Source organism: Centroberyx affinis, unplaced genomic scaffold, assembly GCF_046629955.1.
Source record: "Centroberyx affinis isolate AG114_WGS23_722 - 3 ecotype Tasmania unplaced genomic scaffold, CSIRO-AGI_Caff_v1 ptg006300l_1, whole genome shotgun sequence".
Lineage (NCBI taxonomy): Eukaryota > Metazoa > Chordata > Actinopteri > Beryciformes > Berycidae > Centroberyx > Centroberyx affinis.
Genome location: NW_027283203.1, coordinates 185 through 72,273, shown reverse-complemented (window position 1 = coordinate 72,273; position 72,089 = coordinate 185). Strand labels below are relative to the sequence as shown.

Genomic DNA, 72,089 nt, shown 5'->3' with positions numbered 1-72,089 from the left:
GTGTCAAATCTCCATCTGAAAAGTAACTAAAGCTGTCAAATAAATGTAGTGGAGTAGAAAGTACAATATTTCCCTCTGAAATGTAGTGGAGTGGAAGTATAAAGTAGCATCAAATGTAGTTTCTCAAAATTGTACTTAAGTACAGTACTTGAGTATATGTACTTAGTTACTTTCCACCACTGCCAATTAGTTCACAGTAATTACACTAATGCCTAAAAATGAATGTGGTGATGATTTATTGATGTTTAAAATAAGCATCATTTAAGCAGTGTGATGGGTCTCCTCCTCTCCACCAGGCTTCAGCCTCTCCAGTGACGGCAGCTCCATCCAGGCTGCCTCCGACTCTGAGCAGCCCAGTGAGGGTCTCATCTACCGGCCGGTCCTGCAGCCCACTGAGGCCGTCCCTGTCATCGGTACACACACACACACACACACACACCCAACACACACTTTTTACAACAGCGACTTTACATTTCATCAAACGCACCGGCTGTTGATTTGCAACTGTGCCCCCTCTGACGCAGAAAGAAGCACAACCATCGCAATTTCAGCTGTGACCGTTGAGAAAAGGCAAAAGTGGAAATGCAAGATAGAGATGGTGTTAAACCGTGTGTGTGTGTGTGTGTGTGTGTGTGTGTGTGTACAGGGACCTACACCATGAAAACCCCTGCTGGGAAACCCTGCCTCAAAGCCACCATGGGAGTAGAATACATTGTCATCGAAAAGAAGGTTAGAGGCTGTCTCTGACTCAGCACTGTGTGTGTGTGTGTGTGTGTGTGTGTGTGTGTGTGTGTGTGTGGGTGTGTGTGGGTGTGTGTGTGTGTTTTGGGGGTGTTAGTGCATTTCAGCACTTTTTGCGGCTGGTGTGTGTTTGTCTCAGCAGCTCTCTGGAGGGTGTTAAGAGGTGGTTTTACCGGCCAAACTGTTGGTAAAAACAAACAGGCAGCCATCAGTTCTCATTTGTTGTATAAGTCAGTGGTTCTCAACGTGGGGTCCGGGGACCATCAGGGGTCCTTGAGGGGGTTCCAGGGGGTCCCAGGCAAATTGATGAATCGTTAAACTTCAGCATTATTTCATTTACAAGGAGTTAACACAAGTAGAGAATGTAGAAGAATGACTGTTTTGATCATAGTTTCTCTGTTATCTCTCTACCTACAATACAGATAGTCATGGAATTCTGGACAAAATCATATCTGACAATAAAAATATTCTCAGATTTGGGTCCGAGAGAAAATAGCCAAATGTGGCCCAAATGCGGACTAAATTAGGGGTCCTTGATATGAAAAAGGTTGAGAATCACTGGTATAAGTCAGTGGTTCTCAACGTGGGGTCCGGGGACCACCAGGGGTCCTTGAGGGCATCCCAGGGGGTCCCCAGCAAATTGATGAATTGTCGAAACTTCATTATTTCATTTACAAGAACAATTATAGAATGTGAAGAATGGCTATTTGTTTTATCATAATTTCTCTGTTATCTCTCTACCTACAATACAGATAGTCATGGAATTCTGGACAAAATCATATCTGACAATGAAAATATTCTCAGATTTGGGTCCGAGAGACAAAATCTCATCAAATGGGGGTCTGTGGCTCTAATATGGACTAAATTAGGAGTCCTTGATATGAAAAAGGTTGAGAATCACTGGTATAATAATTTTATTCATATATGGAATAAAATGATCTCATGCAAAATGTATTATCTGGAAATTCAGTTGATATTTTTGTACATTTCGATTCATAATATCGTGTGTCATCAGTGATGACTATATATAGTCTCTGCTTTTGTCATGGGAACAGAAATCAGAACGACCCATTTTTTTTTTACATAGATGAAGAAACCGAGATAAACAGGAAAAACTCTAATATATAAAGTAATATCTGTGTCCTGTGTGTGTTCAGAAGCCCTGGTATTTCGAGCTGGACCCCACCAGGGTGGCAACCAGCGGCTACTGTGGCAAGGAGGCCGCTGTCCTCTCTCTCACCCTGCCAGACAACGCCGCCAGCCTGCAGCTCACCTTCAGAAAGGTACAAACCATCTCTTTTTTTCAAACTGTTTTTTTTTTTTTTATTCAACACACACGATACAGAGAACATACAACTTGGAGGAGACGCATATACAGTTCCACTTGTTTTAACGTATATTCCTTTCATGTCTGTTCTGAACATTGTTGATTGGTACACGTGTACAATTTGATACCCTGAACATTTTCAGAATTGCAGTGATGACAGAAATAGTGCTGATTTTTCTTTCTGCAGAAAATGGGTTGTTCTCCATATCTGCTCAACTGACCATAATAGAATTGAAAAAAAATGTGCCTGCATGTGTCTGAACAATAGGAATTAGTCAGTGGTGGAAAGTAACTAAGTACATTTACTCAAGTACTTTACTTAAGTACAATTTAGAGGTACTTGTACTTTACTTGAGTATTTCCATTTGATGCTACTTTATACTTCCACTCCACTACATTTCAGAGGGAAATATTGTACTTTTTACTCCACTACATTTATTTGACAGCTTTAGTTACTAGTTACTTTGCAGATTTAGATTATTACAGATTACAAATCAACTAATACATTATGATATATTTTTATAGGTTAAGCTACCCAGCAGTATATAAAGTAATTAAAATTAGCTCCACCTTTACCAGCTGCAACATTAAAGTGATGAACACATTAATGCATCAATAATTATAGTCCAATAACATGATATATATGATTCTGAAATGGGCCATTCTGCATAATGATTAGTTTTACTTTTGCTACTTTAAGTACATTTTGATGCTAATACTTTTGTACTTTGACTTAAGTAAGATTTTGAATGCAGGACTTTTGTAACAGAGTATTTTTATACTGTGGTATTTCTACTTTTACTTAAGTAAAAGATCTGAATACTTCTTCCACTACTGGAATTAGTGCTGAGGAAAACATCATAAACTGTTCAGATCGTCATGTAAGGGTGAAGTCAACGATATTCTGTAAAGAAAAACAACGAAACGGCAGTTTTAAGAGAACCGAGAACATTGCCCTTTTTACTATTTATGACAAACACAGAAATCTGGATTTCTGAATCGTTTCACTGTGTCCTGTTGCTTTATCCGCTCTGTTTCTATCCTCAGGAGGGGAATGTTTCCTTCGTTACCGGGCTGACCGCTCACATCACTCCTCTGCCCGTCTGCAAAGGATGTGCCAGTAAGACCAGAAAGAGAGAGAGAGGGGGGAGTGTGTGTTATATGGTTATATGATACTATACTGAGCTCAGAATGTCACCTTGCCTCCCAGGTAAGATTTACCCGGGCGTGGTGGCCAACACGAAGCTGTTCAAGGCCAATTGTGGGCGGAGCTTCAAGTGCAAGTCCCAGAATGAGTTTGTGATGGCGGCGGAGCTGAAGATCAAGCTGGTTCCTCTGCAGATCCAGGCCTTCACCCTGCCCAAGGGAGAGTATGGACAAGGTGGGTCACTATTGCACTGAAGGTGGGTAAACTCTATTCCACTAATAAAACTAAACTAAACTAAGGTAAAGTGAGTCCAGGTTGGTTTACCCTCCACTACTTTGCAGATAGATCTACAACTCTGTCTGTTCTTAGAAACTGAGGAAACTCCTTAATCAGTATTTTTTGCATTGGAAAGATAGGTACCCAGTGCATTTTTCTGTTTGGTTCATGTAGGTTCACCAGTGGTGGAAGAAGTACTCAGATCTTTTACTTAAGTAAAAGTAGAAATACCACAGTATAAAAATACTCTGTTACTTAAGTAAAAGTACAAAAGCATCAGAATGTACTTAAAGCAACAAAAGTAAAAGTACTCATTATGCAGAATGGCCCATTTCAGAATAATACAGTATATATTATATTATTGAATTATAATTATTGATGCATTAATGTGTAAGCATCACTTTAATGTTGCAGCTGGAAAAGGTGGGGCTGATTTCCACTACTTTATATACTGCTGGGTAGCTTGCAGTAATCTATAATAATACATCACAATTTATTAGTTGATTATATTTTGTATTAATAATCTGAACCTAATATTTTAGATATAATATCTAATATTTCTCTCTGAAATGTAGTGGAGTAGAAGTATAAAGTAGCATAAAATGGTAATACTCAAGTAAAGTACAAGTACCTCAAAATTATACTTAAGTACAGTACTTGAGTAAATGTACTTAGTAACTTTCCACCTCTGAGGGTCACACTGCTCAAGTGAACCAGGGCCTGTAAATAAAAGTCACATGACTCCCAAGTAGCTTGTTTATTGGACAGCTTTGGTGACCTGTCATCCTGCCAGGTTAGAGGTTTTGGTGGCCAGGGAGAGTCAAAACAAATCTAATGATGGACTTGTCTGTGCTCTTCTTCTCTGGTTTTCATACAACTTAAGAACACTTGAAGAAATAGCTATATATGAGCATCAGTCCAGACTTCATTTTCAACTATCTGACGTCAACAGCTGTCTCCTTCTACCCATAATCCCTAGCGTTTTGGGGGTCATTTCAACCACATGCTTCCCCTCAACCCTCCGACCCTCTTTTACTCTCTCCTCCTCTTCCTCCTCCTCCTCCTCCTCCTCTTGTCTTCCAGAGGTGGAGTGCTGGGCCGACTTTAACAAGCGAGTCATCCCCATCATCGTCGGAGCCGTGGTGGTCTGCATCGTCCTGATCGCTGTGCTGACCTTCCTCGTCATCAAAGACCGGCGCGGACAAGGCTACGAGAGATGTGACCTCCTGAGACTGGGACCAGACCGGGGAGAGACACGGCATGGAAATGGACTGATGCTCAAAGAAAAGTGTCATATTCATATACAAAAAATTCTCAGCGTCCACCCTCAGTTTATATTCTTATCTTGTTGAATTGAACTTTTTACTTAAATCCATGAATGCTTATAATAATAATAAATGTAAATTATTAGCCTAACTGGTAACACTTTACAATAAGGGTCACTAAGTTAAGTTAACCCTTAATTAACAGTTAACTAATGTGTCTGGTAATCATTTACTAATGGTGTTCATGTTAACTAAGGTATTAATTTATACATTATTTAATAGTCATATTTATAAACTATTAAATTATGTATAAATTAATACCTTAGTTAACATGAACACCATTAGTAAATTACACATTAGTTAACTGTTAATTAAGGGTTAGTTAATGCTTATTAAGCATTAACTAACCCTTAACTTAGTGACCCTTATTGTAAAGTGTTACCATATCACTCATTTATTTGGTTATACTTTTTTATATGGTATCTCTTTCACTTATTTATTTTTTGTACCTGCATTTCATTGTTTTTTTCTTTTCCTGTTGTCAGTGTTACATTCAGTGCTGTTTGTACTGATATCCTGCTTGTTGCATTTTGAATTCATGTTTAATAAAAAAAAAAAAAGGATATGAAATAGGATATGAATCTATAAATGAAAAAGAATGTAATATTATGTAATGTGATTTATAATATAAAGATGATATGATCATTAACTCTGGATTTGATATGACAGGACTGCTACAGAATATGACTAATAATAGCATATAACTGTGTTTTGTTTTGTATTTTCAACTTTTTTTTGTTTTGTATTTTCAACTTTTTCAATTTTCAACTTACATATTAGCCTTATTAGCCTTTATTTCTCAGGTTTGGGACATGCAGGATGTTGGACTATATGGCACACTTAATGTTTTCCCTCCACACTTCTAAAATACTTTTCTGATAAAACTGATTTTCTAGACTATAGTTTCAGTTTATGTTATGAAATCAAATTTGGCAACAAGACATAACCAATAACTTTTGATGAGTTTCTCCAGCATTATAAGCATGTGGTTTGAAAGAGAAGTTTCTATTTTCGGACGGGTGTTGTTGACTGAAGCTGGGGGTTTGTCGTTTATTTATCCTTCTCTTTCTTTATGTTCGTGAATCCATTTGTAAAGAGAGAAACAATTTCATTGCTAGTTTTATTTGGAAGAACAAACATCATACATTTTATCAGCAGGCGCTAATGGCATGGAAATATTTGGTACATGATTTCCCACCCCACAAAGCCATGTTGTGTAATAACTGCAATATCGTTATTAAAAGCAAAAGTGTTGGAAAGAGAGGAATATTATTTTGTCGTTGTCATTTATTTCAGGCTTTCAGGGTATGAAAATATCTTTGTTTCTTACTGTGGGCTACATGTAAGTAAGTGATCAATATACAGTATGTAAAAAAAATTCTGTCCATTATCTTAGCTTTTTTATACAATTTTTACACAATTGTTTTTGAAAAATAACTTCTATGTAAAACAAAAGTAAAGATATGTAATATATTATTTTTGAGGCTTTCCCTATTATGCATGACAAATAAATTGGTAATGGAATAAAAGTAATGGTTTCTCCCAGTTATTTCAGCAGCATACACCTTGGAGTTATTCACAAATACAGGAAAACATTTTAGAGTTTCATTCCAAAACCAGATATCCTCCATTTTGAAACTAAGACACCAACTAAAAATGATTTGCTATCATAAAAGTAAAAGTCAGGGTTGAATAGTATTACTGACCAGTAAAACAGGTCAGTTCTGTCTATTTTGGACTGAAGCCCTTGATGTACTATATTGTTGTAAAAATAAGAGATATTAAACCAACATTTTTCCACCAGAATAGATATACAGTTATCCCTTATAAAACAATAAGCTTGGAATGAAAAAGTGACAGTTTGATGAATGAAAAGCATGGGCAGGAATATGTGTCACTAGAAACTGAAATTGAATTATTTATATTTCAATTTGAATTGCTCAGCTTGAATAATTGCATTAAAAAACTGAATTTGAATCACATAATGTGAATTTGTATTGTTTAACTTGAATAATTGCATTGAAAAACTGAATCTGAATAGCATAATTTGAAATTGAATTCATTAGTTTGAAGCTGAATTCCAATAAACTTGAAACTGAACGTAATATTATGAAATTGAATTCATTTGCTCTGAAACTGTATTCGGTTCTCACAATTCAAATTCGGTTCTCGTAATTCAAATTCAGTTCTTGCAATTCAATTTCAGTTTACTGAGACACACATCCTGGTCGCTGAGGAAGAGCAATCGAGTGCTTCCTCATCGCAGGATCCAGATGACCTCATCTTCTTCACTGAGTTCAATGATGTAGGAGTGATGTGGTTGAGTGCATCGACCTGAGGAAAGATGCTTAACTAACACCCGGGATACAGTGCAGCTATCTTTTGTGCTCTCCCATCACACATGTTCCTTTGAATTAGGTCCATGGCACCTCCAGAAGCACACACACACACACACACACACACACACACACTGCTTTCAACACAACACTGAATAGACCTGTATTCACCTACACCAGATGTTCTCAACCTTTTTCATATCAAGGACCCTAGTTTAGTTCACATTAGAGCCACAGACCCCCATTTGATGAGATTTTGTCTCTCGGACCCAAATTTGAGAATATTTTTTTTGTTAGATATGATTTTATCCAGAATTCCATGACTGTCTGTATTGTAGGTAGAGAGATAACAGAGAAACTATGATCAAAACAGTCATTTTTCTACATTCTCTAATTGTGTTAACTTCTTGTAAATGAAATAATGCTGAAGTTTAACAATTCATCAATTTGCTGGAGACCCCCTGGAATTCCCTCAAGGACCCCTGGTGGTCGCCGGACCCCACGTTGAAAACCACTGACCTACAGCTACACTGTGCTGACATTGCTGACGTCTTACATTTGTACACAGTCAAGAGCTGTCACACGTTTAGGACCTCAAGCTTCAAATACTCAAATACAGAGTTGATGCTGAAGCGTCATTTTTCCATCTGAAAGCTAAAGAAGTTCACTCAGCTCACCTGTCCTCGGAGTTCTGTTCGATGGAAACGTTTCACCAGTAAAAGTAGCACAACAGTGACAAACAATCAGAAGCGAGTGTGTTTTCTGCAGTTGTTGTTGGTGAAAATACCAGTTCCACATAAATCAAAGAATACATACTTTCTTACCTGAATCTCAAAGACAATTTCCCTGTTTGTTTCTCCAGCACAATTCTTCCCTCTTTTACGGGTTTTTGGTATTCATGACACAAGTTCTGACAAACTACAACACAGGTTAACCCAGTTTTATCACGTATATACACTGACCAGCCACTTTATTAGGTACACCTATCTAGTAGCGGCTGGTCATCTGTTGCTGTAGCCTATTTACCATAAGGGCCAACAACTCGTGTTGTGAGATGCTCTTCTGCACACCACTGTTGTAAAGACTGTTACTGGAGCCAGTCAGTTCAGTCTTGAAGCAGTCCGCCCATTCTCTCTCATTAACAAGGTGTTTTCGGACGCAGAACTGCTGCTCACTGGATGCTTTTTGTTCATCGCACCATTCTCTGGTACTCTAGAGCAGTGGTTCTCAACATTTTTCATATCAAGGACCCCTAATCTAGTCCACATTAGGGCCCCAGACCCCCATTTGACGAGGTTTGATGTATGATGTAGGTATGATTTTGTCCAGAATTCCATGACTATCTGTATTGTAGGTAGAGAGATAACAGAGAAACTGTGATCAAACTAGTCATTCTTCTACATTTTCTAATTGTGTTCACTTCTTGTAAATGAAATAATGCTGAAGTTTAACAATGCATCAATTTGCTGGGGACCCCCTGGAACCCCCTCAAGGACCCCTGGTGGTTCTCGGACCCCACGTTGAGAACCACTGCTCTAGAGACTGTAGTGCGTGAAAATCCCAGGAGGGCAGCTTCTGAGATGCTGGAACCAGCACATCTGGCACCAACAACCAGACCACGGTCAAAGACGCTTACATCACTCATCTTGTCCATTCTAATCTTTGGTCGAACAAAAAAATAAAGCACTTCACCATGTTTGCATGCTTTATATATTGAGTTGAGCAGCCACATTCATTCACTGTATGGAGGAGCAGGCTATTTGCATTAACGAGCAGTGTACCTAATAAAGTGGCCGGTGTGTGTAGATCATAGCAGTCCCCACTGACATCCTGGACAGCAAATACCCAACTCCTTCCATCAGATAGACAACACCTGGGTTATACCAATGTATTGGTTTGCAAATATATCAGGCCGATATTGGCCTTTTATTAAATATCAAATATCGGCCAGTCGGTGTCGTCCAGCTCTAATATGATGGAGGTTCCTCCCTGACCACAGCTACAGAAAACACTGTGGAATCAATGGTGTATGTATAGAGAAAACAGCTGTCTAAGTTGATGAGGCAGTTGTGGGATGAGAGGTTCATGCTTCATGGTACGGTACATAACCAGCCATTTCCATCCCATAGTTTCACCTGACCTCTTTATCTTTTTTATTATATCCCCGAAATGATATAGGATATGTGCTTCTGTATGGGAAACACTGCATCTCTTAGCCACAGAAGCCTATAAAACTAGATAGACTGGCTGAAAGCCTGCTGTAACACGTCACGTCGGCTCTGTCACTTGTTTAGCACCTGAGTCATTCTTTCTTTATTTTCAGATAGAACTAGAACTAGAACCCCCCCCCCCCATGGCCAACTGCTTCCTACACCAATGTTAAATACATGACATCACACAAACTTTTTTTTTAATGGACCTCAAAACATGCAATAAAACACTGGGAAGTGTAAAATATGGGACCTTTAAGGAGTTTGATGTTTTGAAGAACATCCATCATCCCATCCATCAAGTATAATGGCAAGAAAAAGTCTTCACACCCTGCCCCACCCCACCCACTTTCTGCATTTTTTCTCAATTCTATTAGAATAAAAAGTTATTTCTGCTCAATTTATCTGACAGTACATGATTTACTACATTATTATTGGTCTAAATGTGATTTTAGTGTAAAGATACTGTCTTAGCCTGCTGGTTGGAACCAATTGTCATTGCCCAGTCAAAAAAGAATTTGTAGATTATTGCATCATAAAGCTGTTGTGGAACTAATGCAGATATATATGTCCAAGATGTGTATTTTCCTCAGTTTACTGTTGCAACTGATTAAGGTAAGTCAGTGGTTTTCTTCTTTAATGTAGCAAAGTATCTAAGGTCCAGTGATGCTGTAACTCAGAACCAGAGGTGGAAAGAGGGGTGAAATATACAATGTTCACATTTTCAGTCAGGTACCATTTTAATTGACTAGTGACAAGTATATTTTAAATCCAACCTACAACTTGAAGAAAGGACAAATTATTGACTCAGTAGCTGCCTGTTGTTATTTTTTCTAAACTTTCCTCAAGTCGGAGGTCAGAGAGAGAATATACTGTAGCTACTTGTCTAGAAATGTTTTCAAGTTAAGCTAAAACCGTACCGACCTGAACTTGGTAGGTAGGTAGACAGGTGAGCAGATAGATAGATAGCGAGAGAGAGAGAGAGAGAGAGAGAGAGAGAGAGAGAGAGAGAGAGAGAGAGAGAGAGAGAGGGAGTGACCTAAGTCAATTTGGAGTCTAACTGCAGAAAATACAGATAGCATTTAGTGGTGTAGTCTTCAGTACTAAATAATGAAAATGTAGCCAATAATCCACTAATAAATAATAAAAATGTAATGTAGTATGTTAACATTAATACAACCTTGATTTAAAGTGTTCCATAGTCTAGTGACACCAGTGTTTCATTAGTTTCATTTAGTTAAATTCTTACAATAGGGTGGGATTTACAGTCAACGCCTACAATCATATTAAATGACGGTTTTAGGGCAGTGACAGGCAAATACAATATGTAATCTGAATGTGAAATGACATGATAAATGGATGATAGTCTAATTAAAGGGATTGGAAGTAGTAGAGATTGAAAATAGCAACTTGTTTTCTCTCTTTTCTCCCCATTTTCCTCAGTTTCCGTGATAGAAATACTATGGAAGACGACAAGAACACTTTACCTCCCTCCATGAACTATATGGTACTGGACCATCTGGGAGAGGGGGTCTTTGGAAGAGTGGACCTATGTATTAAATTGGACACCGCAGAGCCTGTGGCTGTAAAGACCATCAAAAGCAGCCAGGAACACATCATCGCCAGAGAGGTGGGCTACTTTATTGATTTTGATCTTTACACTTGCAAAAGATTGTATCACATTTGATTAGTTGGTCCAAATTCGCCATAGCTATTTAAAAGGTTTGCTATGTAACACATGAACTATCTTTTGATAACATATTGTAAGCATGTCAAACGTGTCATGTGTTCCCAGCTGGCCATTCTACAAAGGCTCAGAGCTTTGGACCCAGAAAAGAGCAACATCGTGAAGTTTCATGACTCCTTCCAGTCGAGCAGTGGAACTAGTCTGGTGTTCGAGGTCTTGGACATCAGCCTGCTGGACTACTTGAGGCTCAGAAGATGTCGCCCTCTGCCTTTAAAACACATAAGACCCATCATCCAACAGGTACAGATACTATCAGATAGAAAGCCAAATTCAAATTTTCAGCTGTGGCACATGCTCTATATTTTATGAGCGACTTTGTACTTGCAGATGGCCACAGCACTCGAAGCCTTGAAGAGCATCGGAGTGATCCACGGAGATCTGAAACTGGACAACATTATGCTGGTGGATCAACTGACAAAGCCCTTCAAGTTGAAGGTGATCGACTTCGGCTTGGCCATTCGGACACGTGAAGCCAAGAGTCTCCGAGGCACTCAGCTTCAGGCCCGTTGCTGGAGGTGAGGTCTATAGAAACATGGATCTCTACTGGAGGGTGCTTGCAGTTTCTCAGTTGTACTGTAAATAAATAGCAGTGTGTGTGTTCCCTCTCCACACTTGTTAGGACAAATGATGAATTCACGGCTCCATAATTCTCAGCTGCTGTGACAACCGTGTACTGATGCTGTGCATTCTTGTTTGTGAGGGATTTCTGCCATGTCCCATGTTGTATTCTTTTTCCTCAGAACATGACAATGTTTCTCATTTTGTGTGTTGCTGTTCTTCCACACTCAGGTCTCCAGAAATCCTTTTGGGTCTGCCATTTTGTGAGGCCATCGACATGTGGTCAGTGGGCTGTGTGATGTTCATGTTGTATCTTGCCATTGGAGCCTTCCCTGGGCAGTGTGAATATGATGTGGTCAGTACCTTACTACAGCTGGACACTATTCCTAATACATCTAGTACTGCAGCATCCACATAATTATACTCTTCCTGAAAGGCCAGGCTCAGTTCTCTGTGTAAAGAATGACAGGGTCTAGATGTTCATTATTGATTACAGTAGCTATTATAAGAGCAGCAGATAATGTTCACAGCAGACAAATCACCAACAGCGTATGGAGTCTTGATAGTCTAGAAAGATGATGCTATGTTTTGTTTCCAGATGCGATTCATGGTCGACATGCTGGGTCAGCCTGCGGACCGTCTTCTGAACGCCGGGCTAAAATCGAAGATGTTTTTCAAAAAAGCTCCCTTCTACGTTCGGGGCCCACGCTGGAGGCTCCTGGTACCACAACACCCCTTCTTTGGCTTTCATTTTCTCTTGAACATTTTCTTCTCTGTTTGTTGGGAAGAGGTATCTCAAATAGACTTTATGTTCTTTTAGACTCCACAGGAGTTCACCAAAAGAACAGGCACACAGTCCAGAGATGACAGGCACTATACCTTCCGCTCTCTGGATGAACTGAAGGAGGTAGGTGGTCAAGTAGGTGGAAGCTGCTGAAGATGTAGCATTGGCTGAATTCAGGACTTTCACTGACGAGATGATTTGTCTGATTTTCGGTTGGAATTTGCTTATTGTTTCCAAAAATAGGAGAGCCTGGGTGAAGAGAACAGGACTAAGGCTGATGATAGCAGAGAGTTTGTGGATTTAATGAAGGCAATGCTTCAACTGGATGCCAGGAAGAGGATTACCCCCAGCGAAGTCCTCGCCCATCCATTTATTACGATGAGCCACCTCAACGGCTCCCGCCACAGCTCTCAGTAAGTGTGTGTGTGTTTCTGTGTGTGTGGCGTACGTGATGATTGATCAGCTGGTTCATTGATTGACATACTTTGTTCTGTGGTAAGCCCTGTTTCCTGAGTATAACGGTGTGAGTTTGTTGTTTGGTAGCAGTGAAGCTCTGCCTCCTGCCACCACCATGCAGAGAGATGGTGAGAATGTGGATGAAAAGCAGTCTCAGCCTGCAGCACTGCAACCCCGCAGCAGCCAGGCCCAGACCAGATCCCAAGAAACCGGGAAGAAGACCAAGGCTGATGATTGGTAGGTGTTGGTCCATCTTTCCATTGGCCTGCTGGTGCTAGAGGATTGTGTGGTAGAGGCCACAGCTGCTTTATTTTCAGATTCAAACCTTTTGATGTTGCTGAATCAAATGCTGAATTGCTGAATATACCTGAACAACAAATTTGAGGGAGCAGTATATGTTAACTGTGTCTTCATTCATCAGCACTAGGGCAACTTCCACAACACCACAGCCAGGTGTCATGTTGGTTCGCCCTATGTCCTCCGTGAACAGCATGCAGGAGGATGGGGCTACGGAACACCAAATAAGGTAAGATTATTTCCTCTGGTCACTCCACTTCTGGTATAGTGCTGCTCTTTAAAACTTCCAACAGTGACTCTGTGTGTGTGTGTGTGTGTGTGTTTAGCTCCCAGGCAGTTCTGAAGAAGACCTCCAGCTGTCCGGAGATTGTGGATCATAGCGGTCTCATGTTGAAGTCTATCAGTGAAACTTCTGCTATAACTGAGGCCAGTCCCTCACTGAACGCCACACAGGTAGTTGTGGATGATAGCGGTCTCATGTTGGAGTCTATCGGTGAAACTGCCATGGCTTCTGCCATAACTGAGGCCAGTCCCTCACTCAACGCCACAGAGGTAGGAATCACCGCTTGCTGAGCATGATTTATATATTAGCAATATTGTACAGTAGAAAAATGGATTCAACCAGTAATGAATGTGATTATTGTTAATAATAACAACTTCCTCTCAGGTCGGAGCTGCAGCTATTCCAGCTGTGGACTCTGCTGCTGTGGACACCTCATCGGTTTCCCTGAGCAGCCACCTGGTCAGCACAGAGTCCTCTCACACCACATCTGGTAGGAGATCTCCACCTCAACTTGTGTCTGATTTGTCCAGTCCTTCCACACTCAAGTTAACTCATGAAGGTAGGCTGAGGCATTGACTGTGCTCTTTTGATTTTCAGAGGTCAGCGAGCCCAAGGAGGAGAAGAAGAAGAAGAAGAAGAAGGGAATCCGACGCTTCTTCTCCGGGATGATGAAGGCACTTCGCCGCTGCTTTGCGCCCAAGAACCAACATGCGAAGTGAAGTTTTCTGTGAAGGTTTTTTAACTACACACCTGAGAACTTGCATGACAGATTTTACACTTAGAAAATATTCACACAGGGCGTCTCTCTTCACTATAGACTATCGAATGAAGGCAAAAATGCCCCCCCCCCCCAAAAAATGGCACAATGATACTTAAACCATTTACATCAACTGGACTTACCACTCAAGTGAACTTACCACTGGTGTCGCACAGACAGGAGAAAAAAACAAGCCTAACTTGCATGTTAAGCACAAATAAATAAAATAAATGGCAGTGAGCTAACACTACCATAAAATGCAACATGTCTTGTAGCTTAGTCAAGCTCAGCAAGTCTCAAATCAGCAAGCATAGTTTGACATTTGCAAAACTAAACATGTAGCTCTATTTTTGTAAGGACCTAAGCAAAATTATAGTTAGACGACACAGTCACAGCCAAAAACGTAATAAAAGACATTGCTACATTACCGGGGCTGGAACTGTTTTTTTTTAACTGAAATTTTGCTTGGGTCCTTACAAAGCTAACGTTAGAGCCACTGATGTTTAGTTTTGCAGCTGTGAAGCTACTAAGCCTTTCTATTTGACACTTGCTGAGCTTTGCTGCACTACAAGACATGTTGCATTTTATGGTAATGTTAGCTAACTGCCATGGGCCACAGTCTTAATTAGAAATGTGGAATGTGCTTAATACGCATGTTAGGCTTGTTCATTTCTCTCCATTCTGTCACCAGTGGTAAGTTCCCTTATTAGACTTTAGCTCACTTGATGTAAAAAGCTCGATAGCGATACTTGTGAGGCCGCCATATTTTGTCCCGATTCAAAACTGGACAAAAAATTCAATCTTTTCTGTGACATCAGACTAAGAACACAGGTGAGTGAATATTTTCTGAGTGTAAAATCCATCATGCAAGTTCTCAGGAGAAGAAAAACCTTCATAGATCTCTGGGCAGCATGGAGGCTCAGTGGTTAGCACTGTCGCCACACAGCAAGGACACGAGTTCCATTCCCATACCCGGTCCTTTCTGTGTGGAGTTTGCATGTTCTCCCCATGTTTGCGTGGGTTTCCTCCGGGTTCTCCGGTTTCCTCCCACAGTCCAAAGACATGCAGCTCAGGTGGATTGGAGACTCTAAATTGCCCGTACATCTAAATGCTGGGATAGGCCTAGCGGAGACACAGAGATGATTTTACAGCCAATCCTCTGGTCACATATTGGGTAAGGTGACCAATGGACCAAACTCCTAAAAAGTCAGTGTTCACAGTATTCTGTTACATCACCGCACGACCATCTTGGTAGGAAAATAACAGGTGATTGTAATAAATTTACAGGTCATTACAACCAAATGACAGCCACAGCCAATGAGCTGTGTGTATTGTAAAGCGCCATATTGATAGGAAATGCATGTGGCATCATGGGAAATAGCCCTAGCCTGATATTCTGACTTCACCAAGAATGTCGGCCGCTTTTGACAAAAATATCGTCTTTGCAAAGACAATATGGTTAAGGGGGTGATTTCAACAAATATTATTCTGCTGAAACGCTGATGAAAAACTTTAGTCCCGCCCACAAAGGTGCTGATTGGCTCAATCGTTTCTCTGAAAATCACCGTTGCCTAGAGCAACACCAGACTCTCTGAATCACTCGTCAAAATCTGGAGTCTGGAACCAGGCTACTCCTTGCTAGTCCTTTAACCCTGAAAAGGAATAAATGTCAAAGAAAATGAATGAATGAATGAGTTCTCCCCTCAAAAATAAACCAATTCACTTAAAAAACAAATTCAGAGTTGTACTGTTGTCAGTATTATATGTTTTCACAGGAATATATTCACTTCTACACTGCTAGTTTTACTTCTAGAGGTGTGATGTTTCATTCAAACAGCACACAGAGATACAGACTTTATCTCTCTCAAACACATGCACATGCAACACACAAACACACGTACGCACACGCACACACACACACACACACTGGGGCAGGTACAATGTTCATAGGTGGAATTAAGGTGGAATAGGTACCAGGTGTCACAGCGTTTTAGGTGGAGCCATCAGTGGAAGTCCTTCATCCGTACTGTGTAGGATCAACCCACACACATAACAGTTTGTAGAATTTGGGCTATTACCCGCCACCATTTTCGGTTGAGGATAAACCTCCTTAAACACAGTGACCCAGCTTTTATCCAGTGCCAGATCTGAAGTTTGGTCATCATTAGTGAAAGTGGGCGTGGCCTATGACTTTTTGGCTTATAACTCAAACAGAATTTCACACAATCGCTATGAAACTTGGTAATCATGTTCCAACCTTTATGTGGAACATGCACACCAATTTCCATACAGATCAACAGCAGCATTTTGAGTGTACAGCTAGACACAGTAAAGCCAATATGAAGTTGGATATTGACACCTTTTAACTTGCTATTACATTGTTCAGTATCAGAACTTGATAGCTTGGGGCCTGATGGCTCAACAGCCTAATATGACAAAACTGACAGTAATCTTAATGCAAACTTCCATGTTTCAGCTCTGGCTGCTATGGTGGCATGAACCCAGCCATCGCAGCTAGCGGCTATATTTAATTACTTAAATGTATTATTGAGTTTTAAAAAAAATAGTTAAGGTACTGTTGAGGAAAGAGTTCTTGAGTCAGAGGTTCATCTAATTTGAATATATATTTATTAATAGGAGTCTCATGAGAGGAAGAGATGCACACAGCTCAGAGGCTACATACACTTCTTCCAAGAGGAATAGAAAGACCAGTCCTTTATGTACCGTATCTTCCAAGGATGTACAGGGTGGGCTGACATTAGAACAGATAGGTTAGGGCTTCCACAGCCACTCTGATAACAATACCTCGGGCACAGTAAGTTATGGCACAAGGGTTACAGTGAGGTGGTCATTCATCATGAAACAGTGCATTCCCAGAGGGGGACCCCAGTTCAGCTGTTCATACATATATGTTAAATTTTTCTTCCACAGGTACATACCCTTTATTATTGGGGAGACAATCCCTAGAGGATTATATCCACTCATCTTGGACTGTTTAGGAGTAATAATATAATTAACTTTAGATTAGCCCAAGAAGTAAAAATTGTATTATTTGGTGAAATAAAAACAGTTGGGACCTACAACCAATATAATTGGGAAGATTAACCCTGGAGTCTCATTGTGTGATTATTGAATGGCTTTTTATTACATTTGACCTAATGGGGCCTCGAGGATTGGGGAATTTCGGGGATATACCCTTGCTGTCGGACCCAGACAGCATCCTAGTTCTGTCTTAAAGCTGCTTTTATGTTAGTGCTACACACTCAGCATTAACTGCCCACAGCAACGAAGCCACTTCACCACTGGTCTTGGTCTCGGATGACAGCCTAGGTGCTTTCAATCTGTCACCAGCCTCAGTATGAACACTGCTGTTGTCAGGATCTTCAGTCCGTCAACAGCAAGGTCATGCTCATCCTCAACACAAGGTCATTTCCAGAACCGCTCTGCAGAGCAGAACACAGGAAGCTGCTGCTCACATCAACAAGCTCAGTAGAGAAGTTCCACTGAGTCACATCCCACTGGATAGATGAAGAAACCATGGAGAGAAGATCTGCTGCACTTGCTTGATAGAAGTGGAGAAGTCAATTCTAAGACCAGATTCCTCAGAGTTTGAGTCAAGACCAGGTTCAAAGGGGGTCAAGACTAAGTCAAGGCCAGCAACAGAGCAAATTGAGTTCTATTCAAGACCAAGAAGCAATAAACTGTGTGCATGTCTTTCCAAATGAGTAAGTAATGATTATGTTTCCTAATGAACAGAGATGTAGATCTATCTCTGTACTAAACGTACCTAAGATTAGCGGCTGCAAACACCTGTACAACTGTTCAACAAGTCTGAGAAATGCACCAACAAATCATTTATAATACATGAATAAAGCATGAGTAAAAGTGCAGTGCAACATTTTAATATTTGTAAGGAATGCATGTAGCAGTAAAGCATTGTGATCAAGATACAAATTAATGTGTCATCACTAAAAACAGTGGTACCTTTATTGACTCCTCTGTAGGTCTAACTATACATTTTTGTTATCACATTTATGCTTTATTGGACAGCATGTTTGAGAGAGAAACAGGGAACAGGGATGACATGACAAATGAATCAGACATAAAACTTTAACTAATGTCTTTACTAATGATGTACTACTCTATTTATAACATAACTAACCTATTATTGTTATTTAATTCATCATTAAATCATAGTTTAAAGTTTATATATGTTCATAATTCTAAAGTCCAAATATTATTTAATTTACAGTAGTTTGAAGTTTAGTATATGTATAGATGTATGTGTAGTTACAGACTCCATTTTTTCCAATTTTTCCAATTACCTTGTTTACAATTTGTGTCTTCTTGTTGCATTACAACAGCAGAGAGAGAGAGAGTGAGAGAGAGAGAGAGAGAGAGAGAGAGAGAGAGACAGAGAGAGAGAGAGAGAGAGAGAGAGAGAGAGAGAGAGAGAGAGAGAGAGAGCGAGCGAGAGAGAGACTGCCCTCTTCTGGCAGTTCTTCCTAACTGCAGGCTGTTCCTCCCCACCTCCATATCCACCTTTCCCATTGGCCAACGACACTACGAGTCCTTGGAAAGGTCACAATTGTTGATACACAGCTCTAACCTGTAGACAGTAGTAAAAGGAGTTACTGTTATTGTTTTCCCCTTTTACGGTACATCTATTAAAATAGATACTAGTAAAAGTAGTCAGTCATTTGTAATATTTGACGTTGTGTCGTCCATGAACACTCCTGGAAGCTGTCTAGTTCATTACCGCTTCGCTCTTTTCTCTCAGCTGCTCAGTCAGTCAGCAGCTAGCTAGCAGCAGCTGATAGCTATGGCTGCTGTTATTCTGAAATTTCCAACCTTGCAGGGTCTGAGGATATTTACACAGTAAGTAGGACAGCGTGTCATATCTGCTGTGTTTTCGTGTGAAACAGGTGGCCTCCTCCTATCTTCGCCACTCAGCTAGCTGTACTTGCTTCTAGCTTGACAGCTATGAAGTTTACAAGCTGGCTAGCTAAGTTAGCTTAACGTTAGCTTACGAGGGAGCTAACCCACCAGAGACAGATGCACTTGTACAAGGTTTCCACATGCATCCCACTGTAAATCAGTTTCTGGAGCACATGATTGCTGACCTGTAACGTCACTACCTTACGTTGTTTTTCTACTTGATGTCAACATGTTTATAATATTTCTCCAAGCTGCGAGCCGCTGGATCAGATAAGAGCTGTGCAAGGTTAAAGGTAGCAATGAGCCAGCTAGCATGGCTAATGCTGGTGGTTCAACTTTGTTTTAGAAACCTGGGTGGCTAGCATTCACTAACTCAGTTCAGTGAATTCAGCTCAGTTCTCTACTGATGTTAGGTGTTACTTGAGAGTTACTGTAACCGGCTGCTCGGCCCAGCTATCTCTGAAGTTAGCCTGCCTGTCACAGTTCATTCATTTAGCTTCTGCTCTGCCCTTCACACCCATATAGGGATGTGAATGGTACTTGTGTTGCTGCTGTGATCCAGCTGACCCACTGTTCCTCTCCTCTTCTCTCCCTCTCCCTCTCCCTCTCCTCTCAGGAAAGTGTCATGGACCAAAGGGCGTGTGAGGTTTGTTTCAGGAGGTGGGTGAAGAAAACACTTCTCAGTTACTGTCAACACCTGAACCATGCTATCTATATGTCGCTGTCATACATGTAAAATATGGGCAATCATAACCACAATTTGCTACACTTTGTGTAAAATGAATGTCAAATGAAACGATGCAAGGGATGTTTTTCTCTCTGGGACTCAAACTTTTTCTTGATTGCACTTTACAAGAATACAAATTAAGTGATGCAGCTGTTATTTTGGAATATAGCACCTGTTGTAGGGCTGGGCGATAATTCAATATTATCGTTTATCGTCTTTCAGTGGAATCATATCGTGATGATATGAAGATATTTTAATATTGTGAGACACATTTCTGCTGTCTGAATTGATGATGACAAGCAAATTTTACTTAAAAACTCTCATAAAATGAGGTATGGTAGGAATATTATTTGAATATTTCAGTTTTGTGTGACATCACACCTAACATCACCATCCGGTTCAATGAGATGAACATTCATTTGATTATTTAACGTGATTTTGCATACGTGAACCATATCCTGATATATACTGATATCGAGAAAAATCCTTATGATTATCATGATATTGATTCCAACCATATCGCCCAGCCCTACCCTGTTGTCTTTCAATGCTTTCGGTTCAAGGACGCTTTGTATTGTGATTTAGTTAAGTGTCTTCCAAAATATAATCACTCAACGTTTGTGCCGGTGACATTGACAAAACAACAAAAACCCATTACATAATCTAATAATCTAATATCCCCCCCCCCCTGTGTCCCGTCCAGGAGGGGGGAGGATAGAGAAGGTGCTGATAGCCAATCGGGGGGAGATCGCGTGCCGCGTGATGAGGACGGCCAAGAAGATGGGCGTCCGCTCTGTGGCCGTGTACAGCGATGCGGACAGACACTCCATGCACGTGGCCATGGTGAGGCGCTAGATACCTCCCAGACAAAGGATCCTGCTGTGCTTTTTCCTATACTGTCCACTGATGGTTCCTTGTGTGTGTGTGTGTGTGTGTGTGTGTGTGTTTGTTCTGTAGGCGGACGAGGCCTACCACATCGGCCCCGCAGCCTCCCAGCAGAGCTACCTGTCTATGGAGAAAGTTCTGGAAGTGGCCAAGAGGTCTGGGTCACATGTGAGTCACCCTTGTGTTTGTTGTGGCCCCTAAAAGTTCTAGCTATCAGAGGGAAAGCAGTTGGTCATTTGTGATATTAAGAAGTTTTGATGTGCAGACATATTTTATTTAAATGGTTCAAACATAGGCTACTGTTATGTTTAAAGGCATACTCCACCCAAAACATGATTCTACCGCATTTTCACTCTCTCACTCTCTCACTTTTGGACCCAATAAACTCATCCAGACAGATTTTAGAATTCTTTCTAAAGATTGAAGATGAAAGATTCTATTCATATGCAAAAAGTTAGCATGTAGAAGTTAAACATATCTTTATAAAGCAAAAACGATTCTAAAAAAAATGAGATTACTGGCTCCAAACAGGAATGAAAATGAGGTAGAATCATGTTCTGGGTGGAGTATCCCTTTAATGAGGATAAATAATATCCAGCTGTTACTGACAATCAGTACTTTACATTCTTTACTTGTGCATAGTTTAATTGTATAGCAGGTGAGTTTGTACTGAAACTTTTGTATAGGGTTAAGTACTATATGATTGGTTGTAAATCTTTCACTGCTAGAGTGACATGATACTTTTTTTTTGCCTCTCCTGAGATTTTTTTACACTTGGCTTTGTAATAAAACCTGGAATAAATCTGGAATATTTGAATATGATGGGGTTTAATTGCGACAACACTTGATCAGTCTAAACAGGCAAGAACCTAAAGGACAAGAATATGTGGGAAGAAAATATCACTGGCTGTTGAAGACATTTAGAGTTAGCAACTTGTATAAGCTGCAGATTTTGATTATATTAGTGATTTATTACATTTGTGGGAAGTTATTACAATTTTGAAACCTGAAGACGCAAATGTAACAAATCCCTGCAAACGTAATAGATATTGCATTTGCAGGAAATTACGTATTATGTTTGTGGGAAACTTATTACGTTAGTGGGATTCTTACATTAAAAGCTGCAGATTTGTATTATGTTTGTGGTTTATTACGTTTGTGGGATGTTGTTACGTTTGCGGGTCTAACACTACCCTATTATGCTTCACTCCCCCCTTCAACTTGTCCCACCCTGAGCTTTCTGAATTTCTGAAACATAACAAATGTACACAAACCTCATAATACATGTAGTCCTAGGTTTTTTAGCTGTCTCATACAGTCAGTTATTCTATCTAAAGTTCAGAAAATGAGTTTCCAAGTTGGGGGGAAAAAAAGTCTTCAGTCCAGTAAATCACCATGTAAACAAAGCCACTAGTGGGGCGATAGTGTTTCAACAGGGGATGTAACATTGTGTGTGTGTGTGTGTGTGTGTGTGTGTGTGTGCAGGCGGTCCACCCTGGCTACGGCTTCCTCTCAGAGAACACAGAGTTTGCGGAGGCCTGTAAACAGGAAGGCATCATCTTCATCGGCCCGCCTTCCTCTGCCATCCGAGACATGGGCATTAAGAGGTGACACACACACACACACACACACATTGTTTTGGTGATTTGGTGGTATTAAGTGGATTCTCATACCACACTCTGTGCCGAAACATACTTGGCAATTTTTTTTTTTATGATTTAAAGTTTATTGCCATTTTTCAATTTTTAACACACAAAACACTCAGCACTGAACAGTTCTGAAAAACAATAACTAATATAAAAGAAATAAATAATGATAATAATAATGATCATAATAATAGATATGATAAGAGGAAAAATAGAAAAAATAAAATACAATGAAATAAAAAAAAATAGACAAATAAATAATGAAACAAACATTATATATTAAAATCCACACCAAGGGCACTTAGGATAGCATAAGATATTGAAGATAAACATACAGATATGGAATACAACATTATTTATCCTTAGAGATATAGCTCTTCTATTTTCCCCATTTTAAAATATAATCTTCCCATCTGTCAGTCTTTCTATAGAAAAGACATACTTGCAAATTTAAATGCTTGTATCAGAAAGGAAGGAATGTAAAGGGAAAGAGTTAGTTTTCAGTAATGAGAATGATTGAGTAGGGAGGATGTTAAAAAGCAAAAAAAAAACATAAGTTGAAACTTATGGAGAAATCGGGTTGTTGCAGCAGCAAAAATAATAAGATGTAAATACAATATAAACTTAAAAATAGAATAAATGCAATTGTGGGGCTACATAAAAAAAACATAAACTCTGATGCTTTTCCTCCAGTATAAATAAGCATCTTTTACCGCTGTTTGATTTGATTTCCCCCGTCTCTCTCCCCAGCACATCCAAACACATCATGTCGGCCGCCGGGGTGCCGATCATCGGCGGTTACCACGGCGACGACCAATCGAACGAGAGGCTCCAAGCGGAGGCCGCCCGGATCGGCTACCCCGTGATGATCAAGGCGGTCCGCGGAGGAGGGGGGAAGGTGAGAGAAGAAATAAGTTGAACAAAGTCACTTAAACAAAGCGTATTCTTTCTGTGTCTGTATGAATATGTGACCTGTGTGTGTGTGTGTGTGTGTGTGTGTGTGTGTGTGTGTGTGTGTGTGTGTGTGTGTGTGTGTGTGTGTGTTCAGGGTATGCGTATCGCCCGGTCAGACTCGGACTTCTTGGAGCAGCTGGAGTCGGCCAGACGAGAGGCCAGGAAGTCCTTCAACGATGATGTCATGCTGGTGGAGAAATTTGTGGAGGATCCCAGGTAACACACACACACACACACACACACACACACACACACACACACACACACACACACACCTATACTTTTTTTATTTCTTATTGTGAGCTAAAAAGCCTAATCTCTCTCTCTCGTCTCCTGCAGACACGTGGAGGTCCAGGTGTTTGGAGACCAGCACGGTAACGCGGTCTATCTGTTTGAGAGAGACTGCAGCGTCCAGAGGAGACACCAGAAGATCATCGAGGAGGCACCGGGGGTGAGACGCGCAAGTCTGACTGTGTGTGTGTGTGAGATAGAAGTAAGAATGCAGGAGTGTGAATGCTGCATAAGAAAGACAGATGTGTGTGTGTGTGTGTGTGTGTGGATGTATACTGTGAAACTGGATGTAAGGGCTAATGGGTACTTGCATATGTTCCTGCCAGATTTCACTGTGTTTCTAAATGTGTGTGTGTGTGTGTGTGTGTGTGTGTTCTCAGCCCGACATTAGCCCCAGAGGTGCGGAGGAAACTCGGAGAGGCGGCAGTCAAAGCAGCCAAGGCCGTCAACTATGTAGGGGCAGGTGAGGCACACACACACACACACACACACACACACACACACACACACACACACACACACACACACACACACACACACACACACACACACCCTTGGACCCACAGTTACAGAATTAGATAGCATTTAGGGTGTTCCTTTTATCTCTCTCTTGTGGATTCATCCCCCTTTTTCCTCACCATGAATACAACTTGAAGGTTTTTTATTCTCTCCTTTTTTTTTTTTTTATTGTCAACTGTTTTTATTGGTGAAAGCGAGGCAAGTACAACACAGTCAATGGTCAATTACATATCACCATATTTTACTTTTACTGTAACTATAACCTCACAACTCAAGAAGTTGTAAAAGAAAAAAACAAATAAACAAACCAAAACCAACATGAGTGAGAAGGAAAAAAAAAAGAAGAGAGGGTAGAGTTGGGCGATAATTCAATATTATCGTTTATCGTCTTTCAGTGGAATCATATCGTGATGATATGAAGATATTTTGATATCGTGACACACATTTCTGCTGTCTGAATTGATGATGACAAGCAAATTTTACTTAAAAACTCTCATAAAATGAGGTATGGTAGGAATATTATTTGAATATTTCTGTTTTGTTTGACATCATACCTAACATTACCATTCAGTTCAATGAGATGAACATTAATTTGATTATTTAACGTGATTTTGCATACATGAACCATATCGTGATATATAGTGATATCGAGAAAAATCCTTATGATTATCATGATATTGATTTCAACCATATCGCCCAGCCCTAAGAGAGGGTAGGGAGACTCATCAGGGAGTTAAACATTGTTATTTAGTGGAGGAAATGGAATAGACTGACAGGTTATAAAGGTACCAGGTTTTTTTCTTCTCACGCTAACATCATATCGTCCGCCTGCCTGTGTAGGTACGGTGGAGTTCATCATGGACGCCCAGCACAACTTCTACTTCATGGAGATGAACACCCGGCTGCAGGTGGAGCACCCCGTCTCCGAGATGATCACCGGGACCGACCTGGTGGAGTGGCAGCTCCGGGTGAGAGGGGGAGGGGGGGGGGCGGAGGGCGGAGTTTCCCCATCCCGTCCTCTTGAGAGAAGAAGGAGGGATGTAAAGGGAACGAGAATTAGGGTTGCAAAATTCCGGGAATTTTCAAAGTTGGAAACTTTCCATGGGAATTAACGGGAATTTATGGGAATAAACGGGAATAAACCAGGAATTTACTAAATTGAAGGTATGCTCTTAATAGGGAACTTAAATATAGTTGGGGAAAATATATTTTAGCATAATCCTGACTAAAACAACCAGATATCATGCAAGTACAGTTGAATATCTATGCTATTCCTCAATCACATGCACACATAGCACACTGCTTACTGCAGGGCTGTTGAGACCACGCCCCCTACATGCACTGTGCATTCCTGTGCATTTTTGTTAATTTTTGAATGGGTTGGGTCGGGGGGATGAGTAATATTTAACTCAACATTCATGTTTTTGTTCTTCAATGAAAGAATTGATTGTTCAATAAAATATTTAACACTTGATAAAGTTCTACTTACAAATAAATCTGTTTTAATTGTATTATTTTGGATGGATGTCTGCTTATAACAAAACAAATATTTATGCTGGGATATGATACCTTTCCATTAAATTACCCTCAATTCCCAGTTAATTCCCAGTTAATTCCCATAAATTCCCATAAATTCCCATGGAAAGTTTCCAATTTGGAATATTTCCAAAATTCCCCAGCTTAACTTCCCATGGAAATTTACCGGAAATTTTCCATCCCTTTGCAACCCTAACGAGAATAGACGGAAGACAGCCTTTTTTTTGATTTCCGGTTCGACTCTGATCGTCTCTTCCTCTCCTCCGTCTCTCCCCTCCTCCTCCTCCTCCTCCTCCAGGTGGCGGCAGGGGAGCGGCTGCCCCTCCTCCAGGACGACATCGTCCTGAGCGGGCACTCGTTCGAGGCGCGCATCTACGCCGAGGACCCCGACAACGACTTCATGCCGGGGGCGGGGCCCCTGCTGCACCTCTCCACGCCCGCGGCGGACCAGCACACCCGCATAGAGACCGGGGTCAGAGAGGGTAGGGGCTTTTAACATTTGCCTTTTTACAGTACTATAAAGCAGTGGTTCTCAACGCGGGGGTCCGGGGACCGCCAGGGGTCCTTGAGGGGGTTCCAGGGGGTCCGCAGCAAATCGATGAATTGTTAAACTTCAGCATTATTTCATTTAGAAGAAGTGAACACAGTTAGAGAATGTAGAAGAATGACTGTTTTGATCATAGTTTCTCTGTTATCTCTCTATCTACAATACAGATAGGCATGGAATTCTGGACAAAATCATATCTGACAATAAAAATATTTTCAGATTTGGGTTCAAGATTCAAAATCTCATCAAATGGGGGTCCTTGATATGAAAAAGGTTGAGAATCACTGCTATAAAGTAGGGCTGAAAAATGAATCGAGATTTTATTGAAATCACAATATGGCCTACTGCAATTTTCAAATCACAGGAGGCGCAATATTTGTTAAAGGTGAAATGTGTCATAATATTTTAAATGAAATATTGTGGTGCTGCAGAGATGTCCTGGCCTACACATCATATTCTACAGACTTAAGAAAACATCTTTGTTTGGTACAGATCCCCGCAAAAATCACACCATAATCATTTTAATACGTTTTTCAATGAAAATGAGAATAACGATGTAAAAATGATCATTCCCTCTAATATCGCAAATCATATCGCAATTGCAATATCAGTCAAAATAATCGCAATTAGATATTTTTTCAAAATCGTTCAGCCCTACTATAAAGTCTGTATATATTTGATTTTGTGTGTGTGTGTGTGTGTGTGTGTGTGTGTGTGTGTTTCAGGGGACGAGGTGTCAGCCCATTACGATCCCATGATAGCCAAACTAGTGGTGTGGGGAGAGGACAGATCAGCTGCCTTAAAGAAACTGCGATACTGCCTACGACAGTACAACGTAAGACACACACACACTCACACACACACACACACACACACACACACACACACACTCTCACTGCAGCGGGACCCCCTTCGAGACTAACCTCTTCTTTACTCTTGCCCCCGGCCCGCAGATCGTGGGCCTGAACACCAACATAGACTTCTTGCTGAGCCTGTCGGGCCACCCGGCGTTCGAGGCGGGCGAGGTGACCACCGGCTTCATCCCCCAGCACTACGCCGACCTCTTCCCCGCCCCGAGGGCCCCGTCCGGGGCCACGCTCTGCCAGGCGGCCCTGGGCCTGGTGCTGCAGGAGAGGACGCGCACGCAGGAGTTCACACAGACGTCCAACGGTATTTCACGCCCACTTTGGTATTTGATGTACATTTTTTTTTTTTTTTCTCCACAATATTTTTATTTAAATTTTCAACACCATGAAAGCCTTTTACATTCATATTACATTCATATATTCTTTTATATTCATATATAAAATACAACATAAAATTGCTGCATTAACACAACACAAAACAAAACAAAAAAACAAGAATGCTCCTCCTTTTTTAACAAATGGCAATCTAAACAAAATGGAGTATATTAATTGCAATAGATGCAAAATATAAAGTATATAAGTATTTAAAAAAAAAAAAAAAAAAAAAAATTCTACAAGCTCAGAAACTGCATTGTCCACAAAAATTAGTCATTCACTCGATCATCTGTTAAATCTAAGTCCTTATCATAATTAATGAAGGGCATCCATATATTCTCAAATATATGCTGTTTAGCCTTTAATATGTAAGTTATCCTTTCTAATGGAAGGCTTGATAACATCCGTCTTATCCATTGATTAGTGCTTTGGTCTGTGAACCGTTTTCCATAACAGTGCAATACATTTTGTTGAGATCTATAAATGTTCGTTCATTTCTACTATAAGTATGTTTCTCTGGATATAAACCCAACAGAAAAAGTTCTATGAAGTGCCTCTATGTGTTTCCTCCAGACCCCTACTCCCCGTTTGGCTCCAGCAGCGGCCGGAGGATCAACATACTGTTCAACAGGAACATGACGCTACAGCTGGGAGACAAGAGTAAGTACCGGGGCCGACTGTGGGCCTTCACTGCCCCCTAGAGGGAGGGAGGGAGGGAGGGAGGGAAGATGGACAGAGGGAGGGAGAGGTGAAGGAAAGGACGGGTGAGGTTGAGAAGCAGTGTTTTGATCAGCAGGGTCAGGACGGGACAGCAGGGGAATAAAAAGCCGGACTCACACTACCAGATTTCTGACCAGAGACAGCATCTTTCTTGCCATTTCCATGTACCTGTTCCTCCATGTTCCACTTTGTCATCGATGACAGCTGAATCAGGCTTTTAATTAGCTGAAGTCCAGCACAGTCGGAGTGAACAGCAGACCCCGAGCTGTGCCGCTGGTTCCTTTTAATGGCTGTTTTAATAATTAAGACCTGGTCTGGTCCCTGACAGGCTGGTAATGAACTCATATTCACTATCAATATTCATGCTATAAATGTCACAGAGAGGCTAATAATACCTCCCCCTATCTGCCGCTGTGTCAGTGTGATGTGTTTTCAACTCTTAGATGACTTCTGTCTTCTAGTCCACTTCCTTACCCAGTGGTGGAGGAAGTACTCTGATCCTTTACTGAAGTAAAAGTACCAATACAGCAATGTAAAAATACTCCATTACAAGTAAAAGTCCTGCATGGAAAATCCTACTTAAGTAAAAGTACATAAGTATTAGCAGCAAAATGTAGTTAAAGTATTAAAGTAAAAGTAGTGGTTTGGTCCCTCTGACTGATATTTTATTATATATGACATCATTAGATTATTAATACTGAAGCATCAGTGTGTAAGCAGCATGTTACTGTTGTAGCTGCTGGAGGTGGAGCTAGTTTGAACTGCTTTATATACAGTTAGCTAGTTTAGTCCAGTGGTTCCCAACCTAGGGGTCGGGCCCCTCCAAAGGGTCACGGATAAATCTGAGGGGTCGTGAGATGATTAACGGGAGAGGAAAGAAGAAAAAACAAAGTTCTGATACACAAATCTGTTTTCAGTTTTTGGACTTTTTCTCTAATCTTTGATTTTTGCTGAAATATTGGATCATTTGAACATTTATTGAAATGAAACCATGTGAGGTTTAGAGGGAAAAATCACTATTTGGTGGAGCTGTTAACAACTCATAGACATCTGAAATGTGACCCGACTACACACTGCTTTTTGTAAGACGTCAAAAGCCAAAAAGGTTGGAAACCACTGGTTTCATCTTTAACAATGTGTTGTATTTTAAAAGCTTGTTATATTATCCATTGTGTCAAATCTCCATCTGAAAAGTAACTAAAGCTGTCAAATAAATGTAGTGGAGTAGAAAGTACAATATTTCCCTCTGAAATGTAGTGGAGTGGAAGTATAAAGTAGCATCAAATGAAAATACTCAAGTACAATTTTGAGATACTTGTACTTTACTTAAGTACAGTACTTGAGTAAATGTACTTAGTGACTTTCCCCACTTCCTCCTGTGTGGCAGTTCTAAATCACCAGCTTAACTTTGACAACATCTCTGTTTGTGTGTGTGTGTGTCTTTAGAAGTCGATGTGGAGGTCACATACAACAAAGATGGAAGCTACACTATGCGGGTGAGTCAGAGTAACGGCAGATGTTTCTTCTTCACCTCCGTCATATTCATTCTGCGGGGTGTTTCTTTCTCAGATTGGTGGAGAGGTGTACCATGTGACGGGGGACGTGGAGACGGAGGGCGGAGCGTCGTTCCTGCACTGCTCCGTCAACGGGGAGAAGTCCCGGCCCAAGCTGGTCATCCTGGACAACACGGTCCACCTGTTCTCCATGGTGCGTTCTACCTAGCACCATAATGCACTAGAGCACCACAGAATACACTAGAACAATGTCTCTGTGGAACAATTACTTGACAAATTCCTTTTTTTTTGTGTTGATATTTCTACCTAATTTAAACTCCATACAGTTAACATTTATTTTTCCAGGGCTCATTAATGTATATATACAGATTTGCACTTCACATATTCTGTATTTATGCAATTTTAATGCTTAATAAACATTAACTAATCCTTAATTAACAGTTAACTAATGTGTCTGGTAATCATTTACTAATGGTGTTCATGTTAACTAAGGTATTAATTTATACATTATTTAATAGTCATCTTTATAAACTATCAAATAATGTATAAATTAATACCTTAGATAACATGAACACCATTAGTAAATTACACATTAGTTAACTTTTAATTAAGCATTAACTAATTAACTTAGTGACCCTTATTGTAAAGTGTTATCAAACAAAAGTAACCATATTCCTCTATATTTTCCCCCTGTAGGAGGGTAGTGCCGAGGTCTCGGTCCCAGTGCCGAAGTATCTGGCTGGCGTGAGTGGCTCCGGGGCCCAGGGTGGAGCTGTGGCCCCTATGACCGGAACCATAGAGAAGGTAAGCTGTGACTGTGCCGCGGTATAAAGTCCAATCGGCTTTGATTCGATTGCCGTCAAGCCAAAAAGAATCTGTCGTTTTCTTCAGGGCGAGGTAGCTGTTATGAAGCTTTCTAGTTTTAGAGGACTTCAGTCGCCATATTAAATATTAAAGTGGAAACAGAAATGTGTATATCTCTCTCAGATCCCCATTTAAAGCAAATAAAGACAGTGTCATGATATTTAGATTACAGCTTGGGATTTTTTTTTTTTGTCCTCTTGTGATATCCGGTTTCCTCGCTGTGTGTCCAGGTCAAGGTTATTATAGTTTTGCATTTTTCATTCGTTTTTATTTTTGGGTTATTTTGTTTTGACTTTTTGTTTTCAATTTCGGTTTAGTTAGTTAGTTTATTAGTTTTTAAAGCGGGTTTGCTAGTTTAGTTTAGTTTTTATTTTTTGAAAATGTTTAGTTTAGTTTTTATTAGTCGGGCAAGATTCAAAAAGGTAAAAAAAAATAAAAATTGGAAGATATATTTCATATCCGCCCAAAATACTAGGCTTATGTATGAAATAAATTGACAATGACGAAAACGTTTTAGTTAGTTTTGTAAACACAGAATACAGTTTCAGTTAGTTATCGTTTTTTTGTAAAGCCTCGTTTTTATTTTATTTCCACGAAAATGTTTTTTCACACCTAGTTTTCATTATTTCGTTACTTTTCATTAACGATAATAACCTTGGTCCAGGTGCTGGTGAAGGCGGGAGACAAGGTGGCTGTCGGAGACCCGCTCATGGTCATGATCGCCATGAAGATGGAGGTGAGGCTCTCTCACACACACACACACACACACACACACACACACACACACACACATTTGCTCCGTCTTTCTCCGATCCCCCCCCCCCCCCGGATCCCGCCGAGTTTCTAACAAAGCCGATTTTTTTTTTTTCCTCCGCCGCTTGTTTCCACAGCACACCATCCGGGCGCCGAAGTCGGGCGTGATCAAGAAGGTCTTCTTCGCCGAGGGCTCCCAGGCCAACCGCCACGCCGCTCTGGTGGAGCTGGAGGAGGAGGAGGAGGCGGAGGAGGGGGAGGGGGGCGGCCAGTAAACGCAGCCCACACACACACACACAGAGGCAGGAGAGAGAGCCGGGACTAGTTACTGGAGTCAGGACCATGAAATTCCTGTGAAAGATTAGCAAATTGACCCCCATCTGCATAGGACCTGACCAGTCTTGTTTCCCCCCCCCCAGTGGGGAAGCACACTACCGGCCCCCCACAGATCCCCAGTGTACAGTTGCCTTATCTTGCCTTATCCGTTTTCACATTTCCTCCTTAGTGTTTTTAATTTGTATTTTTTGCAGTAAATGGCGGATGCCCGGCTTTTCTACTCTGCAAAAGCACTCTTGCGATTTGTCAGATTTCCCCCTGTCTGTATACTGTACTTCAGCACTTGGGCTCTTATTTTGACAAGAAGGAACCACTTCCTCTCCTCCAGTAGCATCATGCAGGCGTTTCCAGAGACTCTCATGGGTAGCGGAGTTGCTTTCCTTCTCACCTTCACTATGCTTTGATCTCTCTTGACTATATTTGTTCACTGTCTTCTATAGATTTCCACTGCCTTTTTTTTTTTTCTCCGCCTGGTGTTTTCTTGCTTATTATATTCTTGTCACAAAGGTTTCAGAGGGGAACCGATTCCAGGTCTTTCATATTGTTGGGTTTCTTGGAATAAAAAAAAAAAAAAAAAAATTATGTGATACTTCCCTGTGAAGATGGTGATGTGCAGCAGAGGAGACTGACAGTTTCACTCAATAGGGGGGGGGGGGGGATTTGCAAATTGGACAAAAACCCCCCTGTGGATGATCATAGTGGGCTTTATTGAACAGAAAATGTCCTGAACAAGTAATGGTTACTGATAACTGGGGAGGGGGGGGGGGGTCATGTGAATACTATAAATGTATGAGAGAAGAGGCGGGATGTAAATGATTTTTTGGTTTGGGGAAAGATATTTTGTATCCACACCACTCAAAAGCAAACATGATGCCCTTTTAGACTGAATCCCAACTCTTCATCCTTTTTCCCTGAAATGTCTTCTTGTTCTCATAGAGAAAAGTAGAGAACTGGTGTAAAGCGGTCTGTGTAGAGAGGAATGTGTGACAGGGAGGAGGAAGAGTTGAGTTGGGAGGCAGAAACACTCCCGGGCAGGTTTTTCTTCAAAAGAAATCAAAACCCTGGTCACACCGAATTCATTTGAAGCTACATTTACACCGGAAGAAACCATGTGATTTTTAAACCTTGTTGCCTAGACCCGACAGCTTTCCGTTTCCAATCGATTAGGGAGACTGTCTAATAAGACCTGTTAACATTAGCTAAAAATGCTGTGATACAATGCCAAGGTGCAGATGAATGGAAATCCACCATCAGTCCTTTGTCTTTGTTTGTAGTGATCACTCTTTCTGCTTACTAAGCGTGCTAGGAAGTCATCTAGACTAAAACAGCAAATGTATAGATGTAGTATAAAGTATGACCGATGATTTTTCTTTTTGTTAAAGATGATATTGGATTGGACAGATACTGTAATAAATGAATAAACGTTTCGCAAAATATGCATGTCATTGTCATTTTGAAGCACTCAATAGTGTTTAGGTGTGGCTGGTTCAGCGCAATAAGGTTTTCAAATTGTGTTTCGAAGTTAATAATAAATGCCCGCCACGGATCAAATGTGGGTAAATAGCGGCTAAATGGATTGTAATTGACGCAATGTATATTAATTAGTAATGTGATTGGTCATGCTACAGGTCCTCCATACTGTTTTAGTTTCAGTTCCCAGGTCAGAAACGGTTGCAATAGTGCTACAGCCTCCACAGGTCATTTATATGCAAACGATTTCCTGATTTTCTTATCTAATGTTTAGATGAAAGTTGCACAAACTGGTTGGATGATGCACTTAGAAAAACTGTTTTAACTTCATTTGCCCCTTCTGCCCTTTTTCTTTAATGTTTTTAACTTTAAGGGTCATAATAGTTTGTAAGATGGAAACTTAGTCTGAAGAACAGTGAAGCTATTACTGCTATCTGGATCCTATATAGCAGTGGTGGAATGTAACTAAGTACATTTACTCAAGTACTGTACTTTGCTACTTTACACTTCCACTCCACTACATTTCAGAGGGAAATATTGTACTTTTTACTCCACTACATTTATTTGACAGCTTTAGTTACTAGTTACTTTGCAGATTTAGATTATTAATACAAATTATAAATCAACTAATAAATTATATATTTTTATAGGTTAAGCTACCCAGCAGTATATAAAGTAATTAAAATTAGCTCCACCTTTACCAGCTGCAACATTAAAGTGATGAACACATTAATGCATCAATAATTATAGTCCAATAACATGATATATATGATTCTGAAATGGGCCATTCTGCATAATGACTACTTTTACTTTTGCTACTTTAAGTACATTTTGATGCTAATACTTTTGTACTTTGACTTACGTAACATTTTGAATGCAGGACTTTTACTTGTAACAAAGTATTTTTACACTGTGGTATTGCTACTTTTACTTAAGTCAAAGATCTGAATACTTCTTCCACCACTGCTATATAGCCTTTACTGCCATATTTCTCCCTCTAACTAAATGGAGCGTTGTCAGTATTGTGGTTGATGTGTTTGTTTGGTTCAGGTCTGGTGATTTCTTCAAGGCCCCAGGATGAATGACCGGTGCTCGTGCATGAGCTAATGGGAACACCGATATAGCAGCTGTTAGAGCCATTTCTAGCAAGCTCTTATAATTTCCTATTGTTTTCAATTATTTCAATGTAAATAGTTTGGCAGCACCTAGTGGTAGTTTTTGGTGCTGGACCAAGCGTACGGCATCACCTGACCTCACATCTCAGGAGCTCCTTAATTAAGGCAGGTGTGCTGAAATTGGTGGACTGTGGAAGACCTCTGGACCACCCGAACCATCGTGGATCATCAAACTGTGAGTAATTAACTAACAGTTAGAAGAAGCCTGTGCGTAGAAGCCGCAATAGCAGCGAATGAACTCGCACTCAAAGTCCCTTTTTGTAAAAACGTATTTATTCCGTAAATAGAACTGTATTTTCATAAACATCATCAGCTATGAGACAGATTTACAGACAGAGGAAGGAAGGAGGAAGGACAGACACAGCAACAGATATCAGTCAACATATGGATAATTATGGTGCGTTTATGAACTAGTGCAGCTGGATTTATTGCAGATGAGAGGAGGAAATAAAAATGATTGACTCGAACCCTTCAACATTCAAATGATCCTTTCTACCTCGTGTCTGAAGCGGTGACGGGGAGTCACAGGATATTCTGTAACAGAAAACTGATATGAATGTAACTTTTTCTCTGGTATGATGTTGATTCAAGTCTGCAAACCGTGGCCGGGCTTTCCAAAAGCATCTTTGCACTGACATCATCTTACACTTTGTATTTTCTCCACAACTTAATTTCTTCACAGGATTTTAAGATGTTGGTTTCACTGGAATAGTGTGTGTTTATATGCATCAAGACTGAACAAGAGTTTCCCCTCCATACTTTTACAGGTTTCTTGTCTACTTCCCAGACTTTCCAAGCCCTGTAAATCCTAAAATTCATATCATTTTAGTTGGCTGGTATTTCAGTAAGCAGGACCACTCCGTTACAAAAGAGCCTGTGGAAAAGAACTATACATAGCTCTTGAAGTTTTTAATAATCCATCCAATTTAACTTGGATATTAGTCCTGATGGATGAGTTCATGATCTCTGGACAAGGCTTGATAAAGTATTTAATGATCATTTTTTGAATGATCTGGCGAGGTAATGTGCTGCTTCTTGAAATACCCCGCAGGCCTCGTTTCCAAACCCTATCGTTGGCTTGCAATGGAACACGGATGACTTCAGTGCGACAATGCTTTGGAAAACCAGGTCCTGGTTTTACTATTGCCACAGATCTGAGCTTTTCATGGCCACCTGGTCCAGGGGAAAAACACAAGACATCTGTGTTTCTCCTGCTTAGACAGCTGTGAAAAGATCAGCGCTGGGACCTCAATTACACCTGGTATTCAAATGTGATCTGCACCTGGATATGCTACCTGAACAATAAACAATCCCACCACACCTTTTCATTTGCACCTGGTGTTTATATGTGTTGTCTACTTTCTGTCCACATTGCGATCAGTTCACATAGTGGTTTGCGCTATGCAAAGCAGGTGAGTGGGTGGGTTGGTGGCAACAAAAACTAACATGGCAGGTGTTTCTTTAGAGCCTGGACCTTTTCTTTGATGTGGAAGTTGTTTTCCTCGCTCTGCCATCTGCTTCGAAGAATCTTCATGTTGGGTCTGTTTCTGTAGCAACTGTCCAGCTTTACCTTGACAACATCACATTTCGCTACCAGGTATAAATGTCAAAAAGTTAATAAGACAAAATTCTGATCCTGTGTGAATGTGGCCTAAGGTGCTTATGGGAATCTTGAGAAACCAGCAAGGTTTTCAAGAGCAGCTTGGTGCGAAGATCATTCTCCGTTGGGTTGCTGGATGGCCTGGTGGTGACTCCTCTAACTGGAAGGTCCCAGGTTCATCCGAGTGTCCTTCGCTGTCCAAATGTCCCGCAACAAACTGACTTCCTTGTTTTTTTCAGGCATGCAGCTCCTTGCTGACAATGCACCGCCACCTTTGTGGTCAAACCACGTGGAAGAGCTACATGGAGGCGTCTCGGGGTGGAGACGCGAAAGGTACAATTTCCCGATTACACGTCTAAGATCTAGGCAGTACGATACTTTTTGGGAAGCCGTTGCAATCAGGCCATACAGGACACAGAGACATCATAGATATGCCAAGAACAGCATAAAACAAAACAGGCATAGAAAAAATGTACCGCAACAATAAATACATACTTTCATTGTCAGTTGTACCTGTGTGAACAGAATCGATATAACAGGCCCAGGTACGCATCAAACCACTTGTACCATACAGGAAAAAAAAACAAAAAAACAAACAAATCAAGAATATTTGACTCATCGATTGACAAGCTTATTACAGGCTCTCCCATTTTGAGCTACTGAGGAACATTGTACCACTTCAAACAGAAACCACAGTAACAGAAACATCCCATCAAATTGTACCTTCCCTGTGTGTGCTGAGGTGTGTACTAGTCGTAGTTGTGTGGTTATTGAGAGCAAGTTTAAAACGGTTGTCTTGGAGGGTTTCTACACTGCACTCCTGTCAGCTGTCAGTCAATTTCTGGAGTCTCTTGGATACCCTCCGCTCTCTCTTTCCACTTGTCTACTCAAAATAGAAGAAGAAAAAACCTTCCAAAGTGTCACCTCAAGCTCACCTCTTCCTGGATTTGCTGAGGGTGGAAGGAGAGAGAGAGAGAGCAGGCAGAGCACCGAAGAGAAATGCTTGACCTTCAACCTTCGAACCGTGGGGGCAGCATGTGGCCGCGAAGCCGCAAAGAGGTCGTACAAGAAGGGCACTCGATGAAGCTACGTATTGCCTTTAACCAACATGGCCACCGTAGAGAGGAACACACCGACGCTCGCACACATACTTCATCAACAAGTGGACAGTAACACATGGTGATAAGAAAATAACAGCAATAAGATGAGTCAGATGATTTCAATGGTGATAGACAAGCAATGATTTAAGAAACATGGAAAAAAAAAAGAAAAGAAATCCAACAAAACATGATTTTGATATGTGTGACACCATGTGCAAAAACTCTGCTTTTCCGTTCATCTCTATTGAAGCTGGTTTATCAACTGAAATTCTGTCTCTCTTTGTTGGAGCAAAGAGAGAAGAGACATTCTCCCGTCTGGATTAGGATCAACATACATGGCCCGGTTTCGCAGAGGTGTCTTGGCGTTAAATCCATTTTTGTCTCACGGACATAAAAAAAAAAGGGGACGATCATCCTAGCGTAGGATACACAAGAAACAATTTGAGGCAACTGAGATGGGCCTTTCTGCTGATATTCAACTCATATTTCTTTACTATGTAATACCAACTCTGTTACCTCAAACTGTTTCCCCCGAGTATGATGGTCTTTAACACCAAGATGCCTTTGGTCGCGGGGCCGGATGAAGAAGGCATTTAAGGGGAACAAGTTTCCAAACACAAAGTGACAACAGGCTCAAACAGCTTCTATGTATCCGCTACCTTCAATAACCTGGCTATCAATGGTATAACCTCGACAGAATATATGGCTTATAAGCAGACCCCGTCTGGCCTCAATCAGAGGGATGCGCTGGGGAGATCGAGGCCTGGACAGTCGGAAGAGAAAGCAGCACGAAGAATAATAGTCATAATAACAATAATATAAGCTACTGTACAATCAGGCACAAAAATAAACACATTTTTTTGTTTCGACTCCAGTCTGAATCCTTTGGTCTTTGGTACCACGTGGAGATAAAGCTCCACATACAGTATCTAGGGCTCTGGTAGCAGATTATTGCCAGAACTGGTACGTTCGTAGGGGAGACAAAGTCTAGACGTGAGCAGAACCACTGGGTCGACAGGGCTCTGGGTGTGGTCAGAACCTTTAGTGCTACGGGGCTCTGGGTAGTCTAACCTTTCCCTTTCCATCTGGATGAGAAGCAAAGCTACAGCGAGGCAGATAGTTCAGAGAGGCAGGCAGGTCGCAGAAAAGATCAGAGTTTATGGAAGCAACGACGATGGGCCTAATCTCCAAGCCAGCACTTCTGAGATGGGATCGTACCTCTGCGGAAAGTTTTGCTGAGTTTCTGACTTTGTAGACCGTCTGTCCCGGTGCTAAGTGGAGGTACCTGGTGGCTGGGGGTCTACAGACCATCTCGGTCCTCTGGTGAGACTAGTCAGGACAGTCTATAGGTCTATCTTGGTTGATTTATCAGTCAGTGTGTCATGTGTCCAACACGACCTAGAAACAGGTGAGGTGTACCTAGAAGTCCAGACCCTCAGCCAGTCAGTCAGTCAGTCAGTCAGTCAGTCAGTCAGTCTCCATTCTATACGTTTGCTGGTTGTGGGTTTGCCGAGCACAGGGTGTCTGCAAGTATCATCGAGGAATTTTAAGACTTAAAGACAACTGCATCAAAGCAAGACTGCGTTGATACAGTGCTGATTTCTCTCTGGAAAAACAGCGCACCAAAAAGCTAGAAAAAATGCAAGACCTCTAAAATGTAAGACTTCAAATGTTTGATTGACCTTTTTTAAAGGACTTGAGTTTAGATAATACCATTTCAGGACTTTCAGACACCCTGTAAGCAGCAAGAGTCTGCTGAATGTAAGTTGCTTGCTGGCTCATCAGTGTCGATGTTCAATGAATGGATCTTTCAAAAGGAACTAGCTCCACAAACATCTGCTGGATGCCATGGGGACTTGCTCCTCAATCTACACGTCTTTTGCTTTCCCTCCATGTCACAGCTCCCATGTGACAGCTGTTCTCAACCTTTCTAGCAAGCATCGGGTTTGATTCAACTGGGGACGCAAAATGGCGCAAGACAAAGCGATCCTTTGCACCTAGCGCCACAGTCTGTCAGCACAGTCCTTTGGTTTTATACGATGCTCCCATCTGTGTCCGTTTTGCGTTACGTTTTAATTGAATTGGGGTTGCAAAATGGTGGCGAGGGCGGTTGTATATGACTCATAGGGCCGTAGCTTTCCCCAGCTCTGTGAGATAGCCAGTGGCCCTGGGGAGTCAGCAGTGGGTGGCCTCGATGGGCGACAGCGTCAGGATGCTGCGATCGTTGGAGTAGAAGTTCTCAGAGTCGCTCCACGACCTGAAAACAGGTAGCAGTGACTGAGGGTTAGGAGACTGGAAGTCTGCAGGGTGTGAGTGTGTGAGAGAGAGAGGGCGGGGCGGAACAGTGGGTTGGGGTGGGGCTGGGCTGTCATTGGTTAACACACTGTCAGTCCCAAGTACTCCAATTTATCACAGAGCTGCAAACACTTGATCTAACACGGGGGTTCAAATATACGCTGGAACACAACCAGGCTGGATGGGGGACCAGAGAGGAGAAGAGGGGTGAAGGGTGGAGAGTTAATGATGGATGTGATGGTAGGTGAGTGTCAAAAGTCTCTCATTAACTCACGCAAATTCTCCTGGTCGAACAGGGTATCTCCACGTTTCAAAACGCCAAATTTAAGACTTTTTAAAGACCTTTATTAAGGTCCTACCTGGAGTTGAATTTAAAATCCAAAATGAACCAACAAAGCTGGCAAAAACAGCCTATTTCTGATTGAACTAATGAAAGTGAAACTATACATGGGAAGTGTAAGAAGAAAGGACACCAGAAAATTAATTAAGGGACATGAAGTTAATTTGTGTTTAGTAAAGCATTGCACACTGTACTACTAACCCTGTTATGTACTAATCTTAGAGTGAATCTGAAGAATTTAACATTTTAATTATTTTTAAGGCCTAAAATTTAGGTAATTTATTTTAAGTCTTTTTCAGAACGTGCAGATACCCTGTCTAAGAACACACGGGAGAGACCACTACAATATGCTATCCAAATTTTTATTTTGCTTCCAATCTCAAAAACCAGAACACTAAAGGTGCTTTGTTTGAAAGGTGTCCAGTTTGCGGTGAACCAGACATGCTAATTAAAATACTAAACTATCCCATTAAACCGGTCAAGCGGTTGAGATATTTGAAACCTTCTATACTGTTGCCTAGATCTGTCCCTGGTGTGTTCTTAGAGAAGAAAGGAGTGGAAGTGAGACTTCAGCTACTCAACTCATGGTTAAAAATCAACATGATAATAATGAAAAAAGCAAGCATCATAAACAGCACCGACAACAACATTATCGCCTCCTTTCTTTAGCTTATGAATAACAACTCGCTCCCTTTGGATGCGCTCTCAGCATAACCAGGATTCATATCTATGATTTCCTGGAGGTATAATATGTATCCTAAAGTTCAGTTCATGGCTATTTAAATATCTTTCCTACTGCTACAAAAATAGGTATCATAATATCTTACACAGCATTAAATATATAAGCATATATAGTATAAAATCTATGATATTTCTATGTAGAGACATGACAGAGCCCTTGGAAAAGAACGGCTCTCCCATTTTAAGTCACAGTGGCCCTGTTCTGTTATTAGCCTGGCAAGCTGGATCTCGTTTATAAAAGCCTGATCTAATCCTCAATTCCACTAAAACCACTCGCAGCTGGAGGGTTTTCGTAACTGACTGGCTGACCACTCTGCTTGGAAGCGGTGGGGTTGGTACGGGTCGAGAAATGCAACCCAGAATATGCTGCTCGAGTCAGAACAAACCAGCCTCCAGTATACTGAAAGCAGAACCAGAGTTGATTGGAGCTTCTACCTCCAAACACCAGCAGGGAGGAGTAGAGAGACTCAGACCGCGGTTCCAAACACCCTGAATCCATACAGTACTGCCATTCCCAGTGCAACACTTGATCCTCACATGATTGCACTATGTGGCCGCTTGTATATGCGATAGCTTTTACCTGTGTTCTCATCCAGGAGAGGCTAGCTTGAAAATATGGAGGGAGGATGGATGTACCGTTTTCAGACCTGCAGGATCGTTCTCATTTCTGCACCTTTCTCACTACACCTGTCCTTCTACTTTCTGCTGACATCTCTCCCGAATGTCAGCTGCGCTACTTTTGCATAATTCTCGTGACTTTCAATTCAAAGATGCTCTCTGAGACGAAGACAACCGTTTTAAGACCTGGTAAACAGGAAAACAGGGCCACCGAGGAACTTTAAATAGGCTGATGACTCAAATGGCGGTTTGACCGGAGGCGCTCCCACGTGCCGCATCAGGCGAGTAGCCACTAGCGCGGCTGTCTACCAGGGCCGGGGGTCAAAACATCTCCGTGCTAAAAACCATCTTTGCTCGCCGGAAAACAAAGAGGACATTAGCGCCGAAAACACTTTCGGGGGTAAGCTAGTGGGAACACATAAACCCAAGAACAGGACAGAACAAGCAGATTTCTGACAAGATGAGGCTCACAGCATTAACAGCACATGAATAATTAATCCGGAAGGTCGAACAACATTATGCAGATTTCACACACAGGGAGACAAGGACACGGAGGGAGAAGAGAGGGAGAGGAGGAGACAAGTGCAGAGGGAGAGGTGTACGGGGGAGGTGGGGGGCACAAATACATACAGGGTTACTTTGTATACAAAATACGAAAGGCAACAGCAGCCCCCATGCAACAAGACAGAGTCCGGGCGTGCTCGTTTTGTAGCCCGTAGTGGACAAGAGGGGCGGAGTTGTCGAATTTGGACCTGTGCAAAACATATCATGCCGAACAGGGAAGCTCCGCCTGCCTAGGACACCCCGGGATGCAGAACGAGCACGCCCTCGAAAGTTGGCCTCTTCTCAGAAGCACATATAAGGCTTCAGGATCCAGTAGAAAAAAGACTTAAGAGATACAGGGAGTAGCAAAACGACTCTCCGAGAACTACGCTTCCCAGTGGCCTCTCTGGTTTAGGGTGTGGTCCCCTTGTTCTAGGAGAAGAGGAGGAGCCAAGGATGTCAGAGGAGTCAGACAGTAGCTGAGTTTCCAGCCAAGTCATTTTTTGATATATCAAATTAGAAAAGCTGAATGGAAACGGCAGAATGATCAAATTCCCCAATATCGCAAAAAAAGCTTGAAGCCAAAAATGGAATCGAGATGAAGACGCATTTGTCAAATAAATGCATTAGAATATTACATTTCTTTGTTTTCGTTTTCCAAAGTAAAGGATGAAATATGGTCCACATTAACGGACTGAAAAATCTTTCAATTCTTCTTGATGTGTTTTTTGTTTACGTTCAGAAAGCCTATCTATTTGTTTCAATACAGCTAATGGAAACACCTAATTTGCATTTACTTGTTCGCAACATTTCAAAAGTTTGAGTAAAATTCGCTTGAGAGTTGGATGGAAACACAGCTACTGAGGTGCAATGACTCCACTCGGGCTTGTCTTTCCCCATTCATCATGGAAAACAACTTTGACTCACTGACATCAGTGTCTCCTCCTGCTTTGTCCCCCCTAGCCGTGATTAAGCTGTGGCTAACATTCAACGCTGCAACAGCAGGGCAAGTCAAGCAGCCGGCTACAGTTGGGCTTCCAATACATAAGAGAGATATATGTATTATATACGTTGTAAATACAGTATGATTGCTATATTTCCCCTTCCAGCCATCAAGCGTGTTATATAGTAGTACTGGGTGGATATATTCCCCTCCCTCTATGGCAGTATCCTAGCGTTAAGGCCAAATGTGGGCTGAGTCGCACTAGCTTTTCCGTTTGTTCTGTCTGGTTTTCTTCTCTATCTCCTCCTTGGAAGATAAAGAATGGGGAGAGGAGAGGAAAGGAGAGAGAAGGAAAGGAGAGAGAAGGAGAGGAGAGGAGATGCTAGGAGGAGAGGAGGAGAAGAGAACCACAAAACTAAACTCGCAGACTCAGCCCCAAAGTTGTATTCCGTTCCTTTTTGTTGCCCAAGTCCTGCGTATATAACATACCCGGGCTAAGCATTTTTTCTTACGTTCGGTGCGTTAAACCTGCTGGGAGTGCAAGTTGGCTGCCGTGTGCGCTTTTGAGACGATCCGATTGGCCGCGCCGCCTGTGCCAAGGTCAAAAAAATCAATCAATCCATCCCACGGCGAGTAATTCATTTAAACTGAATAATGCATTGAATGGTTATTTGACCCAGGACCAATGGGAATACTGTTTCTTTTCTCGGATTGAAGTGACCCTGGCAACGACGGAACCAAATGGATTATTGCCATAGCGCATATCCCGCCCCCCCACCAATTTCGGAGGAATATCGAAGGATATAAAGACTTAGCGCCCATTTTGCACTCCCCACAGGCTGAATCAAAGTTCCAAATGATCGGACGACGCCTAAGCTGGTAAGAGTTTGGACCCAGGCCTAGCGACAAAGAGACCGAGAGTCGTCACAGTCAGTCACAATTTGGGGGGGAGTCAACTAATGCGTGAGTGTGTGACATCTCCACACTCCGATTCACTCTCACGTTTGAGTGCGTGCCGTATCCCCAAGGCCTGACTGACTGTAATGACGCGTTCCCCTCCTTGCTGTTCCTGCTCATCTGCAGGTTGCTGTCCAGAGGGGCAGAAGAGAGAGAGGGGTGGGGCTTAGGAACAGTGCATCCATTATTTGACCTGCATGCTGTCATTACCCATATAGAGACAAACACACACACAAAGAACAAAAACGCTACATCTTCGTTACCGGTCTAATCAATACCGTGCGTCCCGAGTTGTCAGCAGAAAAGGGCTGATCAGGTGGGATAATCGACAACCCTTGCGAGTCAGTGGGGATTGAGACAAAACAACAACGCGATGACACCGAAACAGCTGACCGGGCAGGCTTTCGGAGGGAGCTCACGGGGGGGGGGGGGGGGGGGGACAGACGGGAAACAGCTCGGGGCCCATCCGTCTTAAAGACGGGAGGCGAGGTGACGGCTAACGAGCCGGCGCCGGCGTGAACTCGGCACGCTCGTTTATTTTTTTTAAAGCTGCACTAGGCAAGATTAGTCTTATCAGCCTAAATCACAAAGTCAGGCTGAAACAGAGGGAGAGGGAGCCGTCGGCCCCTAATTGAGACGCAGTAACTGGCAGGAAAGCTTCTTGGCACGCGGGAAGAGACGGACGGATGCTTAAATCGAACTCTCATGACTGGACTCGCCGCCGTTAGATCTTTTGCCTCTCTCATCCCTTTGGTTTCCTTTGGTATAAAGAATTACAGACTGGCCAGGTTGGTAAACATGACACCTTATATGACTGAAGTCCTTTCGTTTCAAACCGTTACCTCTTGCTGCCATTCGGGGACCCGCCAAAACATGCAAAAATTGCCAAGTGCAGCTTTAAAGCAGCATGTCCCTGCACCTCATTCAGTGCTCAGATCGTTCATGCGAGTTGAGTTGGCCAACCAATTATTTGGCCTTGTGTCTAGTCAAGACGCCCCCCCAGGTAACAGAGGAGCTGGTAGGACAAAAAAACGGATCCACAAGTCAGCCTTGCGGATCCTGGAAGTCAACGTACTGATGACACACGGACACTTCAATCATCAGAGTGCATTAAAGATTAGCCGTTTTTGATCAAGAAATGACAGCTTTTCCTTGAGAACTGGCTAACCGGGGGAAATTCCCATTTTGACATCGACCTCTGATTCAAGAAAAGACCGAACAGAAATCGAGAAGGAGACAGAAAGGACAAGATACACAGAGCGACAGACGGATCGTAGCGTGGATGCATCGCACAAAGACACGTGGGTTACTAGACAGACCTGCCCTAACATACGGGCTACACAGACAAGAGAGGTTATAAAGTGTACTAGTGAGACCTGCTGGGAGCCATGGATTTATACCTGTATATCAGCAGCACAGTTAATAAGCAGGTCTCCATTCAAAGGGCCTTCATAAAAAAATACCGGATTCCTGCATACTCCCTGGCTCGGCTGCCCGGACATCCACACTCGCGTACTGGGTAGAAAGCGATTACGGTTTCTAGAGGGACGCTGGGTTCTATGCTTCTGGTTGCATGGGGTATATGCGCTACAGTATGCTAGTGTGGATATGAGGCTGAGCGCATCTTTCTGTCAATGTCCAGACTCCAGGACTTTGGACGAACTAAGAAATGCAAGAGGTGCAGACCGTGACGGCTGAATATTTGGTTTCAGCCTAGAACGTTCCCCTTAGCTTTGGCTATTGTCAGAAAGGCCCTTCCAGCCGCACCCTAAAGTGAGTCTCTATACCCGTCTGTACCCCTTCTGTCCCACAACCCGCAAAACACAGGGTTTACCCTCCCTGTCTCGCTACCTGACCCACCCTCCCCACAACGCATCACCCTACTTTGCAGGAGAAATGAGTGAATCTGCAGCCAAAGAAACAAACGAAACAGTCGTGCAGCCTGAGAGGCGGAGAGACGATCATCGATCATTGGGATTCGTAATAATCATCATCGTCCTCGTGGTCATCATCGTCCCACCTGTTGCTGTGGCTGGCAGCGTGGCAATGGTTGGCGCCGGCATGGCACTGCCCGGTCATTTGCTCCAGCAGGCGGGCCAGGCGGGAACAGCCGCTCTGCCCATGTTGGTAGCAGCACAGGGACTCCACACAGCTGAGGGCCTGTTCCTGGGGGGGCGGTACAGACTGGAGGGTGGAGGAGGAGTGAGGAGAGAAGAAAAGAGAGAAATTACAACCGGCGCACCCGCAGCACAGGGTCACCGCTTCGTTCTGACAGAATGACATGGATGACGTACTGCATGCCGCCACGCAAACACTGACGCACAGAGAAAACCAGTCGAAACACACCGTACAAGGGATTGAAAATGTCGCAAATAAATACAGAAATACATGAGATAAAGAGACAAACAAATGTTGAAGATGTTCCAAGTGATTTGCGGTGTTCTTTTTAACGGCGGTGATAAAGCAGGAGCGGGACTGTGCCCAGCCTCGCCAGGTAATCACGTCAAGACTGGAGGGCAATGCCACAGTCTAGTCTGGGTTTGGCAGAACACTTTCAAGGGCCTCAGCAGATATTTTAAACTTGAGGCCGCGATCAGGGTCATTTCATTTTCACGGAGCCGGTCGATCAGATTCGCAGGCAGGAACACCAGCCCGGCTTTTTCTACTTTTTCCCTCGCTTTCAAACACTGTTATTAGGTGACTTGTGATTCTACTCTTTGCATGCATTGCACATCACTGTGTATCTTGGGCTTAAACAGCGTAAAATGAATGGCTACAGACGGGGTATCTTCAGATTTCAGAAAGTGAAGTTTAATACTGTTGAGGATCTTTTTAGTACTTTTTTACTTGAAAGTGAATTTAAAAACTGAAACAAAAACACAAAGCTGGCAGCCTATCTCTGATTGATAGCTAATGAAAGTTCTATAAATGTGCAGTAGAAGAAAAAGGACGACAATAAATTAATTGTTGAGGGACATTAAGTCCAACAGACCAGAATAGTTTTTCAGGACTTTTGTATCCTATCCAGATCCTATGGTGAAAATGAATAGAATTTTTGGTTCCTGTTTACTCCATCCTTTAAATGTGTGTCAGTTATTATACTATATATAGGTTCAAATGATAGAAAATATATGTCATGCTTGACTGGTCTGTGTGTGTGTTTAATAAAGCAGATAGAATGGGGAAAAAAAGTTGTGCTAACCTTGGTCTGCATTAATCTAAAAGCGGGCATGCAACATAAAGAAACCCATTGTTATGTTGAAAATAATAATAATTCATTTCAAGAACTGTGAAGGAAACAGGGGGGCCCTGGCGCAGCAGGCGAAGCTAAATGAAAGGGAAGTTGCTGCCTGGAAACCTGGGGGATCGGATGTCTCTGTTGTTCTGAGTCAGCACCGAGGAGACAGGGAGGCAGAGAGAGAGAGAGTGATGGAAAGGAGAGAGAGAGAGAGAGAGAGGAAAAGAGAGAAAACAGAGACCGCTGCCAGGGGTGTGAAGTTACACTCATCTAGTTTGTATCCTGCATGCTCTCTCTCTACAGCATGACAGGATAAGAGAATGATAGAAAAAAGACTACAGTTAGATTAAATCCACCTGATTCTTAGTAGCCTCTACATCAACTTTATTTAGTACTTTTTGTGCTATATCAATTATGACTACATCATCTACAGAAATGGTTTTTTTTAGGTTTGGGTTAAAAATGATGACTTGATTCAGGATAAACTGGGGTGCAGGGTTAGGGTTAGCTGACTGGTTAGTGTCTAGAATTTGGTGTTTCATGTTATTCTGAAAAATATGTTCCATATCAGCAGATGTTAGCTCCACTGATCCAGACTAACAGTGTCCTATTCTATGTTTGTAGCTGGAGGTGTGGACTGTCCATTCCACTGTGCTAAAACACTCCAGCCCGTTTCTCATGTTGTTGTTGTCACATTTCTTTGCAGCAGAAATCGGAGACGTTGCTTGGCATGAAACCAAACCGGCTGCCTCTTGGCCACCGACAGCAAAACACAAGCAGGACGAAAGTGAATATGAATGATTCCGCTAGTGTCAGGTGTCCCTAGATAATAGATGCTTGGGTTTTGCCGGATATTCATATTTGATTTTAGATTTTTTTTTTTTTTATCTGGAGGGCAAAAACCTAAGTACCCAATCTGTCCAAACCTTTTGATGAACAGTTCCGCTATACAGTCTTCTGTCTGAGAGAGTGAAGGTTTTGGTATAAACTGACCAAGGCCTCAGTGACAGTTATATAGGTGGCATCATCTCCCTGCTGATTTAACATATTAGCTACAGAGTGGGCTACAACACTTCTGTTGTCTTGGGGTCCAGAGACTACAAGGGGTCCTAGTAAGAGCACCAAAAAATGAACAGTTCATTTTTACTGTTATTTCTTAATTTGTAGCAGAATTTATGTTGGTTTGCACTAATAACATAGGAGGAGATCCTTGGCCAAATCAAAATCCTTTGGGGGTTCTCTACATGAGACAATTTGATTACAGTAAACAGTGCAGAGAACCAAAATGAATCTGAACATTTTAAATTAGTAAAAGAAACCAAACACTTGCTTTTGGTATAACAAGAAAGTACATGAAAATACTTTAAAAAAAAAGCAAAAGGGATCTTATGAGATAATAAATGCTGATGAGCACACAATGATGGATCAAAACCAGACAAAACCTTGACAACAGCAACATCCCAGCTTCAAAAGGTGAGCAACATTAATGAGCGCAGGCATGAGGGGGGGAGTAGATGATTGAAAGACAAAAACAATAACAACATGCCAACAGCATTCTCTCTCTCTGAAATATGAATCCAGTTCTGATCAATGGAAGTGAGGGGTGAGCTGAGAGCTTGGAAGAGGAGGAATGGGGTGAAGCATGGCTGGTAGTAGGGGAAGGTGGGGTCAATCGTAGTTGGAGTAGGGGAGGATGGGGTCAAACGTGGGCAGATGGGGTGGGTGGGTGGGTGGGTTAACCATGGCTAAGGAAGTTGGGGTGAAAGGTGGGACAGCAGGGCTGGTTGGGGATGGGGAAGCATGGGGTTGGTTTTCATATACCTAAATAAATAGGGGAGTGTGGGGGCAGCTGTCACACATACACTTGGGGGTAGATATAATATACTGCTCAAGATGGGCGTTTACAGCATGAGGGAGAATGGGGCTTGTTGTAACAGTTAGGGGAGCATGGGGTTGGGTGGAACGTGGCCCTCAGGAGCAGCCGTGAGGGAGCATGGGGGTGGTGGTGGCATATGGTCCGGGCCGTGGGCGGTGACGGGACGGGGGAGGATGGGGGGTGAGTGGCGGTACTACCTAGGGGAGCAGGGGTCTGGGCCGGGGGCAGCAGCAGGGGGAGGATAAGCAGCTAGCAGGTGCCAATTGTCCTCCCCTGGGCTCCGCTGGGCTTTAACAGGGTCATATTCTGGGCCGACTGAAACCTCATCCTCTTCCATCTGAGGGACACAAGATGCTAACCGTGAGCGCCGTGGGCTAGGCAGACAGTCTGTTAGTTGGTCAGCCAGCCGGATAGCAGTCGGCCTGTCAACTAACCCATCACACTGCAAAAAAATATACCTCTTACCGAGTCATTTAGTCTCATATTCGCTCTTGAAATCTTTCTTTTTCTTCAAACAAGGGAAATATTCAGCCACCTAGGGGTGAGATAATTCCTCTAATTTTCAATGCAGTTTCACTTGTTTCCGGACTTTTCTAGAAACAAGTGTCAGTATCTTGAAACTACTCCACTAGTATCAAGAAATCATACTCGATTCAAAAAAGTCATTTAAACTAGAGCTGCATCGATTAATTGATTAGTAAACTATTAATCGGCAACTATTTTGATAATCGATTAATCGGTTTGAGTAATTTTTTAAGAAAAATAAGTAAAAATTCTCTGATTCCAGCTCCTTAAATGTGAATATTTTCTGGTTTCGTTCCTCCTCTATGACTTACTCCTCTATAAACTGAATATCTTTGGGTTGTGGACAAAACAAGACATTTGAGGACGTCATCTTGGGCATTTTTCACAATTTTTTGACATTTTATAGACCAAACAACTAATCGATTAATCGAGAAAATAATCTACAGATTAATCGACAATGAAAATAATCGTTAGTTGCAGCCCTAATTTAAACAAGTACAATTATTTCACACCATGGACATTTTTTCCCCACTTTAAAACTAAATACAAGACTAAATGACTCGTTAAGGTTGCTATTTTTTGCAGTGCAGTTCATTTGCCCACCGGTGGGTTAGTTAGTCAGCCAGCAAGCAAGCCAGTCAGTCGGCTAGTCAGTTCAGTCTGCACTGTAGCAGGGCAATTTCCCAGCCCTTTGTCTACAGTGTGATCTAACACACATCCATACAGTCCCAACCAATGCCAGTCCCCCTCCTTTTAAAGCCCTTCTCCAGTGACCTCACCCACAACCCGCACAAAAGCAAAAAGAGTTATGAGCAAACGTTTGGCTTACGAGGCAAAAACGGGAAAAAAAAATGCTTCCCGGATTCCCCTGCCACACGTCCGAATCTCGTTTTAATTGGGATTGTGACCGGTGCAAATAATCATACATCGCCGCTTGAGAGGGTCTTTCATAAATGTGCGCGAGGTGACGAGGCCACTGGAAGGGGGGCTTTAATTCCTCACAGCACGTGAACACGGCTGTGAGACTCAGAAACGGCTGTACAACTTGACAAATGAGCAGAAAAAACTGCAGCCGTTAAGAAAGTTGTCTCATGGGGGAAACGGATGCTTCTAGCAGAGATAAGAGCAAATCTATTAGTGTTCAAGCCAATTAACCCGCTGCTGAATCTATTAGACCTACAGAGCAGGCAGACAACAGGAAACCAGGGACAACCCTCGGGGCTCTTTCGTGATTACCTCGCCCTAATCCAATTAGAAAACAACAGAACTTTCAACAGAACTGAATACACTGCACTGTCGAACACATTAGCATAAATACACCCTTTCATTTGAACCCAGGAAGAAGTCTACAGTTTTCTTCTGCTCAGTGAGTTTGTGGGATGAGGACCACCAACCTGTCTGCATTAATAGTGACTTAGCACTATACAAATACAGCATAGGCTATTGTTATTATTATAAGGCTTGAATGCTGTAATGGTAATAGTGTACACCAGGAAAGCTAACGGCTGTAGCATTCCCACTACAGAGCATGCTGTAAAGATGAAAATACGCATACAGCAAAACATTAGCCTTGAATATTAACCTTCAATAAAGTGAAAATCCACTCTCAAACTATACTTTACAAGGTTTGTTCACATGATCTTGGACAGTTCAATAGATGCAAACTGAAAACTCTTAAAAAGCTTGAATGTCCGAGGTCACAGAAATAACGCGTGAAACTAGTTTTCAGGTGGATTTTCCCTTAGCCAAAGAAAGCTCGGGCTCAGCGGTTAGCATTTCCTCACAGGCTGATAATATTTGTTAACCGCTATGACGGCGCGGGATCTTCTGTCGTAACTCAGCTGTTTCTCATGCTGTAGCGGGACCAGTCTCGGAACCCATCGTCTATCGGTCTGACGAAGATTAGACTCTATATTTGGGGGTTTCCGGTGTAGCCAGCGGACATCCGGGCCAAGACTTCCTCTTCCGTGCGCCGGTCATTGTTTACAGTCCGATTAGCAACTTGAGACGCGAGAGTCGAACGTTTCTCCACACGATACACAAACATCGGTACTTTTTGTAGGTGTTTTAGGTCCGGACGACATTTCGGCTAATCTCTATAAACAGATATCTGCATATGAGACGTCGTCTCTCAACTCCGACTCCATTCTCACGTCTCAAGTTGCTAATCGGACTGTAAATGATGACCGGCGCACGGAAGAGGAAGTCTTGGCCCGGATGTCCGCTGGCTACACCGGAAACCCCGAAATATTTGGCCGTCGCCCCCAGAGTCTAATCGTCGTCAGACCGATAGACGATGGGTTCCGAGATTGTAGCGGGACTGAGAGGCGTCCCGAGACTCTGCCATGCATCTGTAGTGGAGGTCGGTCTTGTTCTGTGGGGTCTGCTGAAGCATGCGGGTGGATGAGTCAGAGGTGAGGAGGTAGACGGGGAGCAGTCTGAGGAGCTGAACCATGTACACCAGCTTTGGGGGAGGACCGGACCATGCTAGACAGTGGGTAGGGGGGTTTGATGGGCTGCACCATGCCAGTGTGCGATGAGGGTTTACCCAGTCTTGTGCGATGAGAGGTGAGGCTTACTGTCATTTTCCCCCATGCTGCAACGTTGAGTGTGGCATGCCCGACTGTTCGGAATAGAGCTTCTCAAAGTACGGCTCGGGACGCCGAATAGGACGCGAGCCTATTTCTGATGGGTCCCTTGCATGACAAAATTACTACCATGTTTTAATTAAAGAGCGCCAGGCAAAGGGGGGCGGGGGAGGAGGTATGAAATTTACCCAATAAGGGTTCCAGGCTGATTCAACATTCATCCATTCACTCGTTCATTCATCCATTTCTCCATGCAGTAGGAGGTGGTATGAGTGTGCCATGCTGTACCAGACACATTCACCATGTCAGCTTTCCATGACAAAAAAATGCAGAGACATGCAATGGCTGCAATGCATGATGTCGCATTCTTCTGCGGGTTAGTCCCCCCCCCCCCACTCCCCCCCCCCCTCGAATGCTGATTGGCTCTTCCTGGGCATGCAGTCACAGACGAGACACGAAGGGCCCCGATCCAACGCTGACAACATGCAGCTTTACATCTGCCCTTCTCTCCTTCCATGCCTCCATGCATGTCTCCTCTTTTTTTTTTACACAAGAAGTAATCAGTCACTGATCTCTCATGATGTAAAAAGCTTTCCATAATGGAGTGAGTCTGCATTGTTTCCTTCAGATGCTTAGATATAAGAAAAAAACAGCAGAACAGTGATTATTTATTACTAAGGAAGGACAGGAAGAAAGGAGCAAGAGGGAGAGAGCGAGCTATGACTCAATTTTTACTGGAGGAGAGTATCTGATTTTTAACTGTACATGATCCAAATCTTGTTATTGATGATTTCACATAGAATAAGTATCAAATCTGGGTCACATCTGGTTAACAATCTGATTCTCTCCTCCGGTGTAAATCCGGTCTATGGCTCTATCTGCATGTTGTCAGTGTTAGAACTAGGCATCAGCAGGACAGAATCAAGTCCAGACCTGGGAAAAATATTTCAATATGGTTCGGATATTCAAAAACACAAGGAGCGCTTTCACTGCAAAGCAATGTTTCTCCTTTTTAGAGGCTGTCTTAAGATATTTATGCATTTTGGAGATAACTTTTAAAATGGTATTTCGGTTTCAGTTTTAATACTCAGCTCAGTTTGACTGTAAATACTCAATTGCTAACATTAGCTGCAATTAAGATGCGTATTCATTACTGATGATAAGAGTATTTCAAATTCTATATCGATAATATTAAATTGGTAACCTTTGATCAGTGTAATCAGGGTATTTGCAGGTTTCAGAAAGTCAAATTAGAGATTTTATAGGACGTTTTTAATGCTATCTGGAATGCTACCTGGAAAAAAGCTGTCAAAATTGGCAATTCATATTAGGGCTGGGCAATATATCGATATTATATCGATATCGTGATATGAGACTAGATATCGTCTTAGATTTTGGATATCGTAATATTGTGATATGGCATAAGTGTTGTCTTTTCCTGGTTTTAAAGGCTGCATTACAGTAAAGTGATGTCATTTTCTGAACTTACCAGACTGTTCTAGCTGTTCTATTATTTGCCTTTACCCACTTAGTCATTATATCCACATTACTGATGATTATTTATCAAAAATCTCAGTGTGTAAATATTTTGTGAAAGCACCAATAGTCATCCCTACAATATTGTCGCAATATCGATATCGAGGTATTTGGTCAAAAATATTGTGATATTTGATTTTGTCCATATCGCCCAGCCCTAATTCATATTATACTACTAACCTTGTTCTGTATTAATCTAAGAGCAGATATGCAGCGTGTCACTCTGCATGTCATTGCATAGCGAAAAAACAATAAGACCTCTAATAACTGCATTTAAGCCATTAACTCTAGGTCATTTATTTCAAGACTTTTCTTAACTTTTCAAGGACCTGCGAATACCCCGTTACAGAAAAAGGTGCATTGCTTCAGTTTGTACGTGTGCCAAAACACTGACTTGCAGGCAAACGGAAGCTAAATTAAGTTGAAGTGAGCAGCATTAATGCAAGCAAAGAGGAGAGCCAATATTGATGGCTGACTATTCACAAAACTATCTAGGGATATGTGTGCCAAAGGCCGCTAATATGGAAGTATTGCTTTTCAATAAAGCACTCCTGTGGTAGCTGTGATATTTGAATTGATTTTCAGGTGTATTTTAAGCCCAGGCTGGTTCAGTCTCCTCTCCTCTACCTAATCTTGCCCAGCTGGCTCTTGGCTCTGGACAGAGGCTGCAGAGCGATGAAGTCATCACCTATCGCCACGCGGTTGGAGTACATCTACACCCAGATAGGGAGAGGACACACCCACACACACACACACGCACACACACGCACACACACACACACACACACACACAGAGTACAGGGAGGGGAAAGAGCACAGACACAGGATAGGAGGAAGAACACATAGAGACAAAGGACTGGTTAGAAGTCACACTCACCCACACGTATGGGCTCAATCAGACACACACACTCGAGCGCACGCATATGCAATTATACACACTCTCACAAACACACACACACACACGCGCACACAAGAGGACAAAGAGGACAAAGGTTAGAGCAGAAACAACAAACAGGAATTGAAAAGACAGAAAGTTCATTCTACCTCAGGAACAAGAGGACAGTCTGAAAAGGAGAAAGGCATTAACTAAAACATAAGCTTTCTGTGGCTGGACAAATGAATAATAACACTGTGGGTGTGCTGGGAAGGGACCATGCACACTCTGTGTGTTTGTATGCGTGTGTGCACGATGTGAGAAGGGGTCATGCGGTGTGTGTGTGACTGAATACCATGCTCGTCCTGTAAAGAAGTGGGTTACCCGTGACCAGAGTGGCTGAGAAGAACATAACAACCTCAGACAGTGCTCTCTCTGTCTAGCTTCAGAGAGCGACCTTGACATTTCAAATTCTTTGTTTGATGTATTGTTTTTCTCCAGGCGCTTGTCACATTACAGGAGAAAAGACTGCTGTGTTTTTCTGCTATCCTTTAGCCACCATACAAATGGGGTTTTCCGGGGCAGAGAGTGGTAATTTCAGGTCAGTCACTCAGTCACTCACTCAGGGACAGTTTGCACGGAGCCTGCGCAGCCTCAGATGGCCTCTAGAGGGCGTCTTTGACTTTCTCTAACGCGCCTGATGTGCGCATCACGTCATGTCTGTCATGTGAGATGCACAGACAGCGGACCGGCAGCATTGAACTCAATCCACAGAGTCTGCCGGTGTGAAAACAAAAGTAAAACTTCCACAATTTGCTCCAAACTCGCCTGTCTAGCACGTCTTCTGCTGCCCTACGAACTTTAACGGTAGGTAATGTTATCATCTTGTGGTATTTACACACACACCCCATGGGTGCTGTTAGCTACAAGCTAACGAACTAGCCAGTGGCTTTCTAAATTCCGTGTTCAACATCTGCATGGTGACAGGCTCAAGTTAAAAATGTCAAGATATTCCTGGAAGGATTTTTGGTAGAAACTCCTCTCCCTATCTGATGTCATGCTCTCTGTCTAAGCCTCTTTCTCTCACCCTCTTCAGCCTTCTTCCATCCATCTCATTCCACCTGTAATTTCCTGATCACACATTCTACCCTGTCCACTTCTCTTTAAATCCTCCTCCCCCCTCCTCTCCTCCGTGCTACCTGGCTCTTCTGGGTGCTGGTGGGCTGCAGGTGCCGGTAGAAGACCTTCTTCACCACGTCGGGGAAGAGGCAGGTGACCACGATGATGATGATGGCGAACCAGGCCGAGCCGCTGGACAGCAGCTGGACGAAGACAAAGTACATGTCCTGGGTGTGGAGGAAGGGCCTGGTGAAGAGCGGGAGGAAGGGAAAGAATGGTTAGATAGCGAAAGAGGGGGATGTCAACTTGTCAAACTAATGAAGCTTTTGAATGTTCCTCTAACCAGTTGATGACCTTGTTTGAGGTGTTTATCTTTCATGTACTCCATACTGCTGTGTGAGCTTTATATACCTCTCTTTCTGTAGAGGAATCACTTTCATCTGCAATTTTGGCACATGCACAGAATATTAGCTTGAATTCGAAGCTTGAATACTTTAGTGAGCAACTCTTCTTTGAGGAATGTTCTCGACAGCTACTCTTAATTTGACTTGAGTAAAATGTAAATGAACACTGCCTCGTTTCCCACCTCTGCATCTCCAGGGAAGTGACTTTAACATTTTGCTAATTAAGTGATAGCTGTTGGCTAATGTGAGTGGTTCGATAGAGGCAAACCATGGCCTGAGTCCCTTTCTCTCGTTCTGTGGGAAAGAGGTTTTCAGAGGGCCAGAGTTTTCTACTCTTCTGTATCTTCCGGGCATTTAAAAGTCGTATTGAGCTGTCTGCGGATTGAATATTAGCTGAGTCAAACTGGAAGGTTTTCAGAATGAATGGGCTTCAATTCCCCGGTGCAATATAGACACAGCAGCCTATCAATTTTGTTTCAACAGCTGGAGTAAAAACAATGAACGCATATGACAAGCAGACCAATGTTCCATTATATACAGCCCACTCACTTTCATTTTCCATCAACTATAAAAGTAGTCGTTTATTATTAGCATGAAAGGATGTGGAAAAAAGTGCAGTTTCTCATTAAAATCTATGGGGCAAATCTGACTTGCCCTCTGCAAATAGTAGGTTTAAACACCATTAAAATGTTTTACTGAAGACAACCACAAGGTTTGGCCACTGCAATTTATTCTCTCTACAATCCTGCTCCATGGCCATTGTAGAGATTGTTTTTTCGGAATTTAGGGATCTCATCACGGAGATATGGAGGCACTCACGCAGGAACGTGGTGCAGCCGGGCCAAGCCTTTTCTTTGGTGTGAAAGCAAAGCGTTGTGTACAACAAAATAGCATCGACACTGTAAGAAGCTGTTCTCACCAGATGATGCCTCCGTAGAAGAGGGAGAAGATAAAGTAGAAGGCTATTGAGCCCCACGTCACAAAATGGTTCATCCACGTCCAGAAATGAGTCTCTAATGCAAGCTGTCATCACACACACACACACACACACACACACGGGGGAGGAAAAGAGAGCGAGGCGTAAAACAGAGAGACAGGGACAGGAGGGGCACCAATAAACGACAGCAATCTGCTACTGCGCTGTAAAAAACGACCTTGCCCCCAACTTGTGACAGATAAATAGTCTTCAATTAATGGCCAGTGACATCATCCTAATACTTCACTACTTATTTTATATGTGGACTGCAGCAGTGCATCCATCTCTCTGTGGACTTGTTGCCCTGCTTCTAGCTAATGCACATGGCAACCATCTTAAAAGGAACATGCTGCAACTTAACTGTCCAGTGTTTTAATTTCCCTACAGTGAGAGGCAAGTTTCAATAAGACCTTTCAAGACCTTTTTTTAATGCCAAACACTTTACTTGTAGACCTTTCAACAGGCCTGTTTGACTGGGCTGATTTCCCACTGGAAAACCTCTAAACCTGAATTTAAGACTATATGCTTGCTATATTTAACTGTATTCAAGAACTTTTAAGGCCTTGAGTTAATAAAAATAATATCATTTAGGACATTTTTAGACTTTTTCAAGACTTGTAGACACCCTGAAACCCTATCTTAATGTGTAGTGGACTGTGCAAGCTAGCTTAGCATCATCTTGAACATGTTAGCATATCCACGATAGCACAATATTGACTACAGACTATGACACGAGACTATACACATGGAGATGAAATTAATAGCTATTTTCTTGTGTATTATATTCATATTGTGTATTTATGTTACTTAGTGTATCATATGTTTGTTCTTGCTTATATTTCTTTTACCAGACAAACTTAGAACTAGTTCCCAAGGTCCTATGTTCCCAAGGTCCTAAGTTCCCAGGGTCCTATTTTCCCAGGGTCCTATGTTCCCAGGGTCCTAAGTTCCCAAGGTCGTATGTTCCCAGGGTCCTATGTTCCCAAGGTCCTATGTTCCCAGGGTCCTAAGTTACCAGGGTCCTATGTTCCCAGGGTCCTATGTTCCCAGGGTCCTAAGTTCCCAGGGTCCTATGTTCCCAGGGTCCTATGTTCCCAGGGTCCTATGTTCCTAGGGTCCTATGTTCCCCAATATTATCCAGTTTTTTTATTGGAACCATGCTTCAAAACAGCTATATAAACACAACAAAACCAATGGTTATCATTTTATTTGATTCTGAAGGTCTCTAACCCAAATCCAAACCCTAACCCTAACCCTAGAACTGGGGAACATAGGACCCTGGGAACATAGGAATGACTCCATGCAGTGCGCTAAGTGCCCGTGTGCAACCAGCATTGTCTAATGTAACAAGATAGACCTTCAGTAATCCAGATGGTGGTGTTGTTTTTTTTCCTGCCAATCCTCTCATCACTTAAAGGGTAAGCTAACTAAGAGGCCAACTTCCCAAAAAGTCAGTTAGTCCTTTAAGCTATGCAGGACAACATAATCAAATTCAGGGTAAATAAAGAGCGAGCTGCATCTCAGTGGTAGTACTCTATGACAGAATCAAATAAAAAGAGGTGCAATAAAGCTTCCATGGCAGATGTTGAGACTGAAATCTCATTTCAGGGTTGAGATGAAAGTCAGGCATAAGATAATGGCTTATTAAAGAACTCAATCTATTTTTATTATCGGAGTCATTATAGATCAAGTGTAAATTGTAAGGAAACATTTCTGCTGTTAAAACGCCATCATCTTTATTCACAGGAACACGTGTTACAATTAGAGTTGATAGACGTTGCTATGGGCGAGCAGAACCTTAAATCAGAGAGGCTACTTTATTGTGGGACCATGAGATTAGGTGTAACGTACCTTTAACGTGACAGTGATGACCATGACAGTGAAGACCAGCGTTCCAAACGTCCAGTTCCCAAACATCTATCAACAGAAACACAACAGTTAGCAAAAAAAAAATTCAACGGCACTGCATCCTTGCCATAAACAAAATGCAAAAATGTAATTTCTATTTAATATGAATTAAAACATATAGCCTGGTTTCCTTAAAATGGGGTGTGGGCCTACTACTAAGACTGCAATGTGTTTTAATAGGGAAATAGTGGCTAAGTTTACATGCACAGAGTCACCCGGCTATTGACCATACTCCATACTTCAGTTAAGGTCTTATTCCAGTTGACCCGTTTATATGAACCTTGATATCCAATTGAGCCAAGAATAAACCACTTAACAGAATATCCCCCCTCCCTCTTTGAATGAGTAATAGCAGGCTACTTCTAACATAGGGGAAAAAAATGACGATCCGAACGACAATCTCTGACCTCATGTTGGCACTTCTGATAAACAACCTGATGTCAAAGGCTATGACAAGTGACAAAAACGGCAGGCCGCAGAATACCATTCCAATACCAGCATTTCATCCAAACCACAGCTGTGGATGGAAGCTGGGAGTCAGGACTGGTGGGGAGAGGCTGGCTGAGCTTTACGGATGTAGAACAGAATGAAAACGTTTGTGTGTCGTGAGCCTCGTTCATCAAGCTGTGCAGCATTATGCCACCTGTAATGAAGCCCTGCCATCCATCCAACTGTTTGCTCACCTACTGTATGAGAGTCGCACTGTGGGGGGGGGGGGGGGGGGGTGTTGTTAGCAGCCAATTCATAACACAGCAGGAGTGTGAATTTGTACAGATGACGAAAAGCAAAGATGAAAGGAGTAAGATGTCTTGATGTTTACGCCGGAGTAAGCCGGGCATCTTGACCAGGGGCCGGATTCACAAAACCCTCTTAAGAAAAAAAAAAATCTTCTCAAGTGCCATTTTTTTCTTAACTTTAGTCTTAAGAAAAAGAATAGGAAAAAATGCTATTCTCAAAAACAGTTCTGATATATTTTCTTAACTTTCTTATGTTTCTTCCTAAGAAAAAACTTACAAATAAATGGTATTCTTGAAATGAAAGTTCTCAAATTTGTTCTTGATTTTTTTCTTAACTTTAAGACGGCCCTTCACCTGTCTTAAAACTCCTACAGTGAAAAGGTAAGCCTCTAATATCATATATTTAAACACATTTTAGACAAGTAGGTTATAGTTCAAAGTCTCCATAGGTTCCCCTACACCTAACATTAAGATGAACATTTATTGTAAAGCTTTATTTGGTGTAGGGCCAGGTAGCTAGCAAATTTTACAGTTACCAACAGCAACCAATGTTTAAATGTATGTTTTGTAGATGGAAGCACTTTGGGTTGCCTCCTAGCCTTGTCTCCTAGCCTCCTAGCCTTGTCTCCTAGCCTCAATGGCAGTAAGCCTAAAGTTTATTAACCAGAATTAATTCAGGCCCTATTTTGAGAAGTTCTTAAGTTGGAAAATTAAAGAAATTCGTAAGAAATGAGACTGTTACTAAGAAAATATTGAGGAATTGCGCTTAAGAGCCTTCTTAAGAACTCCCTAAAATTTCCTCTTATGTCATTTCTTAAGATCTATCTTAAGAACACATTGGTGAATCCGGCCCTTACGTTTCTCATGATTGGAGTATGAGCTTACCGGGTTATTATGACTAGTTATAACATCTATATGCTTCAACCCAAAACCAAGTTGGTTAAGTCGCCACATTAAGAAGGGAATTCTTTGTGCATGTGAACATAGCCGGAATAAATGTATATACACACACAGGAGAAAGTAAACTAAAATTGGACAGTATAGGTTTTCCCCTGGGAGGACAGTGATGCTTATTCTCATTTTCATTGAAAAACGTATTCAAATGATTATGGTGTGATTTTTGCGGGGATCTGTACCAAACAAAGATGTTTTCTTAAGTCTGTAGAATATGATGTGTAGACCAGGACATCTCTGCAGCACCACAATATTTAATGTAAAATGGTATTTTGACACACATTTCACCTTAAACAAATATTGTGCCTCCTGCGATTTGAAAATTGCAGTAGGCCATATTGCGATATCGATAAAATTTAGATTAATTGTTCAGCCCTAAATCAGAATTGATTATAATTTACCAGAATCAATGGGGATCAATGAGCTGATCTATTATTATTCTATTACTTTTCAATGAAAGGGAGGGAAAAGATGCAACATGAAAATGTGCCTTTCTCTAGAGCATCATTATCAATATAAAGTGTTGTGGAACCATACTGCCAAGTAAACAGACACTGTAAGGGGGGAAGTGATAAAATCTCTATCAATACCCCGCCCAGAGGAAACATGCATTCAACCGTAGAGCAGACTCTTCTTACCAGCTGCCTGTTAGCTCGCAAGATCTGAAGACATGCACAGCGTGAAGGCGGGAGAAGGAAAGAGAGAAATCAACAAAAGAAAGAAGAAAAGACAAGCGAGAGAGAGAGAGAGAGAGAGAGAGAGCAACAGGGGTGAGCGCTCTCCGGGAAATCCCGACCGGCAAACAGAAAGGGGGCAAACGGAGGGATGCGGCAGAGGAGGAAAGAGGGGGGGGGGGGGGGGATAGACGAGGTGAAGAGGCAGAGACGCGGAAGAAGATAAGAGAGAGAGAGAGGGAAGGATACCATAACAAACAGAGTGAGTGACATACAGACAGACAGGCAGACAGGTTAGACAGGCTGCTACAGTGATACAGACGGACAGATTGAAAGACAGGCTGTCACACAGGCAAACAGAGGCAGAAACAAGAGTGTCAAGGTAAGGAGGAATTCCAGAAAGATAGATAGGCAACAAGCCCCATCAATAAACTAGCATAGGTTTGTGTAGAGCCAGAATAAACATACATACACACACACATACATGTTGCTCCCTAAATACCATTCCTAGCCCTAAAAACAAACATTTCCCTAATCAGGTTTGGAAGACTCACAATATGTTTTCCCAGGTATTCTACTCTCATGAGATAGTAAAAGTATAGATCACACACACACACACACACACACCTGTCCATTGCCCATGAGCGTGGTGTCCTCTCCCATCAGTATGTAGGATCCGAAGAAGAAGACGAAGGCGTGACAGAAACCCAGCAGGGTCCAGTACAGAAAGGTCCGGAAAGACAGCAGAGAGTTCCTGCTGATGTCCCTGTAGGACACACACACAATCAGTTGTAACTTGCAGGGGCAGTTACAAAAATATAAGTTTTTCAATGAATTATCTACAAAATAGTATGTGAAAGTAGGTGAAAATCTTAGCTTTTGGGGTTTTAACAGGAATGACTAAACATATTGAAAATCCTCTGCATATTACCTGCTATTTTTATTAAAAATCAGCACGTCAATTTTGTAAAAGTGTATTTTACAGCAGTTACAGAAGCACATTATTATCTCGAAATTGGCCAATCCAGCCATCCCACTGCACCTTGGGTATAGATGCACCCTTACCCAGTGGTGGGAGAAGTACTCTGATCCTTTACTTAAGTAAAAGTACCAATACAGCAATGTAAAAATACTCCATTACAAGTAAAAGTCCTGCATGAAAAATCCTACTTAAGTAAAAGTACATAAGTATTAGCAGCAAAATGTAGTTAAAGTATTAAAGTAAAAGTAGTGGTTTGGTCCCTCTGACTGATATTTTATTATATATGACATCATTAGATTATTAATACTGAAGCATTAGTCCAGTGGTTCCCAACCTAGGGGTCGGGACCAAAGGGTCACCAGATAAATCCGAGGGGTCGTGAGATGATTAATGGGAGAGGAAAGAAGAAAAAACAAAGTTCTGATACACAAATCTGTTTTCAGTTTTTGGACTTTTTCTCTAATCTTTGATTTTTGCTGAAATATTGGATCATTTGAACATTTATTGAAATGAAACCATGTGAGGTTTAGAGGGAAAAATCACTATTTGGTGGAGCTGTTAACAACTCATAGACATCTGAAATGTGACCCGACTACACACTGCTTTTTGTAAGACGTCAAAAGCCAAAAAGGTTGGAAAGCACTGGTTTCATCTTTAACAATGTGTTGTATTTTAAAAGCTTGTTATATTATCCATTGTGTCAAATCTCCATCTGAAAAGTAACTAAAGCTGTCAAATAAATGTAGTGGAGTAGAAAGTAGAATATTTCCCTCTGAAATGTAGTGGAGTGGAAGTATAAAGTAGCATCAAATGGAAATACTCAAGTAAGGTACAAGTATCTCAAAATTGTACTTAAGTACAGTACTTGAGTAAATGTGCTTCCACCACTGCCCTTACCTGTACAGGACAGGCTTGTTCTGCAGTACGTGTGGATGGACCAGCTGTTCAAACAGGCTGTACACCAGGATGGGCAGCGAGGTGAAGCAGATGTTGTACAGTGTCAGGTACACACTGTCGTACAGAGTCTGGGACGGACAGGGAGAGGCGGCGTTACACTCCACACCAAACCGTTCACCTGGAGAGGCTGAACAGATGCTGTACAACCTAACCTAACCCCAACAAAAGGCTTCTTTCTGTCCATTAAGCACCTCTGAATACTTAAACCTGGCATTAACATGACATGGTCTTCAGATAGGAACTGGTCATTCAGTCAGACAGATCTTATACAGAGTAAGACACTGTCATATAGGGTCTATGGTGAGAGTTACATTTGAAAATCATGTCTCCTAATGGCCCAGAAGGCTACATACCACGACTGTATCACTGCATATAATTTAATAAAGCAGAAATGCCTTAAAAATAATCTAAAAATACCGTAGGATTAATATCATCTTTGTCTAGCATCAATTAAAGTAATAGCCTTAACAGACTAAAGCCTTAGTAACAGACTTAATGCCATTTCACACTAATGCAATCTTAATATATGGTGCCATTCTAATGGTAGTCAGTGGATGCCGCATTAGTTTTAAATCTTATTAAACATAAATCAATGGACAGAAATTGAGTTCCAAAGTTTTAAAGCCAATGCGGGAGCTGTTATAGGAAATATGTCAAATAAATATTTCAAGAGTTTCATTCCAAAGCGAGAGCCGCCATTTGCATAATGAGACGGCAACTCTGACAAAACAATCGCTAATATTAAGTAAAACTCAAACTGAATCTCAATGATGTTATTAGCCATAACCGTTTACTTTTTGAAAGAGCAACATTGGAAGGATGAATACAATTATGCAATGAAAATCAGGTGACATTTTTCCCTCAAAAAACAGAAAAGCTATGTTTAATGCATGCAGTCCTTGAAGTAATCCTTGATCTTGATGTGAAAAGACTTTAAAATGGCCTGACAATGAGACTGCACAACATCAAACCAAGACCAAACAGTGACATATGAGGCAGAGAGAGAGAGAGAGAGAGAGAGAGAGAGAGAGAGAGAGAGAGACTTACTTGTTGTGAAAACAGACAGAAGAACTGGTATAAAAACTGGGGCGTGATAAAACACACATTCTAGAAGAGAGAGACAGAGAGGGAGGGAGGGAGGGAGAGAGACATTAAAAAAAACATTGCAGAGGAGAGAGGCTGAGTGAGACATCCAAACTTGAAGAGGAGGCGGACAAATACAATGCAACTTTGAGGATTTCTGAGCACAGTTATGATCGCGGCCCATATAAGAGCCAGGCAGTTATTGTAACAAAATGTATTTCTCAATGACCTACATGGCTATCAAGGCCTTGGTGTGAAAGGGGCATACTGTAAGTCAGTGATTCTCAACTCTTTTTCATATCAAGGACCCCTAATTTAGTCCACATTTGGGCCTCGGACCCCCATTTGATGAGATTTTGTGTCTCGGACCCAAATATGCAAATATTTTTATTGTTAGATATGATTTTGTCCAGAATTCCAAGACTATCTATATTGTAGGTAGAGAGATAACAGAGAAACTATGATCAAAACAGTCATTCTTCTACATTCTCTAACTGTGTTAACTTCTTGTAAATGAAATAATGCTGAAGTTTAACAATAAATCAATTTGCCTGGGGACCCCCTGGAACCCCCTCAAGGACCCCTGGTGGTCCCCGAACCCCACGTTGAGAACCCCACGTTGTAAGTGACATTTTGGCTAAAAATGAGTATTATATATCATTGGAAAGCTCTTGTTGAGCTTTACCTCAAAATATCACATTTGTAATAAACAAAATTAAAACAAGCGGAGAATCGAAAGACTTAAGATTTGATGCAAAAAGGGGCGTAGCTGCACTTAAGCCCCTTTGGCAATGAATAAAGCAACATAACGATGTGCACTTATGGTATGGCTGCATGACAATGCTGGGACAAAAGGTCCACATCTGGCTGCTCCAATGTCACACAAAGGAATGACGGGAACAAAAAAATAGCTCTTGCTACAGCAAAGCACATTGTGTTCTAGGAATGCATTTGAATTAAGATGAGTGAGTCCTGTGTGGACCATACATGGGGAAAAATGTTAAATATGTATGCTGTTCTAATTTCTTTTTCAGCGCAATAAACAGTCGACTGCATGACTGAGGCAATAGCGGTTTTTACCAAATATGACAAACTAAAAACACTTCAAAGGAGCCCAGATTTGACTGGCTTCTGACAATAATGCATTTGCTGCTGCAGAGTGAAGTAGCTGCAACCAGCATTAGGTCCATAAGCTAATACTGTGCATCTCAAGTAGTGCATAAAAAAATACTAGTGTGCGAGTGTGTGCAGAGAAACGTTTATAAATGTTTTCTAAGCGGAGCCAAAGTCTTACCTTGTAGAAAAAGTACTGTACAAGCGTAGCTATTCGGATGTAGTAGAAGTGACCGTGGACCAGCAGTAGTTTAGCCAGGAACTTAAACCTGGCGATTGCATAGTCACTGTTTCTCACGGCCTGACGACCCTCCTTCCCCATGATACCTGGAGACACACACACACAAAAATGCACATTTCAAGTTAGACACACTGCACAAAAGAGATGAGTTGTAGCATATCCAGGGTTCCCACACATGTTCATGGATACAATTTCAAAACTTTTCCATGACTTTTCAAGGATCCATAATAGAATTTCCATGTAATGTGATGCAGTGACTCCAAATCAATACCATAAATTATTACTACACTGGACAAATAGGACACACTTCTTTATATTGGATTTTAGTGCTTTAGAGTCACTGCATCACATTACATGGAAGCTATTGAAATAAAACATACATTTTCCATAAAAATATTATAGTATTATAAATATTATTATAAAATACAAGAAGCACTAAAATCCAATATAAAGAGGTGTGTCCTATTTGTCCAGTGTAGTAATAATTTCTGGTATTGATTTGGAGTCAGTGGGTCACATTACATGCAAGCTATTGAAAAAAAAAAACATGAATTTTCCATAAAAATATTTATAAAAAATAGAAAAAGCACTAAAATCCAATATAAAGAGGTGTGTCCTATTTGTCCAGTGTAGTAATAATTTCTGGTATTGATTTGGAGTCACTGCATCACATTACATGCAAGCTATTGAAAAAAAAAACATGAATTTTCCATAAAAATATTTATAAAAAATAGAAGAAGCACTAAAATCCAATATGACGAGGTGTGTCCGATGTGGCCTGTACAGTTATAATTTCTGGTACTGAGTTGGAGTCACTGGGTAACATTACATGGAAGCTTTTGAAGAAAATGCCATTATTTTTTATGAAAATATTTATGTAAAACAAAAAAATGACACATTAGCAATCAAAATAAGTGTGCTACATCAATTTAGTACAACTTTTTAATCCATTTCAATTCCATGACTTTTCCAGGTTTTCCATGACCGTGGGAACCCTGCATATTGTATGTGTGTGTGTGTGTGTGTGTGTGTGTGTGTGTGTGGGGCCACGTTGGTGAGTGCTTACCTATGCCCACGTGGGCTTCCTGTATCATACTGACATCATTGGCTCCATCTCCGATAGCTAGGGTGATGGGTTTCTCCGGGGACGTTTTTAAAAGACGCACCACCTGAACAGAAAAAATGGCAACATTGACATCCGGGGCTTAGTTTTAGGTTCGTTCCCCCCCCCCCCCGTGTGTTTCATGACCTCAGGTGATTGACACATGGTAAGTGTGGTACCTTGGCCTTCTGCAGGGGGGCCATGCGGCAGCACAGCACGGCCGAACAGTTTTTACACACTTCCATGAAGAGCTTCTCGTGCTCCCGCAGAGCTAGAGACAGACTGGCCCCGTCCACCACCAGACCGTGCTGGATCACGTGGTCCTCCTTTATCCTGGAGACACGGAGGGAGAGAGAGAGAGAGAGAGGGAGAGAGGGAGAGAGAGAGGGGGAGAGAGAGAGAGAGAGAGAGAGAGAGAGAGGGGGAGGGAGAGAGAGAGAGAGCAGAAAATAACCAGGAGACAGGAGAGGAGGAGAGGGATGGAAAGAACAGGTGAGAGTGAGAAAAGACCAGGAGACAGGAGAGGAGAAGGAGAGGAGGAGAGAGATGGAAATAACAGGTGAGAGAGAGAGAGAGAGTGCAGAAAAGAACAGGAGAGAGGAGAGGAGGAGAGAGATGGAAAGAACAGGTGAGAGTGAGAAAGGACCAGGAGACAGGAGAGGAGGAGAGGAGGAGGAGAGGGATGGAAAGAACAGGTGAGAGAAAGAGAGAGAGTGCACAAAAGAACAGGAGAGAGGAGAGGAGGAGAGAGATGGAAAGAACAGGTGAGAGTGAGAAAAGACCAGGAGACAGGAGAGGAGGAGAGGAGGAGGAGAGGGATGGAAAGAACAGGTGAGAGAGAGAGAGTGCAGAAAAGAACAGGAGAGGGGAGAGGGATGGAAAGAACAGGTGAGAGAGAGAGAAGACCAGGAGACAGGAGAGAAGAAGGAGAGGAGGAGAGAGATGGAAAGAACAGGTGAGAGAGAGAGAGAGAGAGAGTGCAGAAAAGAACAGGAGAGAGGAGAGGAGGAGAGAGATGGAAAGAACAGGTGAGAGTGAGAAAAGACCAGGAGACAGGAGAGGAGGAGAGGAGGAGGAGAGGGATGGAAAGAACAGGTGAGAGAGAGAGAGAGAGAGAGAGAGAGAGAGGAGAAAAGACCAGGAGACAGGAGAGGAGAAGGAGAGGAGGAGGTGAGGGATGGAAAGAACAGGTGAGAGAGAGACAGAGAGAGAGACAGAGAGAGAGAGAGAGAGTGAGAGAGAGAGAGAGAGGAGAAAAGACCAGGAGACAGGAGAGGAGAGGAGGAGGAGGAGGAGAGGGATGGAAAGAACAGGTGAGAGAGAGACAGAGAGAGTGAGAGAGTGAGAGAGAGAGAGAGAGAGAGAGAGAGAGAGAGGAGAAAAGACCAGGAGACAGGAGAGGAGAGGAGGAGGAGGAGGAGGAGAGGGATGGAAAGAACAGGTGAGAAAGAGAGATTGAGAGAGAGAGAGAGCAGAAAAGAACAGGAGACAGGAGAGAAAGAGAGAGATGGAAAGAACAGGTAAGAGAGAGAGAGAGAGCGCAGAAAAGAACAGGAGAGGTGGAGGAGAGGAGGAGAGAGATGGAGAGAACAGGTGTGAGAGCAGCACTTTCATTTAAAATGAGGAGAAATGTTAAAAAGTCATTAATAGTCAAGTGATTGTTGTTAATAAGCCCTGTGTGTGTGGGAGTGTTCAAGACTGTCTTGGAAAAAACAAACATCACTTATGTTCCCATGGCAACGCCCTGACTCACTGCCATCACCGCGGTAACTCAAGCCCACAGCCAATCAGGCTTCAGCACGGCACTATGTGACATATTCTTTTCACACTAATAAAGTCCCCTGGGGGGTAAGTTCGTTTACAACAGTGCCAAATTCATAACATTTGAAATTCATATTATTATAATTCATATTATAATATTTGAAAGTCCAATGTTACCAGAGTATCAAGCCTTCATTGTCTCTCTCTCTCATCTGTTCTTTCAATCCCTCTCCTCCTCTCCTGTCTCCTGGTCTTTTCTTCTCTCTCTCTCTCTCACCTGTTCTTTCCATCCCTCTCCTCCTCTCCTCCTCTCTCCTGGTCTTTTCTCACTTTCACCTGTTCTTTCCATCCCTCTCCTCCTCTCCTGTCTCCTGGTCCTTTCTTCTCTCTCTCTCTCTCACCTGTACTTTCAATCCCTCTCCTCATCTCCTTCTCCTGGTCTTTTCTCACTCTCATCTGTTCTTTCCATCCCTCTCCTCCTCTCCTGTCTCCTGTTCTTTTTATCTCTCTCTCTCTCACCTGTTCTTTCCATCCCTCTCCTCCTCTCGTCTCCTGTTCTTTTCATCTCTCTCTCTCTCACCTGTTCTTTCCATCCTTCTCCTCCTCTCCTGTCTCCTGTTCTTTTCATCTCTCTCTCTCACCTGTTCTTTCCATCCCTCCCCTCCTCTCCTGTTCTTTTCATCTCTCTCTCTCTCACCTGTTCTTTCCATCCCTCTCCTCCTCTCGTCTCCTGTTCTTTTCATCTCTCTCTCTCACCTGTTCTTTCCATCCCTCTCCTCCTCTCCTGTCTCCTGTTCTTTTCATCTCTCTCTCACCTGTTCTTTCCATCCCTCTCCTCCTCTCGCTCGTCTCCTGTTCTTTTCATCTCTCTCTCTCACCTGTTCTTTCCATCCCCCTCCTCCTCCCTGTCTCCTGTTCTTTTCATCTCTCTCTCACCTGTTCTTTCAATCCCCCCTCCTCCTCTCCTGTCTCCTGTTCTTTTCATCTCTCTCTCTCACCTGTTCTTTCCATCCCCCTCCTCCTCTCCTGTCTCCTGTTCTTTTCATCTCTCTCTCACCTGTTCTTTCCATCCCTCTCCTGTCTCCTGTTCTTTTCATCTCTCTCTCTCTCTCTCACATGTTCTTTCCATCCCCTCTCCTCCTCTCCTGTTCTTTTTATCTCTCTCTTCTCACCTGTTCGTTCCATCCCTCTCCTCCTCTCCTGTTCTTTTCCTCTCTCTCACTGTTCTTTCCATCCCTCTCCTCCTCTCCTGTTCTCCTGTTCTTTTCATCTCTCTCTCTCTCTCTCACCTGTTCTTTCCATCCCTCTCCTCCTCTCGTCTCCTGTTCTTTCATCTCTCTCTCTCACCTGTTCTTTCCATCCCTCTCCTCCTCTCCTGTTCTTTTCATCTCTCTCTCTCTCTCACCTGTTCTTTCCATCCCTCTCCTCTCTCCCTGTCTCCTGTTCTTTTCATCTCTCTCTCTCACCTGTTCTTTCCATCCCTCCCCTCCTCTCCTGTTCTTTTCATCTCTCTCTCTCACCTGTTCTTTCCATCCCTCTCCTCCTCTCCTGTTCTTTTCATCTTCTCTCTCTCTCTCTCTCACCTGTTCTTTCCATCCCTCTCCTCCTCTCCTGTCTCCTGTTCTTTTCATCTCTCTTTCTCACCTGTTCTTTCCATCCCTCTCCTCCTCTCCCTGTCTCCTGTTCTTTCAGCGCTCTCTCTCTCTCTCCTGTTCTTTCCATCCTCTCCTCTCCTCCTCCTCTTCTTCTCCTCTCCTGTCTCCTGGTCCTTTCTTCTCTCTCTCTCACCTGTACTTTCAATCCCTCTCCTCCTCTCCTGTCTCCTGGTCCTTTCTTCTCTCTCTCTCTCACCTGTACTTTCAATCCCTCTCCTGGTCTCTCCTTCTCCTCTCCTGGTCTCCCTCTCCCTCTCTCTCTCCCTCTCTCTCTCTCTCCCCCCCCCCCCCCCCCCTCTCTCTCTCCCTCCCCCTCTCTCTCTCTCCCCTCCCTCCCTCCCTCCCTCCCTCTCTCTCTCTCTCCCTCCCTCCTCCCTCTCTCTCCCCCTCCCTCTCTCCCTCCCTCTCTCTCCCCCTCCCTCCCTCTCTCCCTCCCTCTCTCCCCCTCCCTCCCTCTCTCTCCCTCCCTCCCCCTCTCTCTCTCTCACCTCCTGGCCAGCCTGCGGAGCTGCTCGGCACACTCGTTGTCAGAGCGCTGCTGCAGGAGCTCCAGGACGTTCATGGTGCGGTGGAAGTGGCCACAGGACAGGCTGACGCTGACCGCCGTCTCGTGCTTGTCCCCCGTCAGCACCCACACCTTGATGCCCGCCAGCCGCAAGGCCTCGATGGTCTCCTGGACCTTGTCCTGGAGTCTGGGGACGGGGGGGGGGGGGGGGGGGGGGGGAGATAATGTGTTATGTGAAGTACTGAGTCAAACAGTCGGTGCTCACGTGAGTCTCGCACCAAAGGAAGTGTAATGCATTCACTTGAGAAAAAAAAAAATTGCCCTGTTTTTCTGAATTAACAAGATAATTATGTCAGAATTCTGAGAAAAGTTTTCAAGGAAAAAAAATAATTATGCTGTGTTTTTTAGTTTAATAAACAAATAAAAATGGATTAAATTAAACAGGCGGCGCAGGTTTGCTTCCATGAAATCGAGCTCTCAAGTAGGAATGAGAGCTTCTCTTGGGATTTTGAGATATCTCATACCTCATCAGAAAAACAGAGCAGAATTATTATTTTTTTCCATGAAAACTTTTCTCAAAATTCTGAGATAATTATCTGGTTAATTCAGAAAAACAGAGCAGAATTATTTTTTTTTCCATGAAAACCTTTCTCAGAATTCTGAGATAATTATCTGGTTAATTCAGAAAAACAGGGCAATTTTTTTTTTCTCAAGTGAATGCATTACACTTCCGTACGCAACTGACCAGAGGGGTAAAGTGTGAAACGTAGCCTAAACAAAATGTTAAGGAGGTAAGCCATTTGAAAATAGCCGTTTATTATCATTTGCTTCACAGGAGTAGCAATTACCAGGTGGGAATACAATAGTCGGCTAATGTTGCAGTGTGAAGTGAGTTAATGTTAGTGTCATTAGAGTATGACAGAGTGAGAGACAAAGATACTGAGTTGGCTAAATGAAATGTCAACAATAATGCAGCCAAAATATAGTCTAATTAAATGTTACACACTACTGAAAATTGATTAAAACATCAATTAACTGAATTATATGAATGCATCATTAACTGAATACAGGAATAAAGACCATTTGACAAGTTATTAATAAACAGCATGCATTTCACAGACACAAGTTAGTTTGCCTATTTCCGCCTGACCACGCGTTTCAGCTGTTTAGAAGAGGTTAACAGATAATGAATATGATCTACTCTTAACATGGTTATCAGCTTTCCATGATTCATATTAGCACCAGAAAGAAAGTTTAATCCCCTGCTCGATAATAGAGAACTTCCATTGTGACCGTGTCTGCCTGAGGAGGAATTCATTAGAGAGAGAGAGAGAGAGAGAGAGAGAGGGAGAGAGTGGGAGGAGAGAAAGAGCGAGAGAACGCGCAGAGTGAGAGAAGCGAGAGAGGCTTATGTCAGGAGCAGATGGCGAGCGGCGAACGTTCGTCTTCCTTGTGTGTGTGTGTGTGTGTGTGTGTGTGTATTCATCTCCTATTGACCCCTATTGTTTTTAAGATGTTCCACTTTCCCTGTACAGCTATGTGCAAGCCATAAGACTTTTGAAAAGCACAACTATTATTACAGTATATGTATCTGTACTTTATTTATACAGCTCCTAGTATCTGTAGGTCTCTCTATATGCAGCTCCTATCTTTATAGACCAGTGGTTCTCAACGTGGGGTCCGGGGACCACCAGGGGTCCTTGAGGGGGTTCCAGGGGGTCCCAAGTAAATTAAACTTCAGCATTATTTCATTTACAAGAAGTGAACGCAATTAGAGAATGTAG

The 72,089-nt window shown here is 42.3% G+C and overlaps 3 protein-coding genes across 6 annotated transcripts in view; 2 read left to right on the top strand and 1 right to left on the bottom strand.

Annotated features, from left to right (window-relative positions):
- Positions 1-4,973, top strand: part of lamp3 (lysosomal associated membrane protein 3) — a 6,537-nt gene extending 1,564 nt beyond the window's left edge. The window contains exons 2-7 of one of the 3 annotated variants that reach the window (XM_071512463.1): positions 297-413; positions 647-729; positions 1,902-2,024; positions 3,116-3,188; positions 3,279-3,449; positions 4,575-4,973. In XM_071512463.1, coding sequence (XP_071368564.1) covers positions 297-413; positions 647-729; positions 1,902-2,024; positions 3,116-3,188; positions 3,279-3,449; positions 4,575-4,843 — 836 coding nt within the window. In that variant the 3' untranslated portion in view covers positions 4,844-4,973. Of the gene's footprint in view, positions 1-296; positions 414-646; positions 730-1,898; positions 2,025-3,115; positions 3,189-3,278; positions 3,472-4,574 lie in introns of all 3 variants that reach the window. The other 2 variants (XM_071512462.1, XM_071512464.1) reach the window with 2 other exon arrangements.
- A 13,874-nt stretch (positions 4,974-18,847) lies between these two features.
- On the top strand, positions 18,848-33,149 carry mccc1 (methylcrotonyl-CoA carboxylase subunit). Of its 2 annotated transcripts, XM_071512458.1 has the most exons (19): positions 18,848-19,122; positions 19,799-19,842; positions 20,613-20,752; positions 20,867-20,962; positions 22,280-22,401; positions 23,191-23,338; positions 23,489-23,610; positions 23,734-23,868; positions 24,066-24,148; positions 25,045-25,172; positions 26,039-26,222; positions 27,013-27,122; positions 27,241-27,457; positions 28,102-28,188; positions 29,695-29,754; positions 29,828-29,955; positions 30,459-30,566; positions 31,291-31,362; positions 31,517-33,149. In XM_071512458.1, the coding sequence occupies exons 1-19, from the start codon at positions 19,067-19,069 to the stop codon at positions 31,652-31,654; spliced, it is 2,178 nt and encodes a 725-aa protein (XP_071368559.1). In that variant the 5' UTR covers positions 18,848-19,066; the 3' UTR covers positions 31,655-33,149. The 2 variants fall into 2 exon arrangements, 1 of the variants encoding a protein (XP_071368559.1); XR_011694767.1 differs by lacking the exon at positions 31,517-33,149 and having other exon boundaries at positions 23,734-23,845; positions 29,695-29,744; positions 29,818-29,955; positions 31,291-31,321.
- Positions 33,150-34,615: 1,466 nt separating this feature from the next.
- Positions 34,616-70,492, bottom strand: atp11b (ATPase phospholipid transporting 11B; the record flags this gene model as incomplete). Its single annotated transcript, XM_071512457.1, has 12 exons — positions 34,616-39,317; positions 45,518-45,681; positions 55,334-55,499; positions 56,577-56,680; positions 58,485-58,550; positions 61,534-61,672; positions 62,786-62,913; positions 63,893-63,952; positions 65,223-65,368; positions 66,349-66,451; positions 66,564-66,717; positions 70,289-70,492. Coding segments are annotated over 12 exons (1,516 nt in total), but the record flags the coding sequence as incomplete, so codon positions are not given.
- Positions 70,493-72,089: the final 1,597 nt, after the last annotated feature.

What these genes read in the sequence shown, in the direction of transcription:
- mccc1 (XM_071512458.1), top strand. Translation starts at nt 19,067, where the DNA reads ATGGCTGCTGTTATTCTGAAATTTCCAACCTTGCAGGGTCTGAGGATA. An exon ending in AGAGACCGGGGTCAGAGAGG is followed by an intron (nt 26,223 to 27,012) that starts GTAGGGGCTTTT and finishes TGTGTGTTTCAG; the next exon opens with GGGACGAGGTGTCAGCCCAT. An exon ending in TGACCGGAACCATAGAGAAG is followed by an intron (nt 30,567 to 31,290) that starts GTAAGCTGTGAC and finishes ACCTTGGTCCAG; the next exon opens with GTGCTGGTGAAGGCGGGAGA.